Source organism: Mangifera indica, chromosome 16 (assembly GCF_011075055.1).
Source record: "Mangifera indica cultivar Alphonso chromosome 16, CATAS_Mindica_2.1, whole genome shotgun sequence".
NCBI lineage: Eukaryota > Viridiplantae > Streptophyta > Magnoliopsida > Sapindales > Anacardiaceae > Mangifera > Mangifera indica.
The window spans coordinates 7695282-7767370 of record NC_058152.1 but is presented as its reverse complement, the minus strand read 5'-3'; the positions used below and the strand labels follow the sequence as shown (position 1 = coordinate 7767370).

Below are 72089 nucleotides of genomic sequence, written 5' to 3'. Positions count from 1 at the left end.
TATTAGGCTTAAAGATGGAAGGTGGATAAACTCAAACATAGAATGGCCAAACTTTGTTAAGGGGTTGTTGCGTATCTTATTTGGAGGGAAAGAGATAATATAATCTTCTTCCAAAAGTCCAAAGATATTGTAGCCTTGATTATGGAAATTAAGACCCTTGTAAGGGTTAGAGCTTTTTCAATGAATTAGTATTGTACAAACGTGGAGGATGAGACTATCTCTAGCAATTAGATGACATTTGCTTGCCTAAAAAGAATGAAGGCCTATAACTCATGAAAAGTAAATCTTGGAACAATGTTGCCATGATCAAACACATATGGAAGATTCTTTATGGCAATAACAACTTTTCATGGGTAGATTGGGTTAGGGATAATAGAGTTGGGAATAAGAGCTTTTGGGTTATTAAACCTAATAGGAATTGTTCTTGGGCGTGAAGGAAATCGGTTCTTTTTAAAAGGTGTATTAAGGATAATATCAAGATCATGATTGGGGATGGGCAAAATACTCACTTATGGACTCGTTGGGTTCATTATTGGCTAGGTTTGGCTCTTGTGTGGTATATGATGCAAGCCTCCACATTAATATTAGAATGAAAGAAATTATCAAAGGTGGTTGATGGCATTGGCTAGTGACAAATTCAGTTGTTTTATTGGACATCAAGATTACCCCCATATAAGACCTTTCAAGTAGTGAAGACATCCTTTGGTGGGTTTCTAATGCTAATGGTAAATTCTCTGATTAAAGGGGCTTGAGGAACATTAAAGAGTCCAAGCTGAGAGTGAGTTGGCACAAGATTGTTTGGTTCAAAAAACACTTCTTCTTTGTGTGGCTAAGCATTATGGATTTATGACCAAAGACAAACTCAACAGGTTTGGCATGATTTCCCAAAATGTGTGTGGCTTATACAACTCAACCCCAGAATCTTTGGAACATCTCTTCTTCCAATGCCATTTCTTTGCTTCAATTTAGAACTATGAAGGCAATCTTTGCTTATTTAACAACCCCTAATATGTCATGGCCTTCTTTAATTAACAACATTATTGTTCGTTAGAATAGAGACTCCCTCTTGCATTTGGTAAGCAAGTTTTGTTTAGGGTTGCCTTGTATTATGTTTGGAAGGAGAGGAACAATGTGCTCTATAGTAAAGGATGGTCTTCAAAAGAAAGAATTGTCATTACCATTAGGGATTGTGTGAGTGCTTGAGTCTCCTTTTTATCAAACATTCGAAGATCTTATAAGAACAATATTATTGCGCTTAATTTAGATGTGTCAATATTCGTCTTTGTTTAGGCTTGTTTTTTTGCTTCTTGTAGTTTGTTGGTTTTGATGCTTTATGTGTTTTGTTGGTGTCTTCGTGCTATTTTTGTTTTTGCCCTTCTTGGTTACTAACTTTCCCTCGGCTTAGTTAGCTCTCGAGTACGAGGTGTGCATGGTTGGTGTGTTTGATCTTAGCCCGAGGCTTTGTCCGTAGTAAGGCTTTGGCTTTCTTTCCTAACTCGGGGTTTGTCCCATGGTAGGCTCATTTTGGTTATAAATTTTATCTACCAAAAAAAACACACCACGTTTTCCTTTTACCTCTCAATGTTGGTGGCTCTTTCACACACTGCCTTTTTTAATAAGCTTGATCAACTTCTCCTTGCTTGTTGTCTCTATATCTAAGCACATATTATTCTAGTCCTTACAAAATAATATTTTAATTACCACAAAAAATATACGGTGGCTCCAAAACAAAACTTGCTAATGTTATTTCTCAAGGTGTCCTTATTCCATCTTCTTGAGCAATTAAAAACACAATTTTGCCTAGAGTGGGGATATACTACTAAGAACTAAAAGAAATAACACTATTCCAAATTTCTTAGCTTATTTCACATATGAAGATAAGGTGAACTAGGTTTTCCTTTCCATAGTTGCAAAGATAACATGTGTTTTGTTAAATGATTCCATACCTCAAAACCCCCTCTTTTATGGCCATCCATGTGATTAAAGCATGTCTAGGGTAATGCTCTAAGTTTAAGTCATGCCAAGTCAGCCTAGTCTTCTTTATTCTAATTTTTTCTCATTGAATATATTAAGAACTTGCCTTGGTGATATGGGAGCCAAATTGTGGTGTCTCCTCCTTTACTAGTTAGGCGACGTAGTAGATTTAATCTCCATCAGCTTCATGGAATTAGTTATAGGCCATTTCCATCTTCTATCCTCAATAATCTTTTTAAACGATCCCAAAGATTAGCAAAACTGATAGAACATTAGAACTTCTAAGGTAAAGGCTTAGGTTTAAGCCTTTGTTACAATTATCAAACTGTAACACCTCTTCCTAGAAGGAGAAATGTTACGAATTAATATCTGGAGCGTCTATTTTTTTTCTTTTTAAAATACTTTAAAATAAACGCATTACTAAAAGTGTTTAGAAAGTATTCCAAGAAAACTAAAAATCTGGAAGCGAACAAAAGATGTATATACTTATATGAAAACTCATCTAAAAGCGTCTGAAAATAGGGAGCAATCATATACGACTACACAATTATCTCAAAAAAGTCAAAAGTTGATAAGAATATGCTACTGTATGCATGTAATATAAACCAGAGATAACATGTTCTAGCCGAATCTACCTATGCTGACCTAACCCTGCCTCGCAGCTACCTCGATCATCTGTACCTGTAATCATAAAAGAAAAGGAAGTGAGAGATAAGAACACTCAATAAGGGGAAAGAATCAAGTAAACTATCTCCTTTCTTGTTCTAACTCACTCTCGGGACTCAACCTCATATCATAACCTCTATAAAAGATTGAGGGGGTAATCTAGTTTATTCTTTACTATTTGGGTCATACTTTGTCCCATCTGGTGTCTATTTGATACTTTCTGGAAGCTAACTATAGGGATTTGACATTTTTCTAAGCTTGAGCTCTCTTCCTTTCTCTCACTACATCATTTCTGAATCTAATTTGAGCTCTATTACGAGCATGCTCTACTGTGAGCGGACCTACATTGGGTCTATGTCCTACTACGGGCGTGCCCTACTACAGGCGGCATAGTGTGAAGTGTCCTCTCATAGTTCATAGCATGCATATGTGTCTTATATTTTACTAATATTGCTTCCATCTAAATCTATTCATAACTCACAAGACCATACTCTTGGGACGACCCCTGAATTTTGAACCCCAAATTCTTTTTCTTGCTTTTCTTTCTTTTCTTCTTCTTTTCTTTTTCTCTCCTTTATTTCCTTTCCTTTCCTTTCTTTTCTTTCTTTTCCTTTAATTTCTTTCTTTCTTCCTTTCCTTTTTCTCCTCCTTTTCTTTCTTTCTTTCTTTCTTTCCAAAAACTGCGAAATACTGTTTACAGAATAGTCATTTGGCAGGGCAACCTTCTTTTTCACACAATTTAACAATCCAAACGGTTTCTAATTCATACAAGTTATATATCGTTGAAAAGAGGATTCAAAGATCTTTCCAACAAGCTATAATAGCACTCATAATTCAATAGATAAAGCAGTCAAAACGTGAGATGAAATCAGTGGCAAAAACTGTCTCCTCTGTTTATTTGGTAAAGCAATCCTTGTGGTTCATATAATATTTAACAGTCCAAATGATCCCCGATTCATACAAGCTATATATCCCTGAAATGAGTATTCAAAGAAATTTCCAACAAGATATAATAGCACTCATAACTCATTAGATAAGACAGTCAAAACGTGAGATGAAATCAATGGCAAAAACTGTCTCCTCTGTTTATTTAGTAAAGCAGTCCTTGTGATTCATACAATATTTATTAGTCCAAATGATTTCTAATTCATACAAGTTATATATCACCGAAAAGAGGATTCAAATATCTTTCCAACAAGCTATAATAGCACCCATGATACATAAGATAAGATAGCCAAAACATAGGACGAACTTAGTGGCAAAATTGTAAATATTGTATAACTCTCTGCCATCAACAAAATCACACACAGACACCCCAAATGGCAAAACAATATTTCTCAACTTCAAAATATCATTTATAACATAGATCTAAGGAACCAAAAGCCTAAAACATGCAACATATGAAGGATGATACCCCTTCATTTATTTCAAGCCAATTTTTTGCAAGTTGACTTCCTTTTCCTTGTCTTGCTTCCTTTATCACCAAAATCACCTTAAATCAATACCAAAACATACTAACATATTCATATAACATGCATTCAATATATATATAAACATAGATAAAGGGAAAAGGAATAGATCTTTCGGTTACCAAGTTTCCAAAGTGCTTCTTTGTTTCCTTTTCTTATTTTGTCTTCCAAAACCCTCTCAAGTTCTTCCTTTATCTTCACAAAACAAAAGTAATTAGCATGGAGAATGGCGGCTGCTGGGATGGATGAAAAGATGAGGGAAAAGTCTTGAAGTTTCTTTGTTTTGTCTTTTCTTTCCTCTTTATATATATTTTTATCTCTTTCTCTTTATCTCTTTTTCTTTTTCTTTTTGTGTATTTCTATATATATATATATATATATATATATATATATATATATATATATATATATATATAAATAAACACACATATACATGTGAATATATATATATATATATTTAAAATGGGAAATATCTCAAAACAGGGTCAAAAGACATAAACGCCCCTAGAACATACCTGGGGGTATTACACAAAGCTTGATTTATCTAGTGCAGTAGTTGTGGGTCTGATCATTATGTCTCAAGTTTACTCATCCAAAAAATATAAGCGAGGTTCCTGATTATGAAGAAAGAAATCTTTTTAACTTAGGTGTATTTGTTCAATATTGAATCATAAATGACATGACTTTCAAATTTATCCAAGAAGGAACTTAAAGGGTACTAATTATCGAACCAAACTTAATAGCTTTCTCTATTCTTGATTATCTTCTTAATTTTGCTTGTGACTTCATTCCTAAGCTTTAAAATTTTCTTCCAAGCCCAAAAGTTGTTAGTCTTCGGATTAATCTTCCAAAAGCTTTTCTTCTTGAGATAATTATCATTAACCCAATCAGCGCACAAGGACCAGTTTATGTCGAGAGAAAGGTTCCGTAAATGTTTCATCATTGCAACCATATTCTAATATTTGCTTCTCATGATGCCAAGACCCCCTTCTTCCTTAGGAATGCACATATCTTCCCAAGCCACTTTATTTTTCTTCTTGTCATATTAGGACTATCCCAAAGAAAAGCTCTTAATGAGACATTAATATGTTTTCAATAATTAAAATAATATATTAGTACCAAAAACGCCTTACCATGAGACAAACCCCCAGGTTAAGGAAAGAAAACCTTCCCATGAACAAACACCCAAGCTAAGGAAAGGAGTCGAAACGACAACACGAAGGCACCTTTCTCTTGAGGAGATATATACAAACCCCCGGTGAGATAGCAATTAAGAGGCAACAAAAATAAAACAAGCTAAGTCTGCTGACAACGCATTGACAAGTACACTAATAAAGTAACTTTGAACATAAGCACTATAAAGTACCTGACCAAGCAAATCGAGGTCAGTAATAACTAAACACCATAAAAAATACCTTGCAGGAAGTCCCAACTATGAACTAAGGATAAGGTCTCTCTAAACATCTTTTCTCCAAACACTTTCCACAAACGGCATAAAGTTCCAATGATCGACCCAATGGTTAAAAAACTTAAAGGAGGACTTTCTTCTCTCCCTTTGGTCACCATCGAGGAAAACACATAATCAGTGATTAGATAAGGAGTTTTGTTGGAATATTCCCATAGAGTTCAACTGCTTATCAAGCCAAACTTTATTGACAAGGATTTTATCCAATTTACAAGCTATCATTTTATCCTCCTCACTTTTATTATTCCAAGTATAGTAAGATCCCACGTACCTATGGTCATTCAAATAAGCATGCATGCTACAATTGTTTAGGTCTTCACGGTGAGTTTCTACCTATCTAATCCCCTTCTCTTTTCATTCATCTCATTTATAACATTAAAATCACCTAAAATAACCCAAAGATGATTTTGGATAGTCTTAAAGTAAGCCACAATCTCATCCCACAACTTTCTTCTATCACTGTAGTCATTTAGACCATAAACAAAAGTTACATAAAAAATCTCTTGGATAGAAAGATTTCTACCCTTCAAATGGAAAGCTTGCACTGATCTTTTACTCTTTCTTACTTGAAACATTTTTTGATTCCAAGCCACCTAGATTGGACCTCTTGGATACAAGTCATTATTTTTTATATAGTCCCAATCACCAAAATAGTTCTTTTTATCTTCTCACAATTCTTATCCCTTACTTTTATCTCTAACACAACCACAATTTCTAACTTATTCCTAACCATGAAAAGCTTTATTTCTTTCTATTTTAAGAGGGAGTTGAACCCCCTTATATTTCATGCTCCAAAATTAATCATCGACTTCTTTTGAAGATAGGGATTACTTTCTCTTTTTAACCATCTTCTTCCTTTGATGCTTACTCATTTGTTATTTGAAACTTTTTTTTTACTCTTTCTCATCCATTTTAAAACTTACCAAACAACATTACTTGGGGAGATTCCTCTTCATCCTCTTCCGATTGTTACACTTGTTCAACATTATCCTTGATAACAATTCCTTCAGATTTAAGTTTTTACCATTTGATGTTAGGAGTGGCCTTCTTATAAGCGACCCTTTTGTCACTAGCTTTCTTATATACAAAAACTTCTTTTCCCTTAGCCAAAGACCTTTATTCAGCAGCCTACTTAACTAGAACAACTCTACCCTTTATTTCATCAAAAACAACTTCCTCTATTAAGTAGGCAAACCTGGTACTACATTTCTCTTTTTACTCTTCTATTCCACCTTTCTTTGATTTTTCCTTATTGAACCTCTTCAACAAGTTTCCTATATACAATTTCTAGGATAAGCCAATTATCCATCTCCTTCTATCTCTATTATACGAATTCTAGCGACATATGTCATATCCCCTAGTCTTTCATTGAAAGGGTTTTGGGTAACCAATCTTAACCTCATTCATCCTGTCAATATCATTACCCTTCAATAGTATTTTGTCTACATAAAATATGAGAATTGTTATTACATTATCCTTAACCCATTTGTAGACATAAAGTTCATCTAGGTTCTTTACAAAACCAATTGACTTGATCATATTATCGAATTAGATGTTCCAACTTTTAGAAACTTGTTTTAATTCATAAATAGATTAAAGCAACTTGCACTCTTTATGTCTTTCAATAGCAAATAAAAAACCTATAGGTTGTTTCATATAGATGTTTTCCTTAATGAATCCATTGAGAAACACTGTTTTGACATTCATCTATCAAATCTCATAATTATGGTATGCAACAATAACTAGCATTATACACATGAATTTAATCATAGCTACAGGTGAAAAAGTTTACTCATAATCCAACCCTTGTCTCAAAGTATAACTTTTCATTACAAGCTCAGCTTTATAGGTATCTACCTTTCCATCATTGCTAATCTTTCTCATAAAAACCCACTTATAACCTATAGGAACTATTCTTTTTAATAGATCAACAAATGTTCAAACTTGATTAATATGCATGGATTCTATTTCAAAATTATAGCTTCCAACAATTTGCCTAAATTAGTATCCAGTATAATTTCTTTATAATTTCTAGGATCATTACTTTGATCTATTTCTCTTACTAGAAGGATTCAAAATCCTACTCAATCCAAAGGTCTCAATACTCGAAAAGATCTTTGAATTAGAATGGGTATATCAAATGAAGAGGTTTACTAAGATGATTCTCTTGGCTTAACCTATTTGATTTAAGACTCTTCAGACACTTCTTTGAACTCTACTCCTCTTTCCATACCACTTTCTTATAAGAACTTTTTCTCCAAGAAGTATGCATTTCTGATGATTGAAATTGTTTAATTAGTTAGGAAGTAGAAGTAATATCTTAAATAATCATTAGGATATCTTATAAGCCAACTATTTTTGGATTTTGCATCTAACTTATCTGTTTTAAGTACCTTGAAATAAGTTGGGCATCTCTATTTCAAATCATTAAATTTGGGAGGCTTGTCATACCATATCTCATAGGGTGTTTTTTAGATAGATTTGGATGGTGCTAAATTTAGAATATACGTCGCAGAAAGTAAGGCATATCCTTATAATAAAATTAGTAAGTTTGTAAAACTTACCATAAGTCTTACCATATCCAATAAAGTACAACAATTCCTTCTTTCTGATACACCATTATGTTGTATTGTATACAAATGAGCTAATTGGGATATGATTTCATTTTCCTTTAAATAACTGAAGATTTATACTCAAATATTAACCTGCAAAATCTGATCATAAGACTTTAATGTTCTTTCTAAATTGTTTCTCTACTTCATTCTTGAATTCTTTAAACTTTTTAAAGGATTTAGATTTGTATATCATTAAATACACATATTTATACCTTGAATAATCCGAAGCTTCAACCTATCCAATGTTCTAGCTTAGTCGAAGTCTTCAAGTTTAGTTAATATGTTTAAATTATTTATTAGAGAGGTGTTTTCGATGATGTGTGTTAGTTGCCTTGGTGCCTTTAGTTATTGTTTTCTGGTGGTTAGTGTGTTCTCATTTAGTTATTGTTTGTGCTATTCGATGATGTCAGGTGTTGGTCTCCAATAATGTATCTTTCATTTGAATTTAAATTTTCTCATGTCTACTATTTCTTGGGGTTGTCTTAGATTGATTTCTACTTTAAGATCCTGCCTCTGGGTGCATTTGTTTATTTGAAAATGTCTTTACTTCTTTGGGTAATACTATTGTTGGCATTTAAAAGTGCATCCTCGTGTTGTGTGAGTGGCGCCTTATCCTTTGTTTCATTTTGCTCCTTACGTAACATGTTTTATTCTCCCTCCACGTGATCTTATGATTCTTTATTTGTGTCTTGGTGTTGTTGTTCTAAGCCTCTCTTTTAAATTATGTTTTTTGGCATAGAGTTGAACCCTTTTCAAGTTTGACCATTTCTTCTTTTCCACCTTGAAGGGCCATGTACCTGTATCTTCCAAGCATATTTCATCCAATCTTCAAGATTTTCCTCCTTCAAAGCTACCCTCCTTGTGGAGTAAATTATTCTCTAAATCCTCTAATGTATTATCTTTGGAATATTTTAAACTTTGTGCTCTTGCTGCTAGTGGTAAAATGGTAGTCTCTCATTCTCCTAGTATAGCAAATGAAGGTGCTAAGAGATGAGATAAATGTGTAGTTAGTTTCATCCTTGGTAGAAAACCTATTTTTTTATGGTTAAAAAGCTAGCAATGAAAAAATAAAGTGGTTTTGGTTTGCTAGAAATTATCTCATTCAGCCAAAGCTTCTTCTCATTTAAATTTAGAGATGAAAATGGTATGATAAGAGTGGTAGAAGAGGGCTATTAGATGTTTTGGTTGCAACCTTTCTTTATTTAAAAATGGATAGTATGAGTGTTGGTGAAGATTTATGGGATTCTTTTATAGTATTGATCGAACAAAGGACTAAGCTATGTAACAAGTGGTCTCAAATGCCCATTGTACTTGAATTTAATAACTAAGGAAGGAACAAGATTGGAATTCACTAGAATTTGCATTAAGATGAGGATTGGTGAATGTTTTATGGATTTCATTGACCTAAACGTGCCTAGTGTAGAAACGCTTAAACTTAGAGTGGACTATAACTGGAAACCAATAAAATACTCCACTTGCTCATATTTTGGCTATACAAAGGAGGAATATAGGAAAGCTCAATTAATAGCAAAGGGTGATGGAAATCAAAATCATGAGGTAATGATGGGTAAACAACCTATAAGAGGTTTTCAAGTAGAAAAAAAGGAGAAGAAAGTTAAAAACAAAGGAGTTATAGGTCAAGTTAAGATTTTAATGTTGAAAGATAAAGTAGCAAATGAGCCAAAATCAAAAAATGATCACCTGGTTCCATATATAACTGGTGTCTCTCTAAAACTCTCTAATGGTTTTAAAACTCTAGCCAAGAATGACAAGGAATTTGAGAAAAGAGAAAGGAGAAAATAGTAATTCTATGGAAGTGGGAGCTGTCTCATCTGAAATAATGAATGGAAAGGAAAATTTCTAGAACACTAAAAAAAAAAACCTATAAAGACAATGTTAGAATTCCAAATAGGGTAGAGAAAAAGGTAATTAGTTTGAATGGTTATAAAATTTCCCTGTCTAACCTAACTAAGGATAATGAAGTCACTTTAGTAAAATCGTTGGATTATGTGGATTCTCCTACAGTGGTTTGTAGGGTTTTAAAGCACCATTAAGTGATAAAACAATGGATTTAACAATTTAAAAAATTATGAAAGATTCTAAAACCCCTTGCAGGACACTTTATTTTAATGTATAGATTCATGAACATGTTAAATATACGTAGAACGTTTGAAAATTATACTTGCGGTGTTGGCTCCCCTAAGACTTCATATAGCTATGTAAAGATAGTTATCCTACCCTTTTGATGTGGTGTCTTGGTATCCATGTAAAGCACAAATGGGAAGCGATTCAAAAAGAAGGCTACTAAGGTTTTTATTGACTAGATCTTGGAAATTAGATCACACTAATGGAAGCTTGCGTTAGAAAGATTATAGGCATGGAGATGTGTGTTTAAGATATATGTATCCAAAATTGCTATGTAAATTTTGACTCAAACTAAACACTTTTATTTATAAGGTGTCCATGAATCCTAAGTTAGTTAGGACTCTAATTGCATAGGTGATAAAGTGTCCAAAAGTTCTTATTAAATTAAGAATCTTAATTTATTAAAAGTTTTGATATGTAGGAATCCTAATTAAATTAGAATTCTAACTCAACTTAAACTCTCTATCAAATAAGGACTTTGAAGAATCTTTGTTTAACTAAAACACCTTACCTATGAGTTGATTTAGCTAGTTGACTCACATCCATCATTTGGCTTTACTCTGTTGGACTCTTAAGTGGGTCCAACTGAAACCATGTAGTGCATTTGTAGGATGCCACATGGCACGGTGCATACCAAATGATTCCAATCAAAACATATCTATACGTTTCTCTCTTTCCATGATCGTAGGATTATCATCAAACGATCTTTGCCTCTTGGTTCATATCAACTCCTTAATACGTGTGACCCATAAGCTTTCTATCAAATTTGTAATGTCTCGGTTGAATTTAGATATAGACCAAGATTAGCCTTTTGCAAAACATTATGGCCATTTGGATGACAAAGTGTCAGCAAACATCTCTATGAGCTTATACAACAACATAATTACATGCAATTCTATCTTTTCATCATCTGATATCTCTCAAGGTTAAGATATAGAAATGTGTCTATCTCAATAGTTCCTTAATATGAGTTGATACATATTAATGACTTACAAAAATTATACTACAACCTCATCTTACTGTGGTTATATATACAAGCAGCCATTAATGTCTTTTAACATTTGCATATAAGACATCTTCTCTTATGTTCAAAAGTGATGAATCATTTATTAATCAATCATAGTCTTCATGTATCTCATGATATGGTCATTCACTTCCTTTATGATACCCTTATTACAACGATATGTTAGATAGTCTCAAACCATATGGATATCCTCTAGTGAGGTAAATTCGATGAACATGCTAATAACATTCACTCATGTGTTACACCAAGCCATTAGTAAATAGTTTCAACACGTGAAAACTATCGCCACCTTTCAATGGGGTTGTTTAACACTATGATAATCACATCACTATTATATATGCGCTTAGTCATTGCAATGCTAAGATTATGGAAATTTCTAGAATGATTATCTAATATATGCATAGAGTTCCCACGATCAGTCATATGATCCCTTCGTCACAATTCTACCATTCTAAGGGTATGTTATTCACACAATTATATAATTGACAAACATATAAATTGAATAACTATAAATCATTTTATTAATTAATAAGATAAATTACAATTACAAATGTCAAATCAATTGGCTCTAAGACGTCTGCCCTAATAATCTTTCATTTGCACTATAGCTAATTAGTCATATATATAATCTCAAATCTTGTTACATGTCTGTCATGCTTCTACTACGATAAAGGTTTTGTTAATAGGTCAGTCAAATTGTCATATGTATCAATCCTTTTTATCTGTATGTCACCTCACTGAATAATCTCTTGGATCAAGTGATATTATCTAAGAATGTGTTTAGGCCTCTAATGAGATAGTGGTGCCTTTGCTTAAGCAATTGTTTCATTATTGTCTTAATAAAGCTTAATTGCCTCAACAATGTTTAACGCTATTTCAAGTTTTGTCATGAACTTTTTGATCTATACAATTTTTTTTGTCGCTTCTAAAAGAACATTATACTTAGACTCTTTTGTAGAATCAACTACTATATTTTGCTTAGAGTTTTCTAGCTTATTATATAACCATTCGAACAAAAAATAAATCCAAATTATGATTTAAAGTCATCTTGATCAGTTTGGAAACTGACATTACTATAGCCTATAATAGTGAATTTAGAATCCCCTCTATAAACCAAGAAGTATCATTAGTCCTTTTTAGGTACTTTAGGATGTTTTCGACAACCATCTAGTGTTTTTCACCTAGATCAGATTAATGTCAACTACAAATGCTTAAGGCACATGAGACATCAAGTCTTGTACATAGCATAATGTACATGATTGATCTTATAGTCGAGCATATGGGACATAGGTATAAATCTTTTATCAGATTCCTTCATAACGATCTCATCAACACATTATCTATATATGTACTTTGACTTAGGCTAAGCAGTTTATGTTCTCTATCTTGGTAAATTTTAATCCCAAAAATGTAAACTGCTTTTCCAAAGTCTTTCATGGAGAAACACTTGGATAACCAAGTCTTTATCGATTTGTAAGTTCGGTATGTCATTTCTAATAATTAAGCTATCATCGATATACAATAGTATAAATACAATCATACTCCCATAAACCTTTTTATTCATACATGACTCATCTTCATTTTTGATAAAACCAAAATCTTGTATAACTTTATTAGAATGAAAATTGTAGCTTTTGGAAATCTACTTAAGCTTATAAATGGACTTTTGCAGCTTGTATACTTTATTAGTCTATCTAGTAAGAATAAAACCATTAGGTTACATCATATAGATGTTCTTTACAAGGTTACCATTCAGGAAGGCAATTTTGACATTCATCTGAAAAATGTCATAGTCATAGTATGTAGTAATAGCACGCATAATCCTAATAGACTTAAATATAAAAACTAGCAAAAAGGTTTCATCATAGTCAATGCCATATTTTTTTGCGAAACCTTTGGCAACTAATCGCTCTTTATAGGTATTTATGTTACCTTTCATATTAGTTTTCTTTTTGAAAATCTATTTGCACCCTATGGGTTTTACTCATTCAAATGCATCTATCAAAATTCGTACCTGGTTCTAGTATATAAAGTCTATTTTAGATTTTATGGTATCTAATAATTTATCAGAATATGGACTTGAGATAGCGCTATCGTAAGTCTTAAGTTTGTCATCAAAGATGACCAATACATCATCATGCTAAGTTATAAGAAAACTAAATCTTTTTGGCTTACAACGTACTCATATAGATCTACGTAACTCTTATATGCCCTGAGGTTGTTTCTTTCAAGGTTAAGGAACTTATGATCAACCATCTATAATGACATATCGTCCTGTCTAACATCTGTGGTATCTTATGGTACAGAAACTTTATCAAGTTCCACCCTTCTCTCATTGCTCCTCTTGAGAATAAATTATTTCTCAAGGAACACGCCAATATGAGCAACAAAGATTTTTCTCTCCTTCCGGTGGCAAAAGCAGTATCCCTTAGTTTCCTTCAGGTACCCTGCAAAGACACTTTTTGGACTTAACATTCAGTTTGTACGAAGTCAATTTCTTGACATAAGCTTTACTACCCCAAATCCTCAAGTTTTCTATATTAGGCTTCCACTCAGTCTAGAACTCATATAAAGTTTTGTCCACAGATTTAGATGGGATATGATTTAGTATATAGGCAACAATCTTTAGGGAATGTCCCCAAAAGACATGGGTAAATCAGTAAAACTTATCATGAACTTGATCATTTCTATCAAGGGCATATTCTTCCATTCAAATACGCTATTATGTTATGATGTAGCAGAAGAAGTGAGTTGAAAAACTATCTCATGTTCCTTTAAGTATCCTCTGAATTCAACGCTTAGGTATTCACTTTCACGATCATAATGAAGAATTTTAATTTATTTCCCAAGTTGCTTCTCTACCTCATTCTTGAATTCTTTGAATTTATCAAAGTATTTAAACTTGTGTTTCAACAAAAATACATAGTCATATTTACTGAGGTCATCAGTAAATGTGATGAAATAGGTTTCCCCATATCTAGTATGTACTATCATGGGCCTACACATATCATTGTAAATGATCCTTAATAGTTCTATCACCCTTTTATTGTGTCTAATGAAAGGTGTTTTAGCCATCTTACCTAATAAACATGATTCGCATTCATCATAAGATTGGAAGTCAAATGATTGCAAGACTTTTTATTTAAGAAATCTTGACATGTGTTTCAGTTCTATGTGGCATAAAATACAATGTCATAGATATGTGGTTATCATTTCCTTTATTTTCAAACATTTATTATTTTACATATTAAGAATTTCATTATCAAATTTTAAAATGTACAAACCATTATGCAAATCAGTCATTCCATAAAGAATATTATTAAAGCTAATGGTTATAGTATCACTAGAAATCAAAATGAATATCCTTCTTTGTCAAAAAAAGACACAGAAATTAAATTTTTATAAACATACGAAACATAACGGCATTTATTTAATTCTAAAATAAGTCTAGTGGGTAACCTAAGATAATAAATTCCTACGATTATTATAGTAACGCATGCTCCATTTTTAATTCGTAGGTTAACCTCTTCTTTAAAAAACGATCTATTATGCTGCAGTTCCTGCATATGAAAACAAATATGAGTATCATATCCTGTGCCTAGAACCTAAAATGAACAAGGAGAATAGTTTATCTTAATGACAAATGCTTCAGTTGTCTTTTTCTTCTTATTTTCTAAGAAGACCTTGCAATGTCTCTCCTAGTGACTAGTTTTGCCATAATAGAAGTAGACAACATTTTCTTTCCCCAACACCATATATTGGCTGAGTAACAATATCTGGTTGCTTATTTGCTTTGGGCTTAGGCTAGGCTTAGTCATGGCTTTGTCTTTGCCTTTAGCCTTGGATCTAGGTGCATAGGCTTTAACCATAAACATATTAGTTAAAGTTACCTTTCGTACCTCTTGTTTAGCCTACTTAAACATATATAACAATTCCTCGAGGGTTTTCTCTTTTTCATTTACATTAAAGTTCATAATGAAATTAGCCCATGAATTAGGGAGAGATTTCAACACTAGGTTAATAGTAAACTTATTGTCCATGATAAAGCCCAGGTTCACCAACCACTCAATATAACCAATCATCTTAACCACATAAAGGCCAACTTGTCCTCCCTCAGAGAGTTTACAATCAAACAATGCACTTGACACCTCATATCATTTAACCCTTGCACAATTGGAATATAACTCTCGAAAGTGTGCAAGTATTGATAGAACACCCATTTCCTTATGTTGTTTTTTAAGCTCAAGTGATATGGAAGTTAGCATAAGACACTGAACTTCCACGGAGTCATCAAGATACTTATGAAAAGTATATGTTTTCTTCCAGGTGGCATCAAGACCAAGCTCACAGGGCAATGACCCCTCAAGGATGTACAACCTCTTTTTCTAATGTAGAATAATCCGAAAATTTATGTACAAACTAGCGAGGTTTTTCTAATGAGCCTATTTTCCTTTTTAGCAATTGATCAATACATTAGGTTTGACATTGTGATTATGTGATCAACAATTTACAGATAAAGATATTAGTAATTTTATTCATAATTAATATTTATTTTAATTACGGATTTAATTAATTAAAATACTCTCACTATTTTTTTTAAGTCAATAGCCCTCATTATTGTACTTAGAAAGTTCCAATGACTTTTCTAGCGGATCGACATCTCATTGCATTAATTCTCCTTTTCAATTTGGCAAAGAAGTTTGAATAATCAAATAGGCAAATTTCAAATTAATCACTAAAGGCTCATAATCTCAAACTAGATTTTGGCCCAACAAATCATGTAGCCTCAAATGTAACTTTTGGTATTAGTAGGGTAGATATTACATATCACCTTGTATTGACAAATGCATTCCTTACTCATGTCTCTAACATGTTTCACCTTCACTTTGGTGAACAAATAAAATAAACTAAATAAGTCAAACGCAATATGAACATTTTCTAATTTTTCACTTGGTAAAAGTGTACTTTTTGCTTTAGCTAACAAGGTTCCAATGAACAGAGACTTAATTAGGGCATCATATTAAAAGACACCAATTTAATCTTAAACTTAATATTTAAATAGAGAGTTTTTAATTAATTGTCTCATCAGATTTTATGTCACATCTTAGTTGATATTTGGAAAATATAACTATTCACATTCATCCTACAACATAATATTAAAATGTGTCAGTACATAGCTACAACTGATGTCAAACCTCTCAAGCTAAGAGAGATCTAACTAGTCAACCTAAGTGAATATTTTGTCTTCAGGTTTTCATCTTCTTGCTTGTCCTTTTCGCCTCTAATCTTTAATGATTACATGGTTTTATTTCCTAATTATATTATTATAAGAAAATAAAAAACAACCTAAACTAAAGAAGAAAGTGAACTAAGGCAAGACGCATAGGCTCTATTTGAGAATTACAACCCAAGGAAAATAAGTAAAAATAAATAAAGTAAAACTATTCATATCAGTTCATTGGTTGTGTACTAGGCACCATGCATACATACATCCATACATACATATTCAATTAAAATTAAATTTTAATTATTAATTAGCCAAGTGTTAAATTACATTTTTATCTCTAAAACTTTACAAAATAATTGTTCAACCTCAAGACTTAAGAAAATTTTAGTTTTGGTTCTAATTTAACGAAACTTAAACCAAAATCTAATTCCTAATCTTAATGGGCATGTAGGCATCTCAAGAGGTATGTCGAGGGCATGATGTAGGCAAAAAAAATGCCCAACCTATGCACAAGTTCAAGGTGCAGCGAGTGCACCAGTGATAGTAGGTAACCTAGACAAAATTGTCTATACGGGTGTTATCCAACCACAAACCAGCTGGTTTTCGTTTCAACTGCATAGAGTGATGTTTCTAGCCTTGGTTTCTGGACTTTCCAATGATGAGAAATCTAGGAGCCATTGTGCAACAACAAACTAATCATCATGTGAGCAATGATGGCACGTAAACCACACTCATGTAACAAACTAGCTATCAACCTTGAATTTAATCATACATCAACAGTTAAACTTAAAAAAATTTTAAGAATAATCATTCAATAAATTTAACACATCTTTACATTGTTCTTAAACTCAACAAATCGTGTGATAACATGAGTGCAAATCAATTTTTTCAATTTTAGGGTTTTGATTATTTATCAATTACATGCAACAATATATAAATATAACAAAAAACTTGTAGGTATAATTTCATGAAAGTATGCCTAAATGGGGGCTCTAATACCACTGTAAGGTTTTAAGGCACCATTAACCTGTAACACAACGGAATTAAAATTTTTAAAAATTATCAAATATTCTAAAACCCATCTAGGATACTTGTTTTAATGTATAGATTCATGAACATATTAAATACACATAAGGTATTTAGAAAGTATACTTGCATTGTCAGCTCCTTCAAGACTTCATGTGGCTATGTAAATATCGTTATCCAACCCTCTTAAGGTGGCATCTTGATATCCATAGAGACCACGAATGGGAGGCAATCCAAAAAGAAGGTTACTAGGGCTTCTATTGATTGGATCTTAGAAATTGGATCATTACAATGGAAGCTTGCGCCAACAAGATTCTAGGCATGAAGATATGTGTTTAAGATTATTGTGTAAAAGTTAACTCAAACTAAACACCTTTATGTATATGGTGTGCATGAATCATAAGTTAATTAAGACTCTAAGTACTTAGGTGATGAGATATCCAAGAGTTCTTATTAAATTAGGACTCTTAATTTATTGAAAGTTTTAGGCGATAAGGTATCCAGGAGTTCTTATTAAATTAGGACTCTTAATTTATTGAAAGTTTTAATGTATAAGAATCAAAATTAAATTAGGATTTCAACTTAACCTAAACTTTCTATCAAACAAGGACTTTGAAGAATCTTTGTTTAACTTAAACACCTTATTCATGAGTTAACTCAGCTAGTTGACTCGTATCTATCATTTGGCCTTGCTCGATTAGACTCCTAAGTAAGTCCACTCGAAACCATACAGTGCATTTGCATGATGCCATGTGGCACCACATACACCATATAATTTCAATCAAAACACATTCATACATTTCTCTTTTTCCATGATCTCAAGATTGTTGTCAAACGATCTTTGCCTCTTGGTTCATATCAACCCCTTAATACATGTGACCCATAAGCTTTCTATTGAATCAATAGTATCTGAATTCATATTGAATTCAAACATAGACTAAGATTAACCTCTAGCAAAACATCATAAACACCTAGATGATAGAGTGTTAGCGAACATCTTTATAAACTTTTACAACATCACAGTTACATGTAATTAAATTCTTTCATCAATCGATATCTTTTAAGGGTAAAACATAAAAATGTGTCTATTCTAGTAGTTTCTCGATATGAGTCGATGAATATTAATGACTTACACAGATTAGGCTATAACCTCATCCCACTATAGTCATAGATTCAAGCAGTCATGAATTTCTTTTAGCATTCGGATATGAGATATCTTCTATTATGCTCAAAAGTGACAAATCCTTTATTTATCAACCATAACCTTTATGTATCTTATGATATGGTTGTTCACTACCTTTATGAGACCCCTATTACGATAATACATTAGATAGTGTCAAACCATACTAATCCTTATATGAGATGGTCTAATAACCTCAAGTCCAAAGATCAAATAAACTCATAATTTTCAAGGGATTTGTTTTATAGATACTGAAGCAACCATCCATATAGATATTTTTTAGAAGGGTTAGTCTGATAAACACGTCTATAACATGCACCCATTTGTTACACCAAGCTGTCAACAAATAGATTTGACATGTGAGAATTGTTACCATCTTTCGATGGGGTCGCTTAACACTATTATAATCCTATCACCATTACATGTACCCTTGGTCATTGTAATGTCAATATTATGGACATTTCTAGAATCGCCATCTAATATATGTATAAGATTCCTACGATTAGTTATTTGATTCTCTCATCACAATTCTAGCATTTTATGGGCATGTTATTTTCACAATTATATAATAGACAAAAATATAATTTGAATAACTATAAATCTTTTTATTAATTAATGATATAAATTACAATTACCAATGTTAAATCAATTTGCTCTAGAGTGTATGCCCTAACATGGTGGCATTTGGAGGTAAGATTAGAGTTAATGAAAAGGATCTAAGAGAGGCAAAGATGGGTAGTTTGAGTAGAGGCCAAAAGCGGAGAATGGCTAGAAGGAAGAAGAAACAAACTTTACCTATAATTCTCTAATGGTTAAGCTAGATGTATTGAACATAAGGAGTGTAAGTTCCCCTATTAGGCAAAAAAGGGTATTTAGATTTACAGAGGAAAATAAAATTTTCATAGTAGGTATTTTAAAGACTAAAGTAAGGGATCAAAACATAGATAAGATAAGGAGAAACACCTTTAAGGAGTGGTCTTTTGATAGTAATAATTGCAAAGCTCCTAGAGGAAAAATTTGGGTTACTTGGGACAAAAATATAGTTAATGTTAATATGGTTAGCAAAACTGACCAAGTTGTTCTCTACGAAATCAATCCTAATAGGAAATTTCCACGAAGCTTTATCTCTATCCTTTATGGTTCCAATTTTTTGAATAAAAAAAAAAAAAGCTTTGGGAGAATTTAAGAGAGTTTAGGAGGCAAATAAAAGGTTGGCCTTCAATCATTGTAGAGGACTTTAATTCAATTAGAAATCCTAAATAAAATATTAGTGGAACCACAAATTAGGAGAGCTATTATGATGACTTGAATGATTGCTACCAAGATGCCAATTTGGAAGACCTTAGAAACACAGGGCAGTAATTTACTTGGAATAATCAAAGTGAAGGTAAAAGGCGCATTGCATGCAAGCTAGATAGGACTCTTATAAATGATGGTTGGCTAGATGTTTTCCTAAGACAAATGGCATATCCGCCCATTACCCGTGTGTGATTAATTATAGAATGGAAGATATACGATGAAAGTCTCTTTTCAAGTTTTTCTATTTTTGGGCGTCTCATGAGAAATTCATTCCAATAGTGAAGGAAGCTTGGAAGCAGGAGGTAAAAGGCAATCCTAAGTTTTGACTAGTAACTAAACTAAAAAGAACAAAGAATGTGCTAAAGGAGTATTGATATATTTTCAAATATGCTAAGGAGATAAGAGCTTCTCTTAGAGATATCTAATCTCGTCTAGACTTATCCCCTCTAGATGACATCTTAATTCAAGAAGAAAAGACCATAGAAAAGGAGTTTGGAAGACTATGTTAGGTTGAAGAAGCCCTTATGAATCAAAATTTTAGGATTTAATGGCTTAAAAAGGGGGATCAAAATACCAAATTTTTTTTCAATTGTGTAAAAAGTAGATGCAATAAAAGGGCTTTTAATGAGATTATGAAGGATGATGGTTCTTTTCTCAATGATAAAACTGAAGTCCAAGAGGAGTTAATTAAACACTTTAAAGAAGTTTTGGTTGTTTATGTAACCTAGATGGCCTAAAAAATCTTATTGATTTTTGGGTGCAGGAAGAGGTAGCCTTGGAAATGATTAAAGAGGTTTCGAAGAAGGAAATAAAGAAAATAACATTTGCAATGGACAACAATAAAACTCTAGGACCCAATGGTTTTAGTGCCTATTTCTACAAGAGAGCTTGGGAGGTAGTTAGGAGGGATGTTACCGAGGCCATTCAATTGTTTTTTGGTTTAAGATCTCTTCTCTGAAAAGTAAATTGCATAATCCTTGCTCTTACTACCAAGTGTCTTAATCCTTCTTATTGTAAAGATTTCAAGCCTATATCATGTTATAACTTCATTTGTAAGTGTAGTATGAAAATCCTTACAAACCACTTAAGAGTGATTCTTCCACAATTCATTGATAAAGCTCAATCAACCTCTGTCTAGGGGAAAAAGATTAAAGATAATATTATGTTGTGCAATGAGTTGATGCATGAATTTCATTAGGATAAGAACAACAAGAGACAATGTGTAATCAAACTGGACTTGAAAAAGGCATATGATTCTATGAATTAGAACTTCATTCTTGAAATTTTGAGAAGCATTGGCTTACACCTTTCGTTTGTGGGCTAGATACAAGAATGTATTACTTTCCAACCTTTTCTTTAAGTATTAATGGTGAGTTGGTTGGTTTTTTCAAGCTTAACAGAGGTTTGTGACAAGGGGATCCCATACCCCCATACTTGTTTATAATGGCCATATAAGTGTTCTCATGCAAGTTGAAGAATAAAAAAGAGAATAAGGTAGTAGAATACTATCAAAGGTGCAAAGTTAACAGTATAACCCATCTTTGTCTTGCAAATGATCTTATGTTATTTTGTAGAGCGAATAAGAAATAAATCATGACCATTGGAAATGTTATTCAATTTTTCCATTGTTGGTTAAGATTGGAAGCAAACCAAGACAAGAGCAGCATCTTCTTATCATAGGTTTTCACGAAAGAAAAAATAAGACTTTTCTCAATCTTGAACTTTGTCAAGGATTCCCTTTTTTTCAAATACTTAGGTGTGTCATTTGTGTCTTCAAATCTCTTTTATATCGATTGCAAAATTCTCATTGACAAAATTGTGGGGAGAATCACATCATGGAAGAGTAAATTTCTTTCTTATATGGGAAGGGTGTAACTGATCAAGTTGGTGTTGTTTAGCGTACCAGTGTATTGGTCGACCCTTTTTATTCTCCCTTCAAAGGTGCATAAGGAGATTAAAGCAATCACCTTCCTTTGGGTTGGAACAGAGTTTAACAAGCATAAAGTAAAAGTCCCTTGGGAGGAGGTTTATGTGCCAAAAGAATAAGAAAACCTTAGGCTTATAAGAAACAAAGAATGGAACATTGCAACTATAGCATGACATCTTTGGAATATTATAAACCCTAACCAAGATTCTCTTTGGGTTAAGTGGATCAAGGCCTTCTAATTACGCAAGAAGAATATTTAGAAGGTTAATCCTACTAGTGACAACCCTTAGACTTGGAAAAAGATCCTTAAACTAAGAGATAAAATGGGGAATTTGATAAAATTTCAGCTAGAGAATGAGGAAAAAACTCTCCTTTGGTTTGACAATTGGCTTAAAGGTGAACCTATTATCAAAAAGTATGGCTCTCGTGTAATTTATGATGCTAGAATGAGCAAAAAGACTAGTGTGTATGTAACTTAGGAGGCTTTAAAGACAAAAAAGGATTTGACTAATTGGTACAGATTGGTGTGGTATGGGATGATTCAACATGTAATTTGTGTGCTTTGTAACAAAAAAGATTAAACCAAAGATCACCTTTTTTTCCAATATGAATTTAGCCTAGAAGTATGGAAGAATATGGTTGGGTTATGTGAGTTAGGCTATAGAGAAAAAGCTTGGGGTAACTACGTTGAAGATATTAGTAGAGCTTGGAAAAGTCAGAACTTAAGGCATATTTTGGCTAAGTTAAGCCTAGCTGCTACTATTTATTCATTGTGGAGGGAGAGAAATGATTGTCTTTTCTCAAATGAAAGATCTAGCAAGATGGTTTTGGTTAAAAGAATTAGAAGAATGGTGGAAGACAAGGCAGTTGATCTTACTAAGATTACTTGTACTCGTGAAAACCAACATATGGCTTCCAAATAGGGTCTCCCAAGAACTATTTTCAAGTATACTAATTGATGCCAACTTAGAGTTTTTGTTTTGTTTGGTACTTTTTGATTTGGAGTTTTTGATTGTATTACATTATCCTCTCTTAAACTTTATCTAGATTTCTTTGATTTAGATAGAAATTCAAGAAGGTTGCATTCTTAGTGGCATTTTTTTTTTTTGGTTTTTTTCCCTCTCCACCTAGGGACATGTTCTATGGGTTGAGGTTTTGAGTTTGGATTTGTATTTTGATTGTCTTTAGGTTGATCACTTGTCAAGCTTGTTTTTAGGTTGTTCTTTTTTTGTTTCAATACACTTATTTACTCACCTAAAAAAAATCATTAATAAACGTAAAGAAGTATTGGAAATCTCATCTTACCATTTCATTATCTAATTGTACCAATTTTAGTAATTTTTAGATCTTTCACCTTTATTTTTAAACGATGATTTGGTCATTTTTCCTTGAAGACATAATTCACAAGTTGGATAAGGTTCATAATAAAATAGATTTAAAATCCCATTTATCTCCAATCTTATTATCATGTTGTCTCTTATATGGCATAATCAACGTCACCAAAATAACCTAGGATTAATTTTTCTAGGACATGTGGTCTCAACTAATAGTATTTTCGTACACCAGAGTAAAATTAAGGTTGTAATGGAATGGTAGAGACCGAGATCAGCTAAGGAGGTTAGGAGTTTCTTAGGGTTAGCTGGCTATTACCGATGATTCATCGAGGAATTTTCCAAATTAGCCCAATCATTGACAAAATTGACTCGCAGAGATGTTCCCTTTCATTGGTTTTTGAATTACAAAGATAGTTTCCAAGCCTTAAAACAAAGATTGACTGCGGCTCCAGTCTTAACTCTACCGATTGATGGTGAGGGATATGACTTGTATACAGATGCATCTTATCAAGGATTTGGAGCTGTCTTGATGCAAAGAGGCAAGGTAATTGCATATGCCTCCTGCCAGTTGAAAGATTATGAAAATAGGTATCCGACTCACGATTTAGAGTTGGCTAAGTGGTATTTGCCCTTAAGATTTGGCATAATTATTTGTATGGGGTGAAGACAAATGTATATACTAATCACAAAAGCTTGAAACATTTCTTCACTCAAAGAGAATTGAATATGTGACAACGTCGATGGTTAGAATTAGTTAAAGATTATGATGTGGACATCAAATACCATCCAGGTAAGGCTAATGTAGTAGCCGATGCTTTGAGTAGGAAGGTAATATTGTCTCACATGACTATATCCCCTGACTTACAATGAGATATCATGCACAAGCAAGTTGAGATAGTTATTGGATTATTGGCTAGATTGGATATCAAATCGACTTTATTGGATGAAATCAAAGTTAGGTAGGCTTCTGATGATCTTTTATGCATCCTTCAGGATGATGACTTGAAAACTCGGATTCTGACAGAGGCATATAGTGCACTTTACATTACCTATCTCGGGAGTATGAAAATGTACCAGGACTTAAGAAGAACTTACTGGTGGCCTGGTATAAAAAAGCCATTGACAGATTTTGTGTCAAAGTGCATGGTTTGTCAACAGGTTAAGGTAGAGCGTTAACGGTCCTTTGGATTATTGCAACCTTTGACCATACTCGAGTAGAAATGGGAGGAGGTCTCAATGGACTTTGTGGTGGGATTACCAAAGGTCAGAGGTGGATTCAATGCCTTGTGGGTTATTGTGGATCGATTGATTAAGTTAGCACACTTTATTTCAATTAAAGATAATATGGGCACGGATCAACTGGGACAAATCTATGTAAGAGAGATAGTCAAACTTTATGGAGTGCCAAGGAGGATCATATCGGACAAGGATACACGACTTATTTCAGCTTTTTGACAGAGTTTACAAAAGGCATTAGGTACCCGGTTATCTTTTGGTACGACATTTCACCCCCAATCAGATGGTCAAATAGAAAGGGTCAATCAAGTGGTTGAAGATATGTTAAGGGCATGTTATCTAGATCATGGGACGAGTTGGATTAATGTTTTGCCTCTGATAGAGTTCGCATACAATAATAGCTATCAAATAACTATTCAGATGGCCTCGTATGAGGCCCTTTATAGGAGGAAATGTTGATCACCATTACATTGGGATGAGGTTGGAGAGAAAGATGAATTGACTAGCGTTTTAAGGCCTAAGATGACTCAAAAAATGATTAATCAGGTAAGGTTGCTCCAAGAAAGGATAAAACATGTCCAAGATCGACAAAAAAGATACGTCGATCAGAGGAGATGTGATTTAGAGTTTAAGATCGGTGAGTATGTATTTGTCAAGGTTGCCCCTTATCGACATGTGATGAGATTTGGTAGGAAAGGGAAGTTAGCACCGCGATATATTGGGTCATATGAAATCATTGAAAGGATTAGTAAGATGGCATATCGACTTGCATTGCCAACAAGCATGAAACGTATTCATAATGTGTTTCATGTATCACTATTGCGTAAATATCTTGGTGACCCATCCCAACTGGTTAGAATCGAAGATGTTGAACTAGAAGACAATTTGGTATACAAGGAGCGCCCTGCACGGATAGTGGATCGATAGATTAAGATACTTAGGCGTCGACAAATTCCTTTGGTCAAGATTCAATGGCAAAATCATCGGATAGAAGAGTCTACTTGGGAGATAGAGGAGTACATGAGGTAGAGGTTTCCTCAATTATTTGAGTGAATTTCGAGGCCGAAATTCTTTTTAAGGGGAGAGAAATGTAATATTCTTAAATTAATAAAAAAGGCAATTTTGTCATTTTGTTATCATTCAATATTATATTTACCACCCAATTATTATTATATATATGTATGTATTTATATTTGAATATAAAATATATAGTTATGAGAAAAGTTATTTGGAATGCAGTGTATATAAATGGGAATATGAATCTCAGTAGCCAATTTTCAGTCGACTCTGCGCAACGTATCTCATTCAAAATCGGCAGTTACTCTTGGATGGATAACGTTTGACGTGTATCACTCTATTGAAAGATGTTTTGGAAAGGAACGATATAAAAATGAAGAGGCAGTTTCAAAACATTATTTTTTCTCTCTTTTTGCTTCCTTTTTACTAGAAAAAAAAAATTTCCATGAAAACACTTTTAGAATTCTCCTCTTACACAACAAAGAAGGGAGAAGGACCTTTTATCTGCCGGCTAGAGAAGAAAGTCACTGCTAAGATCATTGCCACGCAAAGACTGACATAATCGTCGGAGGAGAGGTAGGCCATTAACCCATTCTTTTGCACTAGAATTTGATATATAAAGTCTAGGATGTTGCAAATGCCTATTTTGAATCTCTTTAGAAGTATGGTTGACATGATGTGTTATTGTTTTGATGTGTGTATACATATATCTATATCTAGAGTGAGAGAGAGTAGAGGGAGAGAAACTTTGCATGAAAATGAGATTATGGAAAAAATTTTGAAACCATGACATTTTTATATGTATATGGCGACATTATAATGGTGCGATTCGAAAACTTGAGAGTTGAAAGGTCTTAACTGAACCATGGTTGGGTCACCATCCAACACCGCCAGGGTTTGACTCGCTCCACAGATGCTAATAGTGTCTTAATTGGCAAGTGCTATGTTGCCAACATGCGATGTGCACGACGAACGTGCCATGTGCATGCCAAACGAGCACCAAATAGGTTAGCTATGTTGCTTGTACGTAAGCCATGTGATGCGTTCACTTGTCATGAGCGAAATTGTCGTTGTCTTCTTTCTCCAGAAAGCCAAAGTCTATAATGGTTGAAAAAAAAAAAAAAAAGAACTACGTCACTGTTTGGAGAAAAGAAAGAAGTTTTGACATGTGTTTATTTGCTTTTGGGAGCTAGGATATGGTGCATGCATCAACACATGTTACAATGCACCTATATCATTTAAAACAAAATCTTAGCCACTAGTTATGGATTCTTGGGTTTGCTAAGTGAGTAAAATGTGTTCTTAGGAGATTTTGGGTGATTGTATGCATGAATTAACTTATTATCTTAAATAACAATTACATGAACATTCTTCGTATTTTTAATCGATACAGTATATGAATTAATATAATCACATTAAGGGTATAAATAATATAACTCATAATTGAAGACCAGTGGATGAGATGTCTCGGTCTTGAGGATGTTCGAACCAATTGATGAGACATTTTGGTTTAAATTAATTAGAAATTAGAATTTACTAGATATATGGTTATGATGTCAGCAACATCTGGGACGGATGTTTGAAATTGAAAAATAAGATATAAGAGGTATCTGAGATTGATGCCTCTGACACAATTGCGTAAAAGACACTTGAGAAGGGTGTCCAGCTAAGTGCGTTAGGGACGCGCGTGACAATGAGACTCCGTCGAAAATGCCCATAAGGAACATCGAAATTATTATAAAAGTCTACTGAGTTTAAACTCATATATTTATTTGGGTGTTACAGGTAGGAAAAACAACAGGGCAAGTGGGGAGGCGAGAGAGTCAACACATTGATGCTATGCTTTCGGCTAAAATTATTTTATTCCTATTTAGTTCATTATTATGATAATAATTTACTTTATGAAATTTATGCATTCCAGAATTGTCATTTTATCTATAATTACTGAAGTTATTTTAGGACATTTTGGCACACTTGATTTCTAATAAATATTTTATATTGATACTTCATGAGTATTAAATTGAATTATATTATTATTATCATTATTATTTTTAATTAAGAAATAATAATAACAATTACCGTTAAGAGTCTGTTCTTAAAAAGGAGTGTTATAGGTTAATGTACAAAAAGTAAATCACCTTAAGTTTTCCCCAAACAGGGTGAATTTAGATATCCAAGAATGTTTCTTAATATTTCATAATAAATATAAGACAAATTGTTAGGTCTAATTGAGAAAAATCAAAAGTTTAGAGGCTAAAGTGCAAGTACCTATAAGTTATGGGTGTGAAAGTTAGTATAAACTAGAGTTATATATGAGTTGTCTTATCGAGACTTTTCTTTTAGCCTGAACAAGTCTAATCATTTTCATACAAGGGAGAAAATTTTAGGTTTCCCTGCTTTGTTATTAGCTTTTTTTTTTTTTTTTCAACTGGTATTAGCGTGAAATCTCTATATTTTTGTACGGAACTCACAAGTTTTTTACAAACTTACATTATTTTCCCCATTAATGCATCTTTAAATTCACTTTATTAATATAATATAATGCAAATTACACTATCATGCACCGCCACTAATTATTAAAACAATGCACACATGAATAATAAAATCATAAAGTTGGGAAAGGAACAAATTTAAAGTAAAAAAATGATTTTAATATTTGAATGGTGTAATTAAATTAAATTCCAAGAATTTATTGCTCCAGTTGCTCGTTGAAAAGAAAAAAAATGTGAGGAGAAGTGGGTAGATTTTTTCTTTTCAAATGTTCGACTTTGATTAATATTTTTCCCAACTTTGAAGAAGGTCTCCGGAAACCACTGCTTTATAATTTGTAATTAATAAAAGGTTGAACGGGCAAATCTTATCAGATAGATACCATACAATTATTGTAACTTTACGTACAAGACATTCAAATGACACTGCGTGTGCAGCTCCACAAATTATGCCGCCGACTCGGTGTATTATATTCTGGAACCAGCTTTTGCTTTATCATATTTCATACGTGAAGTTTAGGCACGTGAAAATTAAGTCGTGGATAAGATTGGTCAAAAACCGGCAAGTCCTTTGATTAAATATTAAATAAACTCAAGTTTGTGAAAACGATATATTATAACCAATGGCTAATTTTAATTAGAGTTTAAGTTTGTCGTATTAAAAATATTATATGAATATTAGAAAAATCATATTAAAAAATTAGTTATTAAAATTAGAAAATTTAAAACTATATAAACTAGTTAAAACTCATATTTTTCAATATGTCATTTAAATATCAGATCTTACATTTAAGATTTTAGCATATTCCCACACCTTGTAATTCGATATTCACGTAGAATCACTATGCATTAGTTTCTTGTTAGTTTTAGACAAACAATCACAATATCAATGTCATCACATGCATCGCACAATTACAACTAAAAGATGTGGTTAAGTTCAAATACCAAAATCTTATGAGCAGGATTGTTCTTATGGCTGCTCTCTCTAATTCTTGCAGAACGTCTAAGAGCTATAGTGGAAAAGAGTGGAATAGCTATAGTATTGTAAAATGCAATTAGCAAATAGTGGAAATAAGTTTTTGGATGTCTTTATTCCAGTAACCATAGCCTAAATTTATAGGCTTATTATCATAAAAAAAGTCAGCTAATTATCTCTTATAAACTAGGTTCTAACGGAAAGATGATTTACAAATAAATAATCATTTGACCAATTTCTTTAACAAATGTGTTGGCCTTGCCTTGACTTAGACCCCATATTGTATTAAGTTACAACATAATATAATTTTCACTGATTTTTGAATTCTAAAATTGGTTTTTAGGTATAAGATCAAAAATAAAAAATTATATTTAAATTTTAAAGCATTAAAATAGACCCACCCCATAAATAATGTAACAAAATATTTAAATTTCCCTGATTTTATGAAATAACCAAAATCTTCGTGTCATTAATGAATTATCAGTGAGTTCCTAAAATTTCATTAGTGAATTAACTTTATCATTTATTTATTTTAACACCTAAAACTTAACAATTGGAAAACATTTATTTTTTTTGAATACCTTGAGGGATTTTTTATTATTTTATCGTACCTCAAGGGATTAATATCATTGACCAAATTTTGTAATTTAGATTATATCTTTATATTTTGCAATATATATATATATATATATATATTTTAGATTACAAATAATAAAAAGCTTGTATTTTATTTCAAATTATATAAAACATAGCCACTAATATGGCTACAAAAAACTTAAAATAACTGCAAGTTATAATAATCTATCTCCATTCTTACACAAAATTTAGACCAATAATATCAATCATTATTCGACTTTACAAAGCTACGATCAAATATAATTTTGTATTATAAGTCATCTCTATAATTCTAATATTCATAGATTTGTCATTATATTCTTATAAAATGCAGTGATAAACTTGTACAAAGAAAGCTGAATTTATAAAATTGGAAAGAAGACAAGGATAAGTTGAGTGCTCATAATTCATAATATCAAATAGGCCAAAGGACTTATTCCCACCCAAAGCATGCTATTTTTCCAAGTTTCTCTCTGTTAATTTTGAAAATCCTATTTACCTATTCATAGGTGGTTAAGTCTATTAATTTTAAGGACAAAATTGATATTTTATATTTTATATTAAAAATAAATTAAAATTTCATTTCATTTTTTCCTCCTAAATTCTAAAAACTAACAATTTCTTTTAACCCAAATTTTCAAAAATAACATTTTCCCCCTAGGGTTTCTAATTTTTTAGATTTAATTTTTCTGACGACGAAAAGACTTCTCTAGCGATCTCCAGGTAACGTCTCTTCCTCTTTGTTGCGTCCTTCTTTTGATTGTCCTCCTTCTAATGTTGTGTGGCGTTATCGCCAACGAAAACTTCATCTTCAACACCTTTAGTATTTAAAAATTTTTCATATATACCCATACTATGCAGCGTCATTATCAACGAAGACCTTTTCTTTGTTGTTGACGACGATGATAGCGCACAGTGTTAAAAAGGAGGACGCATTGAAGAAGAAGAGACGTTACCTAGAAATCACCAGAAAAGTCTTTTCGTCGTTGGAAAAACTGAATTTGAAAAATTGGAAATCTTAGAGGAAAAATGATGTTTTTAAAAACTTGGGTTGGAGGAAAATTGTTAGGTTTTAGGATCTAAGGGGGAAATGATATAACTAACAGACTCAGTTAATTTTAACTGTTCATAGATGGGTAAATAAGATTTTCAAAGTTGAGGGGAAACTTAGGAAAACAAGTAAATATAAAAGGCCAAAGGACTATTTCCCACCCAAGTTTTAATGCAAGATAAATACACACCCACGAGGTTTGAAAAACCAAAAACTTATCTATAAATCAATTTTCGTTAAAATTTTTAGTTAGAATGAAGGATAAAATCGTTATTTTAATAATATTATTAAAAATATATAATTTTATCTCATTTTTCCTCCCAAGATTTTAGAAACTAACATTTTCACACCTATTTAAACATTTTTCAGCTTTGAAAAGTGTCCATCTCCCCTACCATAGGTTTTTTTTCTCCCCTCTTCAGCCATCACTTATCTTTGGTGACTCCTTTTTTTTTTCTTCATTCAATCGGTCTTCTCTTAGCATCGAAATAGTTGGTTGATGTATGGGGTACAACTAAGGGACATGGGCGGAGATCACTTCATCTTGACGAAGAGAACTCCGCAACATTGCCAGATAGAGGAGAAATTGCACCGTGTCATTGCCAAAGAGTAGCTTGAGCGCCTGAGAGAAGCAATGATCGACATCAACTCAGTCAATGGAAGGAGAGGTTGTCGAATTTTTAAATAATCTGAAATTGAAGAGGGGGATTAAACTAAAGTTTTCAAAAGTTTTAGGAGTGGCTAAAATGGAAAAAAGATGGAAACCCCAGGTTTGAGAGGTGAAATATGACTTTTTAAAGTTTAAAAACTTTAGACATGAATAAAATTATTAATTTTTAAAATTTAGAAGAGAAGATAGTGAATTATATATATATTTTTTAACATTATTATTAAAATAATAATTTTACTTTTTATCATAATTAAAATTTTTAATAGAAATTAATTTATAAATAGATATTTAAATTTTTTAAAATTTTATAAATGTGTATTTTCCTTTCATTAAAATTTAAGTGTGAAACAATCCTTTGGCCACAGTGAAAAAAAATGAAACTTTCGGAAGTAACGTGGCAGCAGCTATGGGCATTGTGTCGCGAGTTGGCGAAGCAAAAGCATTGAGTGAAAGCAAAAGTAGCTTTTTTTTTATTTCATATTATTTCTTGTGGAGATAACTTAGGGATAACAACAATTTCATCCCTAAAGTTTACCTAAATCCCTTTAATTGTATAAACATTATATGTCTTAATCTCTTTTAGCATAATTCTAGTACCTAAATTTGCTAATTACAGGGACTAAAAAATTAAGATAAAGTGTAGGGACGAAATGAACATTTGATTTCCAGCAAATTCCAAATTCCAACAGGTACACGCATTAGATAGTTTACCCACGCCTTCAAATCTTGACAAACCAGACAACGTCAACAAAAGCGTCTTTTTATTCTCATCAATTGGAAACTCCTGCTGTAGTATCTCTTTGAATCTTTCATCTCCTCTCCTCTCCTCTCTCTCAGGTAACAGACTCCTTTTCTCTTTCTCTGGAAAATTCTATGTTTTTACATCCAAGTTCCGTTCTTTGGATATCTTGTATTCAGTGTGATTTTGGTGGCTTTGTTTATATGCTTCTGAAATTGTAACTTCAATTGAAAATGGTTTGGTGGGTTGTGTTGAAAAGAAGGCTATTTGAGTTCAGTGAAGATTGAGCATGCGCCTAGGATTGATTTAATGGAAGAATGTTTTATTTGATATTAATATTTGTCAGCTTGCTTGGTTTGTGTTAATTGTTCGGGGATTTGGATTTTGAATGGGTTTTTCAAATGGGAAATTGAGTAAATTTGTTGGACTTCCATTTTGATTGTACCTTATTGGTGATTTTTGATATAGGAATAAAGCTTATCAGCCATGGGAAATACTGAATCAGCATATGATGAAGATGATTCTATACATCAACCACGGTCTTACACTGGAGGTTCAATGGATTATGATCATCAGCCTCACTCTTATGCTGGAAGTTCAACGGATTATGATCATCAGCCACATCCTTTCCTGGGAAGTTCCATGGATCCTGGTCATCAACCACATTCGTCTACTGGAAGTTCAATAAGTCATGGGCCTCCACTGCCATCATATGTGATAAGTTCGACGGATCATAAGTACCAACATCATATGCATCCTAGACGTATAGCTGACAATTTCAGTTCATTGGATCAGGTAGTGAAACTCAAACCTTGCCAAACAGCAAAACACAAGTTTGAGTTACAGGTGGATAGGTTTTAGAATGAATTCTTGGATATTCAAAACCTTTTAAGCTATCTTAAGTCTGTATTATACGTTTTCTGGTTTTAGATAACTTGACTGTGTACAAATGTACTACACAGTGATTTCATCTGAAAGAATTAGCTTGGATATCAACTTTGCTTTACCACTCTTAGTTGGGGTTATTTCCATTGCCTTCTGGTTTTATTTGTGACAGTTAGGCTCCTAAAAATTGCATTTTACACCATGACCTTCCCAAATGCAAGACTTTAGGTCTGCCCTAAGCAGATATTGACAAATGATTAACTACTCTAATATAAAAGGTGACAGCACATTTAAAACCAGTGGCATGATAATCAATCCTTAACCAAGTTTCCATATTTAATCAGAGAATACAATTTGAAGATGACATTTTATGCTATTTGTCATTGTAAGCTGCATGTGTTACTTGTAATTTTAGGTTATATCTGCACTACGAGAAGCTGGTCTTGAGTCGTCTAATTTAATACTTGGTATTGACTTCACAAAGAGCAATGAGTGGACAGGTAATTCTTATATCCATCATATAATATATATTTTAAGTTTTCATTAATTGGGGAGAAATAATACAATTTATCAATTCTAGGCAGGTATTCATTTAACAGGAAAAGCCTTCACGCCATTAGTAACACCCCTAATCCATATGAACAAGCAATCTCTATAATTGGCCGTACATTGTCTCCTTTTGATGAAGATAATTTGATTCCCTGTTTCGGATTTGGTGATGGTTAGTATCCATTTTAACATTGTTTTTGTTAGAAACTATTTAGGGATGTTTTCTTGGACTTGCTAAACTATTATGTGCTCTTTTGCAGCAACAACACATGACAAGTATGTATTCAGCTTTTATCCTGGTCAACAGTATTGTCATGGTTTTGAAGAAGCTCTTGCTCGTTATAGAGAGATTGTTCCTCATTTGAAGTTGTCAGGTTCTTGATGTCTAATCTTTACTTACTGTTTTACTTTAGCTCTCTAAACTGTCCAAAGTGTGTTTCATTTGCATATACTCTACTGTTGACTTCCTTAGCAAATTAGCTTTTTATTTAGACTTGGATTTTGTGAATTGAAAATTTCTTCCTTCATGGATTAGCTCTTGTGTCCATGACAGTAAGGCAAAAATAATGTTATTGATTATTAGGAAAATTTGTGACTCTAAGATTTTCTTCCTTACCCTGCTTCTGAAGTTGCACTTTCCTGCTTTGGCGATCATATTACTAGTAGTAAATTGATGGTTATTATTTAAGTGGAATTAATATTATAATTTCTGGTTACAACTACTGATGACCAGAAAATTATATTTACATGAGTTGACCTAAAGAAGCAAAATTATTTTCAGACATTTTAGGATGTGATTTGTATTTGAGAATGAAACAATTTAGGAAGTCATTTAATTAGGTCCTCTGTCTTAAAAGTGATTGTTATGTGTTGTAATCATTTTACATTAGTTATGTTTCTATTAGTAATTTAGAGTTTTCTATTTCTGGGTTATCTATGACTATAAATATGGTACTAGCTAATTTAGTTAGCAAGATCTGTTGTGGCTGTGCAAGCAGTCCTGGATCCGAATCTTACTTGAAATGTAGTTGAGTTTATCTTATCAGCATCACCATTATTAAATAAATAAGACATTTTTATTACTAAAATTGGTTTTAATGATTGAAGCTTTGCTACGAACATGGAAAACATCTTTTATCTGCATTTTAGTGGATGATGCATGTAACTACCTTTTTTCTGTTGTCATAACTGCATTTTACACATTAATTCTTGTTAATTGCATTTGCGGTTGAATAAATTGAAGTTGATGCTGATGATTTCTTTGCCTTTTCAAGGCCCAACCTCATTTGCACCGATTATTGATGCGGCAATTGATATTGTGGAGGCAAGCAACAGGCAGTATCATGTACTCGTAATTATTGCTGATGGACAGGTTCATAAAACACTTTTCTGCCTATGGTTTCATATCATAAAGTTTTTGCTTCTACCATTGCCTTCTCATCGCTGAATGTTTATGGGACCAATAGGTTACGAGGAATCTTGATACACCACCTGGAAGTTTTAGTCCACAGGAAAAAGCAACCATAGACTCCATTGTTGCTGCCAGGTAAGCAAGACCATCTCTAATCTTGAGTTACAATCATGTCATTATTGTCGTCTTGATCACTAATATTTTTGTGAACAGCCACCATCCTCTCTCAATCATTTTGGTTGGGGTGGGAGACGGACCATGGGACTCCGTGCAACAATTTGATGATAACATTCCTCATCGCTCATTTGACAACTTCCAGGTACATTATAATCTCTGGCTAGGCACTGAGGTGTATGTGTTAACATCTTGATGAGGTTTAAGATATATTGCTTTGCATATTCTATGAGTTTTGATACTTGTAAATATAGAAACATCTTTATCCTCTGTAGATTTTCGAAGCCACTAATTTCTGTGGTACACTCAAACTGATTTTCTGGGTGAAGCTTTTAAAAATTAGCTTGTAATTTGGTTATGAAAAATCACATTGCATGTTGGTGATAGTGGTGTAATTTGCCTGATGTCTACCGTGCAATTTGTGAATAGCATAACGTATCAAAAAATGAAATATCCGCTGCACCATGTAATTGAGTGAATAGGCTGTAGTGTTCTTTGCAGATAAACCAGTTAAAAGAATTTTTCAAAAGCTGATTGCGCACTTTGCAAAACATATTCCAACTTTTATATCTTAACTCTTTATGGTTTTATGCTACTTTTCATTTGATGTAGTTAATCAAAGTATGTTTAAGACAGCTTATATTATCTACTTTCCCCTTTTTAGTTCGTCAACTTCACAAAAATAATGTCAGAGAACACGGACATATCAAAGAAGGAAGCAGCCTTTGCACTTGCCGCTCTCATGGAAATTCCACTTCAGTTCAAAGCCACCCTAAGCCTCCCTCCTGTCAAGTAAGGCTAGGAGCTACGATTTTAATTAATTTTGAATTTCAGTTTATGAACTTTATTTAAATAAACCATTTACCTCCGTGCAGTGAAGATTTTGTTACTGGTCGACGCACCACACCACTTCCACCTCCAGATCAAGTGATTGATCATAATAATGCAGTTAAATTTGTTCCTCCCATGCCTAAACCTGAAACAGTAGAGCCAACGGCACCAGCTGAAGTGGTATATTGCTTCCCCAAAACCTGTTTACTTCAGTTCTCACTTTGAATGAGTATTTGGTTTTGAGAAACAAGTTTGTGTTGTTCAAGGTATGCCCCATTTGCTTGACAAACCCGAAGGACATGGCTTTTGGTTGTGGTCATATGGTAAGTGCATTCAATCATTTTTTCTTGTGGGTTTTATATCAAGATTTTGTCATGTTGGTATATTTATTGTGGGTTCTGAATCAAATTCTCTTTAAATTCTTGTATTACAGTTCATGCCTCATGCTTTGCTGGAAATGTTATGTGTACATGCAGTAGTCTACATGAAAAGCAAAACAAACCAAACTTTTAAAACACTCACAATTCCTAAACTAGGAACAGTTAGAAAAACATAAGAGCTACAATTGATATGAGCAAATAGTACAATCTATTGAAATTTAACATAAAAACTTCTTGTGAGAATCTATATATACTGAAGGTCCTGCTAACGTGGTAGATTTCTTGTCAGTAAGATTTGTTGCTTACTGCTATGAACTAGCTCTCCTACAATTTCTAAGCACAAACGTTCACAGAGCTGATGCCATGGGCTAGAATATGTAGAAATTAGTTGGGAGTTTACATGAAGGGAAAGTAGAATGCATATAATCTGGTTACAGATGAGATGATTGAAGAGAAAAATAAAACTGTTCTCCTAAATGCAATAGATGTTATATTCACAAGTTAAAGAAAGCATCAAAATGCTGTGAGAATATATGAAAAATCTGTAGAATCCTTTTCTGTTCTGATTTGTAAAAGATTCTCATTCTGAAAATCTTTCTTGGCTTTCCGCAAAAACAAAAATATACCAAATGGTAACTAACATTTGTTTTTGTGTTGAAGACTTGCAAAGATTGCAGTGCAACATTATCAACATGTCCGATGTGCAGGCAACCAATAACAACGCGCTTGAGATTGTATACTTGACTGCCAGTTACTTCCCCAATGTTCAAAAATTAATGTATCATTACATTTGCCATGCATATCTATAGAAGAGGGAAAGTGCAAAATTGCATATTAACAAGCTTTTTCGTGTCTGATTGAGGTAATATTTTGCAGCATGTATTATTTTCAGTACATATTATTTTATGTGCAATTTGATTTGAAATTTTTGTAAGTGTTATATAATATTATGTTATTGATCACTAATGATAGGGTTTACATATTATCAATTATGGGATACTAGTAAATTTAACAAATCCAACACATTTTGGTACCTTTACCCCCTCCAGTAACATAAGACTCAACATCTGTTGACTCAACATCTGTTTAAAAGTTCCACCTGTCCAACTGCTGCATTGCCTCAGCCATGTCTTTCTGTGCTTTCTTTCTCCGGTAAAATATTGGACAGTCCCGGCTGTGAAGAAAGCACATCATATTATAAGTGAACTATAAGAAACATGTAAGCAGATATGAAAAATACAACTAACACCACATAACCATAATAATCGCATCACAAACCCGCAAATTATGAAGAGGAAGAAAAAATTTCATCAACTTATTAAGTAATCAAAATGGGGGGCCCTCACAGTTGCAACCAAACTCTTCTCACTTAAAGAGTAAGGAAAAGGTACAAACCTAGTGCAGAGCACATCCAGATGAAGAGAACCTTGACATTCTTGACACTGCGTCCACAGCCTTCCAAAAAGTTCTTCTAATTCAGATACTGCAACCATTCAATGTTTCAGATAATCAACACTTGATTAACAAGTCAAAGTTAAACTTCCTTCACATGAGAAACCAGAAAGATCAGAAACAGATGTCTACCATGAGAAACAGTTTTGCAGTACAGCTCAGCTTCTCTTCCTTTGCAGTGTGGGCAGAGGGTTCCCTCACTGGCAAAAACAAACGTAGTCTGTCGTTAATTCTTAAATAAAGTAATACAACGAAAGGTATGTTTAGACGGCACCTTACATAACTCCTCACAACACATAACATTTTAAATAAGAAAATCCAATAATAGTATTTACATTCCTAACAAATGGAAAAAGGAATCTAAAGGATGCAATGAAAGAAAAAAGCGAGGGAGGATAAATCATACCTAATAAGTGTTTTGCAGCCAATACAAGTTAGTTTCTTCTTAGCAAATTTCATTATGCCACAATTTGCAGGAGTAGTGATGGAAATAGATCTTGTGTGACTTCCTTGGAGAAGTTCTTGGTTAGCATTCTTCAAAATGGGCTCAAAAATTCTTAAAATTGGCTGTTAATTTCAGAAAATTGTTAGCAAGCAAGTAAAATGGAAATAAAAAAGTACAAACAATTAGACCAACCTTTGCAATCTGATTATCAAGATAATACTGAGTGTCTATCGGAATATTATTTTCTAGCACATAAATGGGATCCTCTGACCTCTCATAAGCCTGATCATCATTGAAGGATTAACTTTGATAAACCAGAAAACTGAATGCTAATAATTTTTCAGCGATAGTAAGACTTTTAAAAATTGGAAAAAGTAATTACCTTGGCACCTTTAGCAGCTTTTATAATGACATAAGGTACACGATCCCCAACATTTGGAGCAGTGGCAGCATCTCTCTGTGAATAAAAAATTAACAATATTATTTATATTCCATGCTATGAATCAAGATTGTTATCAACAGCACCCAAGGCATGTGCAAAGATATAAAATATGTAGTGTCAGTTAATCACGGCCTGAAAGCATCTTACAACAAAAAAATGATCTCATAATCGTGTGCAATATTTTTTCTATTATGGGTTCAGACTGACCTTACGCATTCTTTCAGCAAGTTCAACATGAGCTGTTTTCACTTCATAATCATCTCCTGTCTTTGTCAGACCCTGTCACATTTGTGCAGGCCACTTTCATCAAATGAAAAAAATACAAACTAACCCAAGAAGCATGTAAAGAATATATTCAAAACATATACCAACCTTAGTAATCACCAAAAGTGACAAATCCATGCGGTTCATGAGAAGATCTGAAATGGTATTCTTGACATATTGAACAGCACCAGGAACATCTCTGTTGATTAGTATTTTATGAAGGCACTCAGTTACAAGGTTTTTAACCAATAAACAATTGTCTCTTCGAACTGTTTCAATGCCTGTCCATAAGAAACATGAGAGAGGCAGGACTAAAAATGCACTGAATCTCAAATGGTTGACAAATACAGTTCTTTACCTTTAGTATCCATTTTGTCGAACTTTTTGGGATTTGTCCAGAACAAACCAGCATATCTCTTCTTGCTAATCAATAGATATGGATAATAAACCTTCTCAAACTCTAGTTTGATAGGCTTCATCACACATCCCAGAACAAAGACAAATAAATAAGAAACTAGTCCTACATTAATTACAAAGAAAAAAATGTCTTATATTGAAGATTCGTACACAAATGGATGATTAATTAAATGTAGACCTGCATAATTTCATTATTCTAACAAAATATAAAAGAGTTTTATAACAGATTTTAAAATTCCCAGGAAGCTTCTAAAATATTTGATACAATTGAGGTCCACCTATTTTTTAAGTGAACACACTGAAGGTAAATGATATCTTCTGTAAATATATTTCAAATTACAAATGAGATAATATCATGAACAGTATGATTTGAAATATCGGTAAGCCTAGCTTCAGAATTCTGAGAATTTATGTATTTGTCATTTGGCATCCCAGAGAAGTTTGGATTCTGACAAAAACAATTGTAATTGACAAATTAGAAACTGCAATCTCAAGCTTTTATCCTCATCCTTTGGAATTTTCAAAAAAAAAAAAAAAAAAGTTAATCCAAAACAAATTCACCTATTTGGCAACTCAAACTGATAGCTATTTATCATACTGTCAAAAACTATGATTTTACTTGTTTGATACACTTCTTCAAGTAGAGCTTTGTAAGTAGAGGAAGTGGTTATACTGGCAGCGATCAAGAAGCAGTCTCAACAAAAAAGTTTTATGTATTTGTTTGCCAACCACTTCTATAATTTTAGATAATATAACACTTCAAGCATAAAATTTAAATTTCTACTAGTAGACAAAAATGAAATTTTTATCTCGAGAAGCTCTCCCCAAAATCACAACCAAGCAAATGGAAAAAGTCTCAAAACATTAACATCCAAAAGTATCTATTTTTGTCAAAAAAAGAAAGAAAAAAATACAATGAGCACAAATACTAGCCCTAACAATTAATTCTACGAATATTAAATAATGTTAGAATGTCTTGTACTCAGAGAAATAAGTTAAGAAACTTATGTAAAAGAAAAAATATATACACACACTCACTTTCAGAAAAGTTCCACTGATGTAATCAGCAGCTTCTCTCCCTAAATTCATAGCTTCCTCTACTGTAGGTACACCAAATTGTACCATGACAGAGTCTGTATCCCCATATATAACCTGTACACATAAAAGTATCGAGTTCATAAGCCATGAGGCAACACTACCAACCTATAACAAAACACAAAAGAAAAAACAGTACACACAATTGTATCCAATTAACTAATCTATCCCCTTGATTACACACAAGTACTTTCTATTGTACAACTTATTGTGTACTTCAGGATATAAGAATATAAAATATTTAAAATATAACAAGAAATAAAAACTCAACGGAAATTATATTTACATATAGGCAAACACACAAAATTTAACTACAAGTTCAAAAAATTATATAACCTAAGGCAAATTGAATTTATTGATGTTTCAAGATTTAAAAAATAATAACGCTCTAAAAGAAGTATGAGAGATTTCTTGAGTTGCATTACAAGAATATTGATTCACATTTTCATACCACCGACAATCATCTACGCCAAGTTATGGACTCTTAATTGCACCAACCAAGTATGACACAGATACTCTTTTGAAAAGAGAACATGTCAGTCTGGCACCCTTACTACTAGGTGAAGTCAAAAGAGGTAGACATTCGATTTACTTAGAAGATATTTGCATTTATCTGTTCCCAAAGTGCATTGTAAATTTGTGCAGATTATAGATATTGACCATACATTTTAGTGAAAAATGATTAATAAAGAAAGTCAAAGTTAAAATTGCATTCGTTTTCTGGAGGTAAATTTACAATTCAGATACCCTTCATAGAAACTCAAAATGTGTATACAAAAGGCTAACACCACAAATAACCACTGAATATATAATCCATTCTTGGCATCTCCCTGTCTGAAATATTACAAATAAAAATTTTATGGCGCACCTCTGCATTGTGTTCATAGCCTCCTAGCATCGTAAATTTATCCTCCACAAGTTTCTTGGTGTGTTCAATCATTTGTCGGCCTTTACAAGACAACCAATTCATTAGACCATGCGGGACTACAGCTGAAAACTTATTTTAGCATGGACTAAGCAATCATTGGGGATGCATGAATAATAGTACCATAGCTTGTGACACTTGAAGATATCTCTATACATGGTAACTGACCGACAGTAGCTCCCGTAAATCCATATACAGAATTTGCACTTATCTGGAAGAATTAACCAGCATGCATCACAGAGATCACCCCGATGAAGAATGCATATGAGAGACCACGTAAATTACATTATTGATCAGTTAGCAAAACCAAAGTGAAGGATAACAGTGGCACTTACCTTCAAAGCCAGTTGTCGACCATCTAGAACAGCCTTCTCAAATGGATCCGTTGCTTCCTAAAACAAATAACAGAATAATGTACTATAACAAAGGGGCCAGTGGTAATAAAGTAAATTAAATAGAAAATGGGTTTATAATACATTACAACTCAATGCAGATCTAATAAATGCAAGAGAAACTTAAGAAAACAAAGTACCTTCAAATCTGCCTTTGCTCTTTTACGAGCACCTAATAATTCTTCAAGAATCTCAGGAAGTATTCCCTGAAAGTATATGGTTATATATAGTTACCAATTAGGACATGTTATAATATATATCTGTATGTATGTATGTATGTAAGGGAAAGAATGTAAAAAAATAAATAAATATGCAAAACAAACAATTTGACCTTTTGCAAATTTGCTTTAACAAATATTTCTCCAGAGGGAGTTTTATTGACACACTCAGGTGGAAGATTGAGTTTGCGAGCATCTTCAGGCATCACCTTCACAGATATTAATATACATAAAAAAATTAGAACAAAAAGCTTCTCAGTTGAAACCAATGTGAGAAAGAGAGCACATGATATAGTTGTCAAGACAATCACCAGAGTGCTGTAACATAAATTATAAGCCATCATAATTGATGGATACAAAGAAGCAAAATCTAACGTTGCAATTGGCTTCTCGTAGAATCCTGCCCTCGCCTCCAAGACCTAAATTTTGAAACACCCAAAATGCCTAAGGATGTACGATATGATAATTGTAGCCTATACAATTCATCAAGAAAGTTAAGTGAAAGAGCTTCAGTACATATTAGAAGTCACATGTAAACAATCTTTGACATACCTTTGTTCTTTTTAGTAGCAGAACTCTGAAAAGACTTCTGATTGAATGTTTAACAATAGCTTTGTAATGTGTTTCATACATGGGATTGGATTGTATTATGAATATCTTGTCTGGAGCAAATTAGATCATAGGCTTGTACATAGAAAATAGGTTTACATTTCACTTATAAATTATTCAACAATTAAATGTAAGTTAAATTTTTATTTATAATAGTAAAATAAAACAACATATATAACATTGTTACTACTTAATTATGAAAAAAAAAAAAAAACAGATGGAGATGGCAAAATAAGTGGATGAGGTGTTTCATAAGGGCAAAAATAGTAACTTGGCTATTTCAACTACGCATACATTAGGAATTTTTTCTAACCATCATAGGAATAGGTTTCTATTCCTTCCCAAAGTTTGTTTATGATCAACAAAACATGCTAGTATGAGCAATGGCATCAAAATACACAATCAAAACAATTGTGCTAATAAAAAAATGACACAAAATACATTCTAACCAGGAAGCTTCTAGTATATGCCAAGCTAGTTAGGCCAGAAAACGTGAAGGCAATAAACCATTTTTATTATAAAAAATGATTCATGAAAAATAAAACCAAATATTAATTTCAACCTTGTTAAGAGCAACATAAATATTTACGATCTGTCGATTTTGAAAATAATAATATATCCAAGTGATGAATAATCCCGTTGAATAAAATAGTGCTTCTTCTAAGTGAAATCCAACTATTGTTATATACCACAATCATAGGTATGAGTCAAACTTACGGTTGCACCTTCATATGTTCCTTGTTCAGATCCTGCCTGTTTAACATTTGGAATCACAAGATCCTTCTGCTTAGCCTTCCTAAGAAGTTGAGAAAGCACCTGAAGAAAATTGATTAAAATAATAGACTTTAGCATATCAAATGACTTAGAACATCTAAACTAACCGAATAACTCATTACAGTAACCTTGATGCTTTGCCCTCTGGAAAGTAGAAAAGATATAGGAACACCTGTGACACGAGCCATCTCAACATAGTTGAAAATGAACATCAATTTATCCAAAAGTCTCTGTGGGAGATAAGCATCCTGCCTCTCAACAAAAAGATTTTTGATTGAACTGAGTATGATTTCTAATTCACTCCTTACATTGAGCTTATTAAAGTAATGCATAATGCATTTATGGTAAAGACACATGTTGTATAAAACTGTTGACAGCATAGACTGCCGTAGATCTCACATGTAAAAGGGCTGAAAGAGTGACAGGAATGTCTTAATAAGAAAAGATCTCTTTCTAAATTTAGTATCATGAATAATTGGTTCTTTTAAAACCCCAAGGAAAAATCTCTTCTTTCATTTAAAGATTCAAAGAAATTTAAATTAAGAACTTCAATAAATTTTACATAAAGAAAAGGAATCTTGAAATAAATCCACATTATAAACCAACAATTTTGGTAACTTGAATGAGTGTTTCATGGAAATCTCATGCTCAATCACTTGTCTATGCTGGAAGAAATCTAATATAATCCTTAAGATTCATTCTCAAATAGGAGTTATTACTTCCTCCCACACACTTCAACAACATAAAAAATAATAAAACATAGAGCCCATGAAAAACAAATCTTTGGTTATTGATCCATTTTTATACAAAGATTTTGTGAAAAAGATTTCAAGATAACTATGTTTATGTCAATTCCTAAAATATTGGTGTTAAAATTTTAGTTAAAAATATAAGTTCAAATCTGGAGATGAGATGGTGGCACTGATGGGTGCTGAGGAGATAATGGCAATGGCAGCATATAAAAAGCTAAGAAGATAATAATAGTGATGACTTCACATAAGATAATGGTGATGCCACTAAGTAGGTCATTCCTACTAGAGAAAGAGAAGACTTAATAACAAACAAGGTAGGAAAAAAGATCAATCCAAAGTACACTGGAAGTTAAAAAACAGACCTTTAAACAATAAACAGCAAGCCGCCTCCTTGTTTCAGCATTCCCATTCTGAAGGTCGGATATTATTGAATGGTGGACATCCTCTTTCTGCATACCATAAAATGATGTCAAGCATATCAACAACAAATACAACATACAAGATTAAATGAATATTAAAAAACAGAAGACTAAGAAACAACTAAACAAAGCAAATAAACCTATGGTATGGTGACTTTGATGACAAATTCATGATAGAGAAGGACCTAAAGGGATATTAACATAAAGTGAAAACCTTCACAGACCCATCACATAACTATGTACTTAATGGGGCTTAACCAAGGAAGCACGGAAACGTACTGCACAGTGCATTCCTGCGTTTTTGACACATTTCAGTTTCTGAAACGACTCGAAACGGATATGAAACGTTTCGGGGCTGTTTCGGTTATTTTGCAAAAAAACAAAACATGTTTCTTGACATATCCCTAAGAATAGGAAACGTCCCAAAGCAATATGCTTCTTCCTTATTCCCAATTTCATTCAATTTCCAATAACCTAGCATCTCTCCATCCCAGGCATACGTCTCGGCTCCTCACCGTCTCTGACTCCAACTCTGGTGCGGCATCTCAACTCCTCATTGTCTCCAGCGGCTCAAAGTTCGGGCGAATCTATTACGTTATTCTTCATATTCTTCTGCAATCTTCATATTTCTCTTCAATATTCAATTTGGCAATTAAACTATAGAGATATAAATTAGTCTTTGGTAAAAAGACTTTCTTAGATAGTTATTAAAGGAACATGTAAAGCATTTTCTTGTCAGAATTTTGAAGATCAGAAGAAGGATAGAAGAACATAAGAAAAACCTAGAGAGAAGTTTGAAATATGCAGAGGGAAAAAAGTAAGAGACTGAACAGTAAAATATTCATTCAAAAATTAATATTGTCTGGTTTAGATTTTAATTATATTAGTGTTGGATTGTAAATACTTCCAGGAAGAGTTGGAAAAATGTCCAATTGTTGTGTTTTTTTTTTAGATACAAAGTATTGTATTTTTTTATAAAACTTTTTTATTTATAAATAATCCCAATATTTTTAATATTTATACGTTTCTCCACGTTTCCGTTTCCTATATTTTTGAAAAAATACGTTTCGATGTTTCCGTTTCGAAGTTTCCGTGTTTTGACATTTCTGTTTCCATGCTATTTAGGGCTTAACAATTTAGATTCATATGTTTCTTCCCATAACGACCATGCCTTCACAGCAACAATCTCACATATATAACACTAACACAGAATATCTAGCTGAGAACAAGGACTAGAAAGGCTAAAACAAAAATTTTTAAAAAAAGGGAAAAGACCAACAGGCAGGCTGTGTTCATAAGGTAGAAAACAAACAAATGTCTATGGGGCAGAAGTGAATGCAGATTATGGAGAAAAGAAAAAACACAATCATTGGAGCCAATGGATGCATCAATGTGTTTCACTTTGTTTATTGTTTACACAAATATTTTGCAATGTCAAAAAGGAATCCTGAAGCATACCTGCTCAGAGAGAAAGTGAGCTGAAACAGAATTCAGAGAGTAAGAACTCAGTTTATAATCTCGTTGCACTACCTACAGCGATAAAGCAAAGCAGAATATATTGTCTGTCACTTGGATAGATCCATTTATATCTCACTGAAAAAGTACAGGATCATTTAAGCAAACACAATCTTAAAAAACCTGAAGCAAATCAAATTGAACTCTCCCTTCTACAGTAACTTCTTTACTTTCCCTTGTTCCTAATTGTCTGTAATACCAAAAAGCATTGATAAGCCAAACGAATTAATGAGCAAATCAACAGGACAGTTCATTCATATGATAATCATGAGATAAATATGCCTATTAAACATTGTACATCCTATCTGAAGAATAGCATTTGGACCAATCACATTGAGGAAAACATCGCTCCATTATGAATTCAACTTACAGCAAGCAAACAGAAGTACAAACAATTAATTTTTAGAAAGCTTATGATAATGCTGATCAAAGCATATTGGACCTCATTCTAGAAGTCAAAATGGTTCACAGTGGAGGAAATGTAGCCATGTTCATCCAAATTCGATGAATATTTGTGCTATATAATGGGAAATTCGTGGATAGTCAGTATTCTAGCTCCCTATGAACTTCAGCAACAAGAGAGTTTCATGGCAACTCTTTCCTCTTCAAACTTAAACTGTGAGGGCCTACTTCGTTACTTGTGTATATTTTGGTCCAGTTTTGCTCTAGCATAGTTAGGTAACATTGTTTTTGCTAGTTTCTAGTTCTGAAGTATTTTCTTTTTCCCAGACAGAGTGCTCACCTTTTGAAAATCCTACATTTTACTACTACAAGTATTTTGTTCATAATAAGAATAAAAATAATGTGTTATGATTACGAACCGTGAAGAAAAAGTTGTATCTTTAACACGGACTCTGCTGTTCCTGATGCGGCCCAGCATAGGAAACTCAACTATTCCCAAAGTTTGAGCTCTCTATTAGAACAGAAAGTGCATTAAGTTGGATCACTTGGAAATATATCCACAAGCAAGAAAACTACTCATAACCAATACAGATATGGAAAGAGAGAAGAAAATAGTAAATATAAGATTTTACAAGCAAAACAGGAAAAGTTTTACAGCGATATTAATGGATTCAAAAGAGGGGGGGTGGAATACTTCAGTTACCTCAATAAGATATGGCAAATCAAACTTGCAAATATTATAACCAATTATAACATCAGGGTCCACTTCACGGATAAAATCCTGCAAGTAAAACCTTCTCATTAAACCATGAAACACCTATAGAAATGTGATGCTATTCCTATATGACAGTGAATTATATTCTTCATGCATTGGAAACAGATAGTTCAAAGAAGACTTAAAATATATGTTAGCTATTCCAGCCTCCTGAAATCCCTATCTACAGAGTTCTTATGGCAATATTTTGGGTGGTTTAAAAGAGAGAGACAGTTAAGACTTTTAAAGATAAAAGATAGGAAATCATCCACTATTTATGGAATAGAGTACCCATTAATCATACCTTTAGGTTTAAGCATCAAACGGGTTTTCATGAATTTTTTTCCCTTTTATATTCATTTTAGTAGGCATGGATTCCTAAGATATTCTAGTATATGTTAATATAGGTCTAGTTTTCTAGAATAAGGTGTTTAAAGGTATCTGTTTGGATGTCTTTAGGTGTTCTTAGTATGAATCCTTTAGATTTCCTCACTGAAGGACCGCTAATAGTTGCTGGTCAGAAAAAGAAGAAGAAGAAGAGGAAGACTGAGAAAAAGATGATATTGAGTAGAATCTAATGCTCCATTATTTCAATTTCTTCAAATTTTTAGCTTTACAGAAGGACTCCATCTAAATTCATATTAAGGATTGCAATTAATAAAAAAGAAGAAGAAATGCAATTCAATGATTCAAAAATTCCCTCCTGTGTACTTACAATCTAAAAAATCCATGGATATAATATTAAGGATTTTTTTTTTGATTATATATTTTTAAATTTAGATAATAAGATTCATGTAGAAAAATTCTTTAAAGACATTACCCTCCAAGAAAGCAAAACTTCTCTTTCAGAATCAAAAGACATCACATCTACACCAACAATTGGAGAGCATGACTTAAGGGTCATGACATTACGGATAAATGGCTGATTTTCTCCTTGCAAGGTAACTAGATTAGCCACCTAGAAACAAATAAATTTTTATCAGAAATACTGGGAAAAAAACTATCATAAAAAAGTTAGTTGATACTCTATGAATCAGATTGGTGTCCATAAATTAAATAGAGGACCTGGATAACAGGGTCGTGGGAAGGCTCGGGAAAATGACCTTTACGACCAGCACATTCAATGTCAAAACTCAATATACGGAAAGGAGCCATTTTTAAGTATTCACCTTCAGGGCGATGGCTAATTAATTCTGAATATCTAAGAACAGTTAAGGAAAAAACTACCACGACATGAAATATAAACAAGTAAATATATATATATATATAGAGAGACAACACAAATGCGTGCATATAATGAATCTCAGATATAGATTTCACCATGCACAAAGATACAGGCAATCAAACTCCAGTTGGCAATAGGAGAAAATCTTTGCTGACTTCTTATATTTTCCAGCAGGCACTTCAATCCAATTGCCACCAACAATGTTGCAATCAACCATGAAACGAAGTGCAAATAGAACATTGCTTTCATATGTCATGAAGCTCTTCATACCAAAGCCATCAATTTGTATGCCTCTATCAAGAATTCCTACATATTTTCAACAATTCACTGTATTTAAAAATAATAATAAGAAAAGATTCGTGAACCAGGAGTTAAAACAAGCACACATGTAAGGTGCAAGGATCAGTTATGTGTGTGTGTGCATCAGTTCTTATATGGATGTCTACATGTAACTCAATGTCAAGACATTTAAAAGGCCTGAGATTTCAATGAGGGAATAAGCCAGAATGAATTCAGTGGTAACAGAAATTATATGGCCAACCACAATGAAAGAATAATACAAAAAGAAATAAAAGAACTTCAATACTCTACCACGACAACTCGCAACCATGGTAGGCAGAGCAACCACAATCTTGAGAAAAGGTTGGGACTGCTGTTGTTGGTAATACATAATACTTCTTTTTTGCACCATTTCAATGCGTCGAACAAACTGGGGTGCCTTATTGTTCTTGTTGGCATCCCTCATCCTCTCCTGATGGACAACGAAACAAGAATAATTACATTAACCCAACAATAAATCAAAATATTAATGTGGTTAAACCATATACCTCAAGGGTCTTGTGGAAACGGGAGATATCATCTGGGCCCATTCCTAGAGGGCAGCTAATGTAGAAATATGGCTCAAATCCATGAACATTGCAGCAAACACTATGTCCTAACAAATACAAATAGTATAATGATTAGTTTCTGATAGAGACCCCAATAGAAATATTATATTAAATAAATAATACTGACAATAAATAAGAGATGTCAGCTCCTCCCCTAATGCCATAACCTCTCTATCAACCAATGGTTGCCCAAATACCAAATAATAAATATTTTCCTCCTCTACCTCAATGTCAATTACTCATATTTATAATTCCAATATTTTAAAGTTCAAATCAAATATTTATCCTTATTAAATCTAATATTCAACCTAATCAAATCAAATATCCTATCATAAATATCTTATAATTAAATCAAATATACTATCTTAATTTAAATATATATCATTAATTTTATTATTATTATTATTTATTTGATCTTAACATTACCCGTCCATTTGAAAACCACCTTATCCTCAAAGTGGGGATTATTTTGAGATTTTTTTTCTAACATTTCTACCTACCCAACTTGAAAAAACCCCTCCTATTTTGCCATTGGTCAGAAACATCAACTCCATGTTGTTTACCATTGCCAAAAACACTACTTTGATATCGTTCGTCTTAATTATAATCATATATGTTTCAAATCCCAACCTTAGAATCTCTTTCTCGCCAAATCCAATATCATCCACCACAAGAACTCCTAGTCCAGCATTAATCTTGTTGTCTTCGTTGTCAATCACAGGATTTTTTATGACTTCCTCCTCCGATAGCAGCAATGGTGGTTGAACAAATTCTTTTATGACTTCCTCACCTTCCTCCTTAGACAGTGGCAATGGTGATTAAACTTCAATCTCATTGTCTTCCTCAATTTCCTTGTCGGAATCTTCCATTTCAACCAAATGGATTTCTCTTTTTTGCTTCTCATCAAATACAATTATGATGTCATCTTCATCCAATTCGTCCTCTTTCACCATAAGAACCACCCATGATTTACATTCATGGTTGTAATTAGGTTTTTCTATTCTTTCACAATAAAGACAAATTTCATTCACCCACATTGTTCGGATCTCCAATTGCATCAATTGTCAGATAAACCTCCATCTTCCATTTTCATCTTGCATCATATCAACTATCCCCATTCTCATAATCATACTGCTCTAATACCACTTTGATAGAAACCCCAATAGATAAATTATACTAAATAAATAATATTGACAAATAAGAGGTGTGAACTCTCCATAACCTCCCTATTAGCCAATGGTTGCCTAAATACCCAAATAACAAATATTTTTCTCCCCTACCTCAATGTCAATCACTCATATTTATAATTCCAATATTTTAAAGTTCAAATCCAAATATTATCTTAATCAAATCAAATATTTATCCTAATTAAATCTAATATTCAACCTAATCAAATCAATTATCCTATCATAAATATCCAATTAAATCCAATATTCAAATTAATCAAACCAAGTATCCTATAATTAAATCAAATATACTATCTTAATTTAAATATTTATATCATTAATTTTTTTATTATTATTATTATTTCATACAAACCAAAGTTTAACAAATAACTCCCATCAATATGATAAAACAAATAGGATTAAAATTTTATAACAGACCTCCCCTTATGTCAATATCATCCATTAAAAGTTCAATCACAAAACTATTTAGTGTTCACTGCTGAAAATTAATGGTGAGGAATTTTTAAACAACCCAAGACTAAATGAATCCTTTCCTTCCGCAGAAAACCACCACGTTACTATTCAGTACAATAAACATAATTTCTAAACAATTTTCCAGCAACATTAAAGCATAAACCATCTAAACCGCACTACAATTCTACTAAATAAAAATCACTCAAATCGAAATAGAAATTTCAATAACTAACCTTCCCTTGTTACTCCAAATATCCGTATAATAGCCGCAGGCCCAGATGAATGGGGCAACAATTCTTTATGACTTTCACCAATCACATAATCAATATCCAATTGCTGAAAAACTAAACATAAGAAAAACAATTTTAATATTCCAGAAACCCTAACAATCAGTACCAAATAAAGAAACATCAAACTGACAGTGACTCACTAATGTTTTGTGACTGTGACACATAGAAAGGGGAAAGTGGTGGGCGGGCCCATTTGGAAAGCCGAGAAGCAAAGGCCTGGCGCTGCTTGATATCGCGGAGGATGAGAGATTCCTCATCCTCCGGCAGGAGGGTTTCGTCGAGAAAAACGTCCTCGTCGACAAATTCTTCATCTACGTTTGACGTTGCCGGCGTTACGGTTTGCTGTTTGGAAGACGGCGGTTGGTGTGGCGCCGGGGTCGACGGCGGCCGCTTACGGCGGTTGTTGTTGTTGCCGTTCATAGATGGTTCAGTTAGGACCGAGGTCGAGAGTGTTTTGGTTTTTTGGAGGGATTTGGTGTAGTTAGAAGTGAAATTCCCGCCAGTTAAGGTTTTTATAGGCAGGTTTTGTCACGTGAAATGCGCCTGACTTGAATTTAATATAAATGGGAAATATCTTTTTATCTTTCTTATTATTATTAACAAATTTGTCAGAAATCAAATTGTGTTTTTGGATCTAAGGTGTGTAAAATTCTTCAACGCAAAATTTTTTTTATTGATTTTTGGCTAATATTTAATAATAGGCCTGATTATTGTGTTATTATGTGAATTTGGGTGTAGTTGATTTGAAATATAGGTGTGAAACTCTATGTTGAACTTGCACCCATTTAAGCAACCAAAAAAAAAAAAAACTTGCACCCATAGATTCAATGGAACTTCAAAGTTTCAATTAGAAGAAACAGGGAGGGAAGGAGAAAAATTTTGGCCCAAAGGGGGATGTTGGCCAAATCACGCCAAATTTGGCTAAATAGACAAAATATATCCAAAAATATAAATAATCGCATATTTTGGGCAATATGATAAGGATCACATGCACTACTATTTATGATAGATGAACGATTGTGTGCCATTTTCTGTAACACCCACAAATACGTTTTAAAGGTATAGTAGTCATTTTGTATAAGTATGATTGAAGTATGAATGAATTTAAAGTGAATTTCATGCTTGGGTATAATTTTTGGGTGACACATGACCATTCATGGAGAGATAAGATCTTTGTGATATGAAAGTTTATATTATGACATGGTTATTTTGATTTACTATCATTGGACCCTTAAATATTTTAATGATGTTAAAAACACAAGTTTGAATGTTTAACATTGTCTAAGGAATGTGTGAAAAATATTATCAAATAAACACAAATTCAAAAATGCAAAAACAGAACATACTTGCCCATGTTCCATGCCTACATGCCCGTGTGTCATGCCAAACACAAGGAAAAAATGACCTTGTAGCCTCTACGTGTAATTTTGGGCAAAGTCAACAAGACACATGCTCGTGTAGCTTCTAACACACACTTGTGTATATGCAAAAATTTAGTCATTCACTTGTCGTTCCTTTCCCGTTTGATTTCCCATTCAAGCTTTTGGAATTTTAGGAGAAAATCATATATGAAGGTAGAACCACTGTGTTTCATCATGGAATGACTGTGCATACCCATGTGTGTTTTGATCAAGATTTGACCAAGCGTAAAAATAAAGGATATTTAAATGACACACGCTTGTGTCTCTCAGGCACATGCCCATGTGTTGTGTAGATTCATGAAGAAATTGTTGCTTTCGAAGCTCAACAGATATATTATCCCAACCAATGATTATACAAGTCATTTCAACCATTTAAGACTATAAATTGAAGACTTTTTGATGTAGAATAGGTTAGAGATTATTAATGTAAAATCTTATACTCTTTTCTTCTCCAAATTTCTTTCCAAAAGCTTATAACTCACTCATTTAAGAGAAACACTTGCACTTATTCTTTGTATCAGCCTTATAGAGGCAATTTACAATCACTTTTTCTATATTCAAACTTTTGCATGAAATCGCAGGTAAACTATTGTGGCGGTGCAATCCCTGAGAACTAATGTACATGGGCAAAATCCTAAAAAACTATTGTAAAGAGACAATATATTTTTGAGTGAAACTTCAAGCAGGTTACTTGAAGAAATGGATATACAAGACTTGGAAAAGAGAGTTCCAAACCACTATAAACTCTTGAGCATTTATATCCCTCTCCCTTTACTTTATGTTTTACATATGTGTTGTATGTTTTAATAAGTTCTTGAATATAGTTTGTGCTTAATTGTTTGAATATATTGTTGTTTGTGAGATTATGGTTGATTAGAAATTTGTTTGAAAGAATTTGTCTGGTTTAAAGTTTTTAAATAATCTTATTCACCTCCATTAGGATTATTAGCCATCAAAGCTTAGACTCTAGGTTGTAAAATCTAAAATTTTTTAAAGTTTAAGATCGAATTTAGAATGATTAGTACATTACCCCTATTTTTAGTAAAACATTACTAGACCACCAGTGTTTTACGATTCGAACTATTATCAATAGAGAATTAGGATGAAACTTCACATTTTGTAGGTAGATTATAAGTTGTAGAAAATCATTGGAAATTATTACTTTGTGCTAGGGGGCCTTGGAACAAACTTGCCAAAAAATAAAGAAAATTTTGATTAGGAAGATGAAAAATTAATGAGTTTAAATACAAGGGCTATGAATATGTTGTTTTGTGCCTTAGACTTAACCGAATTTAATCGTGTTTCCTCATGTGATTCAACTTAAGAAATATGGACTAGCCTTCAAACCATTCATGAAGGAACCAATCAAGTAAAAGAGTCTAAAATTGAGCTTCTTTTCCAAGAATATGAGTTATTTGAAATGAAGTTGAAAAAAAATATAACCGATATGTATAAAAGACTCTCAAACTTTATTAACAATCTTAAAAGACTTGGGAAAAATTTTGAGACCATGGAGCTAATGAAAAAGATTCTTTGATTGTCGTTGAAATCATAAAGCATGAAAGTGACTATTATCGAAGAATCAAAGGATTTGAGTAAAATGGGCATGAATGAGCTTATTTGAAGTCTTTTGACTTTTGAGATGAAGAGAAAGCCTAAGGAGAAGGAAGCCAAACCAAAAAAGAATATTGCTTTGAAGATTGAAAATGAGTCTTCTTGCAAGGAAATTCAATAAATTCCTTTCAAGAAGTAAAGACAAGAACTTCACAAGAGCAAAGTACAAGGAGGATAGTGACAATGAGGTAATATGTTATGAATGCAAAAAACCCAGTCATATTCGACAAGAATGTCCTCAACTTAAGAAAAGGAAAAAGGAAAAAAAAGTTTAAAAAGAATGTGTTTGCATCCACTTGAAATGAAAGTGACAATTCAAGTGAAGAAAGTAAGTTAGAGTATGAAAAAGTCAATCTATGCTTCATGGCCATAAACGAATAGAAGGAAGAGGGTAACAACTTTAACTCTTATTCTTTTGATAAATTGCAAGAAACATTAGATTGTCTAATAGATGAATATAATGCATGTGTGTTAAAAAAGTCTTTGAGAAAGCAACTGACATACATTAAAAATGCTTATGAAAATCTTATGAATAAACATGCTAAAATCAAGAAATAACTTGAAACAATTAGTAATGAAAAGATTTTAGCATCAAATGAGTTAGAAAAGTTTTGAAGTAAAAATGATATATTACTTGTGAAAGTGATTAACTCAAATAAGATTTTGGAAAAATTCAAGATAGACACAAAAAAATTAGACAAGATGCTTGCATCTCAAATATGTGCATTAAACAATGAAGGCTTAAGCCATAATGGAAGTAATCCTTTTACTAAATCATATAAGTCATCAAAGAATTATCATTCATTGCATTTAAAATGCAAATTTTGTGCTTTTGTTAGTTATTATATTGAAAAGTGTCCAATTGGGAATGACAAACCATTCAAAATAAAAAAGGTTTGGTTTTCTAAAGGAACATTGAAGACTAACCTTGATAGACCCAAACCATTTGGGTACCAAAGTAATCTTTAAATTTCTTTGTAAGTGTCTCTTATAGCATTAGAATCAAAATGTTGAAATGTATAGCCATGCAAGACATATATCTGGGTAATGAAGATAGGAACACTAAGGCACCTTGAAAGCTAAAATTTTTTCAAGTTAAAAGCTTGGGATATCAAGTAAGTACCTAAACTTTTTCTTTAAATTCAATAACCATATGATTTTGATTATCGAGTTGGTTGATTGACTGAAATTAAATGTTTGAATGGATATTGCTCTTAAGTGTGATTCTTGATTCACTCTCTTGATATTTGTTAATGTGTTTCATAGACATTTTTTGGAAATGCCAAAATTGATATATGATTAGGTTGTTTCAAATATGTGCGAATTGTTTGTATGAATAAATATTCTTTGATATATTTTTGGATGATGACATTTCAACATGATTGTGATAATATTTTGATGATGCATTTGGTTTAGTTGAATGATTTCTTGTGCATTTTAATTAATATGTGATGATATGGATATATTTTGCATGTTTGCATATTTCATGATTGACATGTTTCAAAGGAATATAAATACATGATATTGGATATAAGTATGAGTAACTAAGTGTGCTAATTGCAAAATCAAGTTGAATCAATCTGAATGTTTGTTTGAAATTGGTCATGACTTAATTTACATAACTTCTCTTCAAAATAGGTCAAAATAACCAAGATATGTATCTTGAGGCATTTTGATTCGATACATAAATCATGATTATTGGATATAAGTTTGAGTGACTAAGTGTGTTTATTGCAAAATCAAGTTGAATCAATCTGAATGTTTGTTCAAAATTGATCATGACTTGATTTACATAAATTCTCTTCAAAAGAGGTCAAAATAACCAAGATCTATATCTTGAGGCATTTTGATTTGATACATAAATCATGATTCAACTTGATTTTGCAATAAACACATTTAGGTACTCAATCTTATTTTGAAACACATGCCCATTCATGATTTCTAGTCAATCATTTAATGCAAAATGTTAAAGGTTTCTCAAATTTAAGTTTCTACATGTACACCTTTGTTGTTTTTTGCTCAAAAACTTTCAAATTAGAGCACACAACCGTGTGCTTTTGGGAAAATTGAATTTTAAATCTCCACAAACACATGCCCATGTGTATTAATACACATGCCTCGTATGCCTCAGTTTTATATGAAAACCTAGGTTTTTCAATTTCATCTCAAACGCACACAAAACCCTAACTATTGTGCTCTTTGCCTCTTCTCACCTTAAGTAACAAATTTTCGACCAAATTAGTGCCTTCTGTCACATCTCCAACCACCAAGAGCTTCAACCGCCACCAAAGCCTTCAACAATCTCAGGTCTTCAAAATCAGCCTAAACTTCTCTCTAGTCAAACCACCTTCTAGTTTTTAGTAGCCATGATTATTAGCAGTCACCAATATTGCTCTATAAGCTTCAACTTGTCATTTTTAGTCCTCTAGTGCTCAATTTTGCCTTGAATCTGAAAATTAGAAATGCCTCCAAGGAAAAAAATGGCCACATAATGAACATATAACAATTTCAAGATTGAAATAAAAAATATGGCTCAATGGAACAAGCTTTAGGAAGTCCAATTAAAAGGTACTTTTAATGGTGGCTGTATTGATATGGGTATCATGAATGAAATTGGTATTAGGCATGAATAATTAGAAATAATTAGGAGGATGAGATGGGAAACTTTATTCTTTATGCATTTGGATGTTTATGAAGATTTAGAATTAGTTGTATAGTTTGTTATCACTTCTTATGGATGAACATGAAAATATTGTTGGATATACTATAAGCTTTAGAATAAGGGGAGATGATTATGAGGTTAAGCCCGAAAAGTTTGTTGAATGGTTAAATTGTGACAATGAGGATATTTTGAACACTCTGTCTGGCTAGACATTGAAGGATCAAATGACCTAAGAAGGGGTGAATTAGGTAATTTAAAATAATCTTCGTCAAATTAAAGAATTTAAACCAATTTATTCAAATCAATAAATATTGCCTATTTTTAATGCAATTTATGAGAATTACAAGAATATTTCAAATAATCAATACAATCAAAAGAACATAACGACCTATGTCCACTCCTCCAAGTTATCTCTCTTAGGGTATTCCACTAATTCTTGGTTGACAAAAACATAACCAAACTTTTCTTCACAACAAAAATAGCTTTCAAGGTGTTATTAACCTTTACAAATGCTAGAGCTCAATTTCTCTCACTAAAAAAATTTATAATCTCTCCAAGAGTGAACTTCACTCTTTTATAGTGCGAATTTTAGTATGAATTTGAAATATAATCTCTCTCAAAGAGTGTATATGAAAGTTTAAGCTTAGTACAACCCAATGCAAATGAAATTACAAAGTATATGAGCAAGGGTTTTGAATAGAGAAGAGAATTTGCAAGTAAATAGCTCAAAAATTAATTTGCTCTCAATTATATGAAAGTTCTTGGTGGCAAAAGTCCCTTACAAATGAATTTGATTGTGTTTATATAAGGCAAAACAAGGAAAGTTACCGTTGTGCATAAAAACTAGTTGTTTTAATTTTCTAAAAAACGTAAAATTCAATCGACTAGATGTAATTCGGTCAACCAGATGTGATGTGGCATTACCGTTGAGTCTACGTGGCACTAGCCGTTAAAAAGTTCAAAACAAAATTTGGTCGACTAGATTTAATTCGGTCAACAAATTTTATTATTTTTACCCCCTAAATTTTTGGGAACTTTATTTGCCCCCTAAACCTTTGAAAAGTGACAATTTAACCCATATTTTAAAATTCTTTCAAACCAACTTTGAGATATGAAAATGTAGTTCACAAAACTTCATTATTTTAAATAGGTTAATAAACTTTGATGAAAAATTGGTTTAACCCAATAAGTTTGAAAGACAACATTTTAACCCAAAATGTGAAAGATATGAAAATAAGTTTTCAAGTGAGTTATCACATGCAAACGAATATTCTAATCAAAACAAATGCTCTAAATTATAAACATGTCTACCTAAACTTAAGTTTTACTTCAAATCTTCAAGAATTTTTCACTTGCGTTTTGTCTTTCATTTCTATCTTAAAACTCCATCAAGTACATTAGGTAAGTTCTTGCAATCTAAACTCACATCAAGTAAAGTCATTAGTCAATATGTTTAGGGATACATTAGATTGTTATCATTAAAATAAGAGCATAATGACTCTTTGAGTCAACAATCTCCCCATTTTTTATGAAGACAAACATATATGCACTTCAAGAAATTTTATAAAATATATTGATGAATGTATTTCCTTGAAGTTAAGAAACACTTGATTTTTAAGAAAATTTTGCAAAAGTTCACCTTAAAAAATCAAGTTTCCTCCCCTTGAATATATGCAAATATCCACAACATCAATCAAATATATCCTCATCAAAATATCCACAATATCAATAAAATATTTTCATTAAAATATCTACAACATCAATAAAATATTGCATCTATAATCTTAACCAAATATATATCCTTATAATCTTCCATAACCACATCAAAATATCCACAACATCAATCGTCAATCAAACTTTTCTCCCCCTTTGTCATTATAAAAAATAATGAGCAATGGATAAAAATGATATAATCAATGAGACAAAATAAGACTAATATGCATGAACAATGTATAGAAATGAGTACCAAAATGACCAAATATAAGCAATAAGGTACAATACATGAATACAATGTCTAAATAAAGATGATTAGCAAAATAATAGTATATAAGGAAAATCCATGCATAGTAAAAATATAATGAAAAACATAGATAAACTAAGAAGGAGGTGGAGGAAAACGACGAAGAAGCTCATCTATGCCACTCTTGAGCTCAGCTTGAAGATCGGTAATATTAGCATGAACAACAGCAAAATCAGAGCGAACCTCAACACAAAGATCAACAAGCTTAACAGATAAAAGAGAGATAGGATCAACAGTAGAGGTAGTGGTCTACTCAACAGATGAACTCGCTCCAGTAGCCATTCTAGATCTCTTGCCAGAAGCACGAGCCTGTAACTCAAATGAATCTCAGTTCTCATCTGCCTCATCATCATTGTTATCAATATCAGTGTCAACAACATCAGTTGGAGCATTAAGTGTTTAGGGCTTAATATCAATATCAGGGCCCATATCATTGACAACCTCACCTCTACCAGGTACTATCTCAGAAATGTGACGTCATAACCATTATGCTAACAAAAACCCATAACACAGAGGTTGGAAGCAGTATATGGATCAACAACTGGTTCAACATTCGACTCCTCAAGGAAATAAGCTCTTGCCTCTGAAAGAATTAATATGATGATAGTGCATAAGGTAAAAGATGGGTGCAATGAGAGAGAGTAGAGACCATCAGATCAAAAATGACATGACAAAGGTCTATAAGAGACCTTTGGATGAGATACGAGAAGAGATAGAAGTCAACCGTGCTGACTTCATTGAGTGACCTGATTTCAGAGTAAGAGTGTAATAGATAATGTTATGAAGAAGACGAGCAGATGAAGTGAGATATCTTTGTAGCAGACGAATAACGACATTATGGTTAGGATTGCTCATCATAGCTCGAAGGGCATTAAGATATAATGGATTAGTGAAATGCCACCCACGAAAGGGAAGAAAAGGGCCACGAACAACGAGAAGACCCAAGGTGACACATAACTATTTAAGGTGGCAAAACGAGTCCATCTGAATCTATCAAAACAAGGTGACCCAAGGTGACATATAACTAGCAGGAGAGAAATAAATATTATGGCTTCAGACAAAAAAGGTGGCCTCGTTATGAAGCCGATCAAACTTCATGTTCGCATAAAATTCACAAACAAGGGTAGGATAAACATAACCATCTAAGGTGGCAAAACGAGTCCATTTGAATCTATCAAAAAGAGTTTTAAGATTGAATTGCACTAATAAATTAAAATCAACTTGAAGAGTTTTACACAAAGCACGACGATTATAGCGATCAGCATAAGTCACAACGGCTTAGGCAGAATGAAAAATAGTTTGATCAAAGAGAGCCTCTGAAGGCTCGACTTGATCGATAGGTGCTAAAAATCTAGTACTAATATTTCTAGATGATCTAGGAACATGCCTAGAACTACTACGATGAGTGTTAACCATAATTGAAAAATATAAGAATATACTACGAAATTTAACAACTATACTAACAACTTACAAACTAAAAATTTTTAAAAGATAAAACAAGGAGCAAAAGAGGAAATACCACACAAAATGCGATGGAATGTGACGAAATGAAAAGCTACGTCAAATGTATGTATAAGGGTAGAATCATAATTTCACACGAACATGAATTTGAAAACAAAAGGCACACCTCGGTTGAAAATGATGAGAAAAAGGATAGTAGTATAATCAAAAGGCTAATCGATCGACTGTACAGAGGATTTTTGCTAACAAAACTAAAAATGGGTTATATAATTTGGGGGTTTTTAGTGTGAGGCCAAAATTGAAAAATTGATGATTGGAACTTGTAAGAATGATGCTGGGAATGATGATTTTGTGGTCAATTTGATGAAAAATCAATAAATTTAGGGTGATTTTGGATGAAATTTAAAAAGCTAAGGTTTAGGGTTTAATGAGATTTGGAAGGATTTGTGGCAAAATTGGGTGTTTTTGGAAGAAGGTTTTTGCTTAAAACAAGTAGAGACAAGGGTTTTAGTTGACTTAATGCAAAAAAACTTGGAGTTGAAATAGATTAAGGCAAGCTTGAAGCAATCAGTTGAGAGAAAATAGAAGAGGGCTTAAAGGTTTGTAAGAAAAAAACAAATGATTTGCTGCCCTTATACGCTGGTATTCAGCCAATTCAATCGATCGAATTTTATAGAATTTGGTCGATCGAATTTTGCAATAAATTTAGTCAGTCAAATTTTGCAATTCAGCATCTGAATTTGGCAAAATCTAGATCAATCTTTTTATGCATTTTTTTATTTCAATTTGAACATAAATGGGTCCTAATGATTCAATTATGCATTATTGATTAAAAAAATGAAATGCAATGTAATTTGATGCAAAATATGATGAAAATTAAATCAAATGCATTAGAAAACAATGCAAAAATAATGGATACAAGAAATGTTATCAAATATAATCAAACATAAAATGATGCATAAAACATATATGGGAACTTGCAATTCAACCAAATCATAACAATCACAATAATATTTCAATGCAAATGCTAATGTGGCGATTTCATGATCTCAAGCTCACTTCTAATTTTGCAAAAATGTTCTTCCCCAAGAGGTTTTGTAAAAATGTCCGCAAGTTGATTTTCGGTGGATACAAAGTCAAGACAAATATTACCCTTTTGAACGTGGTCTTAAATAAAATGATATCTAATTTTTATATGCTTGGTTCAAGAGTGTTGAATAGGATTTTTGGATAAGCTAATAGCACTTGTGTTGTCACAAAAGATTGGAGTTTTAGATAGGCTAACTCCATAATCCCTAAAGGTTTGTGGCATCCATAAGGCTTGGGCACAACAACTACTGGCGACAATATATTCGCTTGCGCAGTCGATAAAGCTACAGAGTTTTGTTTTCTTGAAAACCATGAAACTAATGCATGACCTAGAAAATGACAAGTACTATTAGTACTTTTTTTATCGACTTGGTTCCTGGCAAAGTCGGTATCCGAATAGCTCACTAGGTCAAAAGAAGTTTCTCTAGGATACCACAATCCTAAAAATCTAATGCTATATAAATATTTGAATATTCTTTTAAGGGCTTTTAAATGAGATTCCTTAGGAAATAATGGAAATGAGCACATAAGCATACACTAACAATAATATCGGGTTTACTAGTGGTTAAATATAAAAGAGAGTCAATCATACCTCTATACATCTTAATATCAACGTTTGCCCTACTTTGATCTTTAGTGAGCTTGATAGTTGAACTTATTGGTGTACCTGAGGCTTTTAGTCTTTTGATGTCAGACTTCTTTAATAAGTCCTTGATGTATGAAGGTTGGCTGATGAAGATACCCTCTTTGCTTTGCTTGATGTTAAGTCTTAGAAAATACTTGAGTTCTCCCATCATGCTCATTTCAAATTTTTTGCTCATGAGATTAGAAAATTCTTCACACAAAGAGACATTAGTAGAGCCAAAAATGATATCATCAACATAAATTTGAACCAAAAGTATATTATTTTCTTTTCGCTTAATAAACAATGTAATATCTACTTTTCTAATGCAAAAGTTTTTTTTTAAGCAAGAATTTACTCAAACGTTTATACCATGCTTGAGGTGCTTATTTTAAATCATAAAGAGTTTTTTGAAGTTTAAAAACATGGTTTGGAAAATCATGACTTTCAAACCCGGGAGGTTATTCAATATAAACTTCCTCCATGATAAATTCATTTAAGAAAGCACTCTTGATATCTATTTGATATAAAGTAAAATTTTTAGAACATGCAAATGCCAAAAGCATCCTAATGGATTCTAGTCTAGCTACCTGTGCAAAAGTTTTTTTAAAATCTATTCCTTCTTCTTGGTTGTAGTCTTAAGCCACTAATCTAACTTTATTTCTAACAACCATTCCGGATTCATCCATTTTGTTTCTAAAAACCCATTTTGTACTAATAACGGATTAATGATCCGAACGACGAACTAGTTCCTAAACATTATTTCTTTCAAATTGATTTAGTTCCTCTTGCATGATTAACATTCAAAACTCATCATTTAATGCATCACGAAATGTTTTTGGTTCCAATTGTGAAAGAAATGCAAAATTATTACTAAGATTGAAAGATGATCTAGTTTTAACACATTGATTTTCCTCACCAATAATTAATTCTTTAGGATGAGCATTTGCATACCTCCAAGCCTTAGGAAGATCTTTATCTTTATCTTCTCCATATTTTGGCCCTTGTTTTGTCTCATCCTTAACATCATTTGGTAAATCATGTGTTTCCGTTTGGTCTTTATTCTTAATTTGATTATCATCAATATCAATTTGTATACTAGTTGAATGATTAGATTCATAAAAAATAACATGCATTGATTCCTTGACTACTAGTGTTCTTTTGTTAAACACCCTATATGCTTTGCTAAATGATGAATATCCAAGAAAGATGTCAATGTTCGATTTTGAATCAAATTTTCCTAAATTTTCTTTTGTATTCAAAATAAAGCATTTACATCCAAAAACTTTAAAATAACCAATATTGGATTTTTTGTTTTTCCAAAGTTCATATGAAGTTTTATCCAATGATGATCATATTAAAACACAATTTAAAACATAACATGCAGTGTTTATGGCTTCCACCTAAAAATATTAAGGTAAAACATTTTCATTTAGCATGGTTTTAACCATTTCTTGAATTGTCCTATTCTTTCTTTCAACAACACCATTTTGTTAAGGAGTTCTAGGCAAGAGAATTGATGTTCAATACTATGCTTACCACAAAAATTTTCGAATAAATGATTTTCAAATTTTCCTCCATGATCACTCCTAATGCAAGAAATATGTATTTCTTTTTCTTTTTGTATTCTCTTGACAAATTTTGAAAATGCATGGAAGGATTCATCTTTTGATGCAAGAAAAATTACTCAAGTAAATCTTGAAAAATCATCAATGATAACAAATGCATAATGGTTTCCATTTGGGCTTGCAGTTCTTAAAGGACCAAAAAGATCAATATAAAGAAGTTGTAAAGGTCTAGATGTGAAAATATGAGTTTTGCTTTTAAATGAGCTTTTTGTTTGTTTGCCAAATTGACATGCATCATAAATTTTATCTTTAACAAAATCTATTGTAGGAAGACCCTTGACAAGCTCTTTTTTAGAGGTTTTTGAAATCAAGTCCATGCTAGCATGACCTAATCTTCTATGCCACAACCAACTATTTTCATGTAATGCAGAAAAACATAAATTTTCATGAGATGCATTTTCTACATTTATAGTGTAAACATTTCCATCTCTATTTCCTGCACAAATTGGTTTTCTATCATTCATATTTTCTATAATGCAACTATTTGGCTAAAAAATAACTCTAAATCCTTCATCACATAGTTGACTAACGCTAAGGAGATTATGTTTAAAACTATCCACCAAAAGAACATTTTCAATGATAATGTGAGAGTTGTTACCAATATCTCCAATGTCAATAATTTTACCTTTTGTGTTGTCTTCAAAGGTGACATGTTCTCCATCTTTCTTGCTTATTGTCGAGAATTGTGAAATATCTTTGGTCATGTGTCTTAAGCAAGCACTATCGAGGAACCATTTGCTTTTCTTCCTTTTGTTTTTTGGTTACTAAACACAGTGTGATATTCAAGAATTTGTCTTAGGTACCCAAATCATGTTGGGTCCTTGGGGGTTAGTTTTTATTCCCTTAGGAACCCACACTTTCTTAGTGCTTATGTGATATTTCTTTTGAATTGGGCAAGATGATAAGATATGACATTTATTTCCACAATAATTGCAAGTTATATATGATTCATATGAAGTTGAGGCTTTAACAAAATAATTTTTTAAATATTTTGCTTTGATAAAAAGTTTATAACCAAGTCCTCTTTTGTTTAAAACTCTTCTTTGTACACCAAGCATTTTATCAAGAATGTCCTTTCTATTTTTAAATTTTAAAACTATTTCACTTAAATCCTTTGCTTCCCTTTTTAAAACTTCAATTTCACTTTCTATAATTTCTTTTTCCTTTTTAGCTATGCAAAGGTCATTTTCAAACTTTTATTTTTCTTTTTAAAAAATGGAACACTTGTTTTCTTCATTTTCCTTTCCTTTAAGCTTAAAGATTTTTTGGTTAAGAATTTCATTTTCTTTCTTTAAAGACTCATTTTCTTTTGTCAAGTTAAAATTTTTCTTTCTAAGAGTTGCATTTTTAGACATACAAAAAATAAGTTTTACATTCATCTCTTCAAGTGTATCATATAACTCTTCTTATGAGGGGTTTTCATCTATCTCATCATTTATATTATCTAAATCATCACAAGTATTAGATGAGCTAGAGTTAATTACCTCATTATTTATAATTGCCATGAAACACATGTTAGCTACTTCATTATCCTCCTTTTCAGATTCATTTTCATCGCTATCATCTCATGTGGCCTTCATTGCTTTCTTTTTCGATCTACCAATTTTGAGGAGAGAACAATCATATTTCATGTGTCCTGACTTCTTGCATTCATAACACATAACTTGTTCTCTCCTTTGTCTTTCTCCTCTTTCACCTTTAGTAACCTTCTTTTTTGTGAAGTTTCCATTTCTTCTTAGTTTTCTATTTCTTAGAAGCTTTCTAATCTTTCTAGTTAAGAGTGCAATGTCTTCATCTTCATTATTTGACGTCTCTTCTTCTTCTTGTAGGAACTTTTCACTCTCTTTGATGGATGATTTGAAGGCGATGCTCTTTTTCTTCTTCTCTACTTTTTCAATTTGTCGTTGCTTCATAGTAAGCTCATAAGTGAGAAATGAACCTAAAAGCTCTTTAAGAGGTAAAGTCTTGACATCTTTTGCTTCTTCGATTACCATTACTTTAGGATCCCAAAGAAGAGGCAAACACCTAAGAAGTTTCTTGACATTTTCTTGGTTAGTATAAACTTTACCAAAATTTTTCAATTCATTCACAATAGTAATAAATCTATCAAACGTGTCATTAATAGTCTCATCTTCATTCATTTTAAATAACTCATATCAATGTGTGAGCATGCTAATTTTAGTCTCTTTGACTTATGAAGTTCCCTCATTTGACACCATCAATAATTCCCAAATTTCTTTAGCCGAGGTACAGGCTTGTACTTTGTTAAAGTTATATTCATTTAACGCACAATATAACATATTTATAGCTCTAACATTAATGGCAATATTTTTCTTATCTTGAGAGGTTATTTCTTCCTTAGTTTGGGGCATTTGTTTTCTATCTACTTCTTTCATAGGAACAAAAGGTCCATTTTGCACTACGTCCCACAATTTATAATCATTTTGAATGAAAATCAACATACAATTTTTCCAATGGGCATATCCGGTGTCATCAAACAATGACGGTCTATTAGAAACAAGTCTTTCACTAACAGTATGAGATTTTCCTAGGTTTATGACCATTGCTCTAAACAGTTAAGTTTACGAAAATGAGCAACCTTGCTCTGATACCAATTGAAGGATCGAATGGCCTAAGGGGGGTGAATTAGACAATTTAAAACAATCTTTACCAAATTAAAGAATTTAAACCAGTTTATTCAAATCAATGAATATTGCCTATTTTTAATGCAATTTATGAGAATGACAAGAATATTTCAAATAATCAATACAATCAAAAGAACATAACACAACGTATAAGTTTAAGGGAAGAAAAAATCAAATACGCGATATATAATGGTTCGGCACAATCCGACCTACGTCCACTCCTCCAAGCTATCTCCCTTAGAGTATTCCACTAATCCTTAGTTGACAAAAACACAACCAAACTTTTCTTCACAACAAAAATAATTTACAAGATACTATTAACCTTTACAAATGATAGAGCTCAATTTCTCTCACTAAAAAATTTTCTAATATCTCCAAGAGTGAATCTCACTCTTTTATATTGCAAATTTTAGTATGAATTCGAAATATAATCTTTCTCAAAGAGTGTATATGAAAGTTTAAACTTAATGCAATCAAATGCAAATGAAATTACAAAGTATATGAGAAGGGTTTTGAATAGAGGAGAAAATTTGCAAGTGAATAGCTCAAAAATCAATTTGCTTTCAAATATATGAAAGTTATTGGTGGCAAAAGTCTTTTACAAATGAATTTAATTGGGTTTATATAGGGGAAAATGAGGAAAGTTACCATTGTGAATAAAAACTTGTCATTTTAATTTTCCCAAAAACGTAAAATTCAATCGATCAGATGTAATTCGATCAAATGGATGTGATGTGACACTTTCATGGAGTCTACATGGCACTAGCCATTAGAAAATTCAAAGTAAAATTCAGTCGACTAGATTTAATTCAATCAACCAAATTTCTAAAAGCCAAAATACATGACTTCTAGATAATTTGAAAGCTGTCAAAGAAGAATTCAACTGGTCAAATTCGGTCAACTAAATTTTATTATAATTTACCTTCTGAATTTTTGAGAACTTGTAATTTACCCCTTAAACCTTTGAAAAGTGACAATTTAACCCATATTTTCAAATTCTTTCAAAACCAACTTTGAAATATGAAAATGTAGTTCACAAAACTTCATCATTTTAAATGAGTTAATAAACTTTGATAAAAAATTGGCTTAACCCAATAAGTTTGAAAAACTACATTTTAACTCAAAATGTAAAAGATATGAGAATAAGTTTTCAAGTGAGCTATCACATGCAAACAAATATTCTAATCAAAACAAATGCTCCAAATTACAAACATATTTAGGGTCAACTTACTATGAATTCTATAATCAATAATATTTAGGGTCAACTTACTAATCTAAGAGAGGATTTCTATAATTATTTGGTATCCAGATAGAGAGATGACTTTCCCCCACCTTTACCATAAACTTTTTCTCATGCATTTCATTATTTTTACTCATATTGCATATCATAACAATGTTAAGGGACATGCTTATTTTAGTACTTAAACATGATATCATGTTTATTTTGTAGGCTATTATAATTATCTTATTTATATTACCTTGCTTTTATCATGATATGTTGATGACCAGATATCAATTTTGAAATTATGTATAGATACCTAGTTGACGTAGTTGAATTAATATATTGATGATGCTTTTGATATTTTCCTTAAATATCATTATTGATTATCTTGTTGATATTTTGAGTTTAGATTATATACTTTGAACATCATTGACATAGGATGATATATTTGTTTAATATTTTATATTCGATGATGATGGTTGATTGAATGACCTTTGAATATATGATATCTTTTTAGTATATGTTTATGTGAATTGAATAGTTGATGAATGGATTTAAGGTTGAATGGATAATATTTCTTCCTGAGCAATTGATTTTAATGCATTTTGTTTGAAGATAAAAATCGGTTTAATGCTTTATATTTTTTTTGATATTGAGTTGTTTGATGATGAAGGATATTGAGTTATCATGAACTGATTGAATGGTTTTCAGAAATACACACACACACACACACATATGTTTGGATATATCACTTTTCTTTCTTTTGCCTTTTTTACATGGGCATTTTCTTTAAGACACATAGGTGTGTATCCCTTCTTAGTCATACATGGCCTATTCTGCTCGTGGCCTTTCCCTGAGTAAGCATCATCCATCCTACACAGGGGTATATCTCATCAACATGGGCGTGTGCCTTTTTGGTACTTAACATACTTTCTATTTTTAAACTTATCTGACCACTTTTGTTCTCGAGGGTATTTTTGTCATTTCACCCTATAAATGGTAGTCATGCATAGTTACTTTTATACCTTAGTTGATTGCTCAAGGGTCAATGGCATTCATTGGTCATTGAAATACTAGAAATACTTAATTTGAAACTCAAGATTTGTACAGACAATTGTGTATCCTATACCATATGGTCGTGTGTCAAACCCAAAATTCTGGAAAATAGGCCTAATTGTATCCTAGCTGCTTTTGTGTGCTTGCTAATGTTCTAATGTACTTTGACCACTAAAAAAATACAATTTTGAACCATGATGATTCCTCATCCATTCATTTAATCAAATTACCTTGGGTTAATGTTCGAACATGTAGAATTAACACTAGAATTACAAGGAATCATTCACAATACACATAAGTTTATAACACAGCTTTGGATTATAACCTATTTCCTCCTCAATTACCACTAAATCAGATGCAAAATTATACGTGTATACAATTTCTTCACACAAGGAAGCATTACATATTACATAAACTAGGTTAAACACTATATTACTTCACAAAGCAAATATGGTCACAACACACATAAGTTTATAACACAACTTCGGATTATGACCTATTTCCTCCTCAATTACCACTAAATCAAATGCAAAATTATACGTGTATACAATTTCTTCACACAAGGAAGCATTACATATTACATAAACTAGGTTAAACACTATATTACTTCACAAAGCTAATATGGTCATTCCTCCATCATCATAATCAATTCCTAATATAATGAAAACAAGGTTTTGGCAGAGGAGAACACCTTTTAGTCCATAACAATCTCACATATTAAACATTAGGGAGGATAAAAGAGTTTCTACTTACTTTTACTCTAAGATTGCAGAACACAATAAGACTACCAATCTCTTTCTTTCTACCTCTCTCATACCCACGTCATTGTAAATCAGTTACCAGAGTTGTCACAAGAATGCTAGATGATCATACTCAAACTCTCTTTTTTTTTTTAGTCAATTCATGTGTTTGGACAAGAATTAGAATCCCTAAAACACAACCATTATGTAAAATATAAATTAATTTTGCGTAACGCCATACATAGGTGTATGTCTACCATGCATGGTCGTGTATCATTGAATTTAAATTTTATGTGATTTCACCTTATCCAACTAACATGGCAAAGTGACACATAGGTGTGGCCTTTCCATGCATGGTCATGTGTCACCCGAAAATCACACTTTAACTTCAAATTCATCATAAAACATTCATATATCAAACATACTAATGCAAAATAACCATTATGCCCTTAAGATGTACATATGAGTGTTATAATTCCTCCTCTTAATAGAATTCCATCTTAGGAATTCACTTAAAATAACTCAGCATAACTTGTTCCATCTCCTAAGTACCCTAACCAAAGGAATTTGTTGATTCCTTAGTTGTTTGACCTTCCTATCTAGGATCTAAATTGGTTTCTCCTCATAACTTAAGTCTTTAGACAATTGAATCTCCTTGGTCCTTAAAACATATGAGGGATCACCATTATATTTACACAACAACAAAACATGGAACACATCATGAATATGATTTATGTTCACTGGTAACGCAAGTCTATAAGCTACCTTACTGATTTGCTCTACTATCTTATAAAAGTTAGTGTACTTGGGAGCTAAATTAACCTTTCTCTAAAACCTCATCATATGCTTGAAAGAGGTTACTCTAATGAAAACTCTATCACCCACACTAAATTCCAAGTTTTTATATCTTTGATCTATATAGCTCTTTTGTTGATCTTAGGCCTGTCTAATCAACTAGACATCTTCAATTATATTTTGAGTCCATTCAGGTCCAAGAGACTATACCAAGGCATCCTTTTTACCTAACTTATCCTAGTATAAAGGAGAATGACACCTCATACTGTCGAGTGCCTCAAAGGGCACCATCTGAATGATTACCTAAAAACTATTATTTGAAAGGGGTTATTTTGATGAAAACTCTATCATCCACTCTAAATATCTAATTTGTATAGCTCTTTTATCGATCCTAGGCATGTCTAATCCTTTATTTGATCAACCAGACATCTTCAATCATGTTTTGAGTCCACTCAAGTCCAACAGACTGTACAAGGCATCTTTCTCACCTAACTTGTGTTAGTGTAAATAAGAATGACTCCTCCTATTGTAGAGTGTCTCAGAAGGCACTATCTGAATCATCGACTAAAAAACTATTATTATATGTGAACTTTATTAAAGGTAAAATCTCTACCCAATTGACCCTATAATTCAAATAACAGACTCTTAACATATCTTCTAACACCTAGTTGGTTATCTCAGTCTGGCTATCTATCTATTGATGATAAGCTATACTGAATGCCAAATTAATGTCCAAATGATTTGTGTATACTCTTTTAGAAAGTATACACAAATTATGTGTCCTTATATTATACTATAATCCTAGACACACAATGTAATCTGACAGTCTTTCTTTCTAACATACAACCTCTTTAACTAATTAATAGGGTAATGTCCTTAATAGATAGGAAATGCGCTGACTTAGTTAATCTGTCAACTATCACCCAAAGTGCATTAAAACCACTTTGAACTCTTAAGAGCCCAACAATGAAGTCTATAAAAATATGCTTCTATTTCTACTTAGGCACACTTAAAGGTTGATGCAATCTTGATGGTTTTTTGTGCTTGGCTTTAATCTTCTAACAAGTGAGGAACTCAACAATAGTCATCTCGTAATCATCACGATCATCTATACTTATACACATTAAAAGTAGAGGAGTGAATGAAATGTCACTCGATAAGTAAAAGACTCTACTACTACTTTTACATTAATATATGTCATCCGAAGTTTATCCCTAAATTCTCATTAGGATGATAATGGGTCTCATACCTCATAACTAAACTTGGAAACCTCTAGGCCACGTAACATGTCTCTCAAGTCAACTTTGTCTTGTTTGGTCACAAAGGAATCACTCTTCTGTCTCTCTTAACTAATGTGACCATATAATCTCTTAGTGAAAGTATTATCATCTGTAAGTTATATGCTAAAGTTATATACTAGGCCAATCAAACTAGATCAAATATAGGGAATTAGCATCTTGGTCAAACATGCTTTTGTTGTGTAGTCCACTCACCTACACTAGTATTGGATTATTCAACTGTAATTGTAATTATGCTCTACTACAAGTACCTTACTATGAGTACTATGTCCTACTGTGGACATACCCTACTTTAGGAGGTGTAGGAAGTATGCACTCATGGTATAGGGTTTTAAGGCACCGTTACTTAGTAGTGTAGCAAAATTAAAAATTTTAAAAATTATCAAAGATCCTAAAACTCATCTATGATACCCGTTTTAATGCATAGATTCATGAACATGTTAAACATACATAAGGTGTTTAGAAATTCTACCTACATTATTGGCTCATCCAAGACTTCACGTAGCTATGTTAAGATTGATATCT

The 72089-nt window shown here is 32.4% G+C and overlaps 2 protein-coding genes across 3 annotated transcripts; one reads left to right on the top strand and one right to left on the bottom strand.

Moving 5' to 3' along the window:
* Positions 1 to 32081: 32081 nt before the first annotated feature.
* Positions 32082 to 37366, top strand: LOC123199088 (E3 ubiquitin-protein ligase RGLG3-like). Its single transcript, XM_044613922.1, has 12 exons — positions 32082 to 32242; positions 32613 to 32939; positions 33445 to 33529; positions 33610 to 33750; positions 33839 to 33952; positions 34853 to 34950; positions 35045 to 35124; positions 35203 to 35308; positions 35828 to 35955; positions 36039 to 36174; positions 36261 to 36317; positions 37035 to 37366. Exons 2-12 carry the CDS (start codon positions 32631 to 32633, stop codon positions 37116 to 37118), a joined length of 1338 nt encoding a protein of 445 aa, XP_044469857.1. The 5' UTR covers positions 32082 to 32242; positions 32613 to 32630; the 3' UTR covers positions 37119 to 37366.
* On the bottom strand, positions 37271 to 51783 carry LOC123199087 (DNA polymerase delta catalytic subunit). 2 transcript variants are annotated; one of them, XM_044613920.1, is made up of 30 exons: positions 51432 to 51783; positions 51235 to 51345; positions 49302 to 49408; positions 49066 to 49225; positions 48585 to 48780; positions 48315 to 48450; positions 48070 to 48207; positions 47199 to 47276; positions 46915 to 47006; positions 46217 to 46283; positions 46037 to 46108; positions 44522 to 44608; positions 43536 to 43655; positions 43351 to 43449; positions 42336 to 42443; positions 42138 to 42233; positions 41947 to 42012; positions 41750 to 41806; positions 41538 to 41625; positions 41358 to 41437; positions 40433 to 40546; positions 39336 to 39450; positions 39086 to 39258; positions 38921 to 38992; positions 38654 to 38728; positions 38464 to 38553; positions 38233 to 38393; positions 37959 to 38026; positions 37770 to 37857; positions 37271 to 37548 (listed from the first exon to the last, which is right to left on the bottom strand). In XM_044613920.1, exons 1-30 carry the CDS (start codon positions 51709 to 51711, stop codon positions 37461 to 37463), a joined length of 3282 nt encoding a protein of 1093 aa, XP_044469855.1. In that variant the 5' UTR covers positions 51712 to 51783; the 3' UTR covers positions 37271 to 37460. The 2 variants fall into 2 exon arrangements, with proteins under 2 accessions (XP_044469855.1, XP_044469856.1); XM_044613921.1 differs by lacking the exon at positions 42336 to 42443.
* Positions 51784 to 72089: the final 20306 nt, after the last annotated feature.

Bases quoted from the DNA above. Each gene is read 5' to 3' on its own strand.
- LOC123199087 (XM_044613920.1), bottom strand. From the start codon at position 51,711: ATGAACGGCAACAACAACAACCGCCGTAAGCGGCCGCCGTCGACCCCG. The intron at 48,208-48,314 runs GTCCTCTATTTA...ATTTGTTTCTAG, and splicing joins CCCACGACCCTGTTATCCAG to GTGGCTAATCTAGTTACCTT. The intron at 43,656-44,521 runs GTCTGTTTTTTA...GTTGAGAGGCAG, and splicing joins TTGCTGTTTATTGTTTAAAG to GATGCTTATCTCCCACAGAG.
- LOC123199088 (XM_044613922.1), top strand. From the start codon at position 32,631: ATGGGAAATACTGAATCAGCATATGATGAAGATGATTCTATACATCAA. The intron at 33,953-34,852 runs GTTCTTGATGTC...TGCCTTTTCAAG, and splicing joins TCCTCATTTGAAGTTGTCAG to GCCCAACCTCATTTGCACCG. The intron at 35,956-36,038 runs GTAAGGCTAGGA...ACCTCCGTGCAG, and splicing joins CTAAGCCTCCCTCCTGTCAA to TGAAGATTTTGTTACTGGTC.